The sequence below is a fragment of the Lepus europaeus genome, chromosome 2, assembly GCF_033115175.1.
Source record: "Lepus europaeus isolate LE1 chromosome 2, mLepTim1.pri, whole genome shotgun sequence".
NCBI lineage: Eukaryota > Metazoa > Chordata > Mammalia > Lagomorpha > Leporidae > Lepus > Lepus europaeus.
Window position 1 is genome coordinate 91,914,010 of NC_084828.1, and position 70,478 is coordinate 91,984,487.

At 48.6% G+C, this 70,478-nt stretch overlaps 1 protein-coding gene and 1 long non-coding RNA gene across 4 annotated transcripts; one reads left to right on the forward strand and one right to left on the reverse strand.

Annotated features, from left to right (window-relative positions):
• Positions 1 to 18,702: 18,702 nt before the first annotated feature.
• LOC133773148 (uncharacterized) lies at positions 18,703 to 26,069 on the reverse strand. Its single transcript, XR_009867910.1, has 3 exons — positions 25,825 to 26,069; positions 22,416 to 25,181; positions 18,703 to 21,520 (listed from the first exon to the last, which is right to left on the reverse strand). It is a non-coding gene; the product is annotated as an uncharacterized LOC133773148 (long non-coding RNA).
• A 378-nt stretch (positions 26,070 to 26,447) lies between these two features.
• On the forward strand, positions 26,448 to 50,189 carry BCL6 (BCL6 transcription repressor). Of its 3 annotated transcripts, none has more exons than XM_062210232.1 (10): positions 26,448 to 26,500; positions 37,078 to 37,116; positions 37,889 to 38,060; positions 39,943 to 40,164; positions 42,484 to 43,461; positions 44,021 to 44,205; positions 45,430 to 45,597; positions 46,544 to 46,674; positions 46,764 to 46,901; positions 48,991 to 50,189. In XM_062210232.1, the coding sequence occupies exons 3-10, from the start codon at positions 37,900 to 37,902 to the stop codon at positions 49,132 to 49,134; spliced, it is 2,127 nt and encodes a 708-aa protein (XP_062066216.1). In that variant the 5' UTR covers positions 26,448 to 26,500; positions 37,078 to 37,116; positions 37,889 to 37,899; the 3' UTR covers positions 49,135 to 50,189. The 3 variants fall into 3 exon arrangements, with proteins under 3 accessions (XP_062066216.1, XP_062066235.1, XP_062066226.1); XM_062210251.1 differs by lacking the exon at positions 26,448 to 26,500 and adding an exon at positions 27,697 to 28,643; XM_062210242.1 differs by lacking the exon at positions 26,448 to 26,500 and adding an exon at positions 35,804 to 35,890.
• Positions 50,190 to 70,478: the final 20,289 nt, after the last annotated feature.

Below are 70,478 nucleotides of genomic sequence, written 5' to 3' on the forward strand. Positions count from 1 at the left end.
GCCTCCTAAGTACACTGATGAGCTGACTAAGCTAATAGCATTTTAAAAAATTCCAAAAGCAGGCAAACAAAAATCCTACAACCCTTCAAGTTTATCCCGCACCTGGCTGGGGGTTGTTGGTGGGTTTGATACACCTAGAGAACATGGTGGCCATCATGAGAATAACACAGGCTTTGGAGCTGGGGCAACCTGTTTTAAATCTGAGCTTTGCTACATTGACATGAGTCTTTGGAGCCTCCGTTTCTCACTGGAAGACGATCATAATACTGTCAACCCTATGGAGTTATTAGGAAGAACAGATCTAATCATGTATAGGAAATGCCTGAAACGTAGTAAAAGTTTAATAATGAATGGTTCTTTTGATGGAGATACTTTTTGCATGCAGATGCAATTATATGATGTTTGCTGTGTATTTATTGCTCTGTATTTATTTTTTAAAAAGGTGTGTTAGCAATGTATTCTTCACAGGTTGCCACCTGGGGCCTTGGAGAGGCTGGCTTATTTCTCTATTCCAAAAGACTTTCTGAAGTTCCTGCTCCAAAGCACAATAGAGAGACTCTCACATCCTGTAGATCAACACATAATATTGTTGATAAGAAAGAGTAGAGAACTCCACTAGATGGGGAGACTGATTTCGGTTCTGGCTTCATCTCAGAAGGGCTCTGTGAGTTTGGGCCTCAATTTCCCAGTTTTAACGTGAAGAAATATTGAAAGATTTATTCTGGGAATCTTCAATTTATAAAACTGTGTTAGGAACCTAATGCTATGAATGTTTTTACTTAGTCATCGTTTTAAGACAAGAGAGATGAAGCAAACCTGTAAAGTGGCCAAGATGCTGGGAGATATTAACTGCCCATCTCATATCCCAAAAGGTGTGATATTGACCTGATTTTCACATGGTCCCTTAACAAGCTAAAATCAAAGTAGCTCTTTTCTGTATGACCAAGGAAGGCTTCCCACAGAAGCCTTCATCATCCATACTTAAACTGTCATTTGGAACTATTTCTCTACTGTTGGCAACAGCTGTACACTATGAAGGTACTTCAAAAGTTTCTTGGAAAAATAAAATTAAAAGGTAATGCACTTTTCCCCTGAACCTTTTGAAGTACCCTCATTTGTCTGATCATTATGCTTACAAAGCACTTATATACAGACTGTGATCATGGATCCTATTTGCATCTGTTGATGTTAACAACTGTACACAGCCCCACATACCATTAGTACGTGCTATCTTACTGTGATGGATTTCTTCCTATAATTAAGTCAATAAGGAATTCTGAATTTAGATTATAGAATGTCTCAATATGCCAATCATGAGATGGTTGAACATTCCCTATCCTGGAGATATGTAAGAAGCAGCTTGGTAGATTCTTTGAGGGGGTGTTATGTTGGAGATTGAGGGGTAGAAAATCTCTAAGGTTTTTCAGAACTCAACAATGATATGATTCTCTGGTTCCATGCACTCTTACCAGGAAAACTGAGAATGAGGACAGTGAGTTTTATCTTAAGTTGAAAAGACAAGAAGAGAGGAGAGAAGAGAGGAGAAGAGAGGAGAGGAGAAGAGAGAAGAGGAGAGGAGAGGAGAGGAGAGGAGAGGAGAGGAGAGAAGAGAAGAGAAGAGAAGAGAAGAGAAGAGAAGAGAAGAGAAGAGAAGAGAAGAGAAGAGAAGAGAAGAGAAGGAGTTGTCCAGATCCATTGGGGAAGGGAGAGAAGCCAATGTTACACAAGAGCTGAGACTTAAAACTAAAACCACAATACACCAATATTTTAGCATTCTATGACATGGAGTTCTGGATAATGCAATTCTATTCCATATAGATGGGAGTATTGTGAGAAAAAATTCAGTAGAAATAACCAGCATGCTCAAATCTGGACTTTGCACACTGGATGAGCAAAGATCACTTTACCAGCATTTGCTGTGGTATCTGACAATTACCTGCCTGGTCCTTCGTACTGGATCCTTGGAGAATCCTTGCATCCTGGTAGTTTTGTATCCAGTTCAGTGCCTGAAGCTCAACAAATCGCTCCCCAGCATACCCCAGTCCTCCTCTTGGCGTGCTCCCTGCTCCAACTCAGAAGTTAGAAGTTGCACTTCCTTAAAATGCAGACTTTCTCAACAGAACCTGCATCAATCAACCGGCTAGTAGAATTACGCATGCACTGGGAAGGCTCGACGCTGGCTAGCAATCTCTGGTTGTCTCTTGTGCAAGATTAGTCTTCACTTGATCCAGCTGAAAACCAACCACCTGAAAGGAGGTGCACAGGTGCATCTGAAATGCAGCAGAGAGGACATTGTGTCAAATGGCCATAGTCTCATGAAAGCAGCATTGGCAGCATCTCTACCTACCCGGTAAGGCAGCCGAGGCGCAGTTTGAACGGTGGGGTGTGGAGGGTGACTCAGGAGTTAAAGATTGGCATTAAGGGAACAAGTGAAGAGACTCCCAGCCCTAACTTTCATTTCTTCAGCTCTTTAGAAGTCCTTATGCCCGCCTCATTTTCTCTACTCCAGTGACTTACGTTCAGGTGTGTTCATTTGTTGCCTGGATTAAGAAGTAGTGCAGTTCAATGCTAGCAGGCATGGCAGCTGGGTCTGTGTGGATCCTGGAGTAGTCACAGTCTTTACAGGACTCACCTGGGTTTGGGTGGAGCCCAAGAGGAGGCAGAAAGTCTCATCCCTAGAAGGTTTTTACCTGCAAGGCCAGGTCCTTGCTTGTTAATACAGGGCATGGTGTTAAGGCCTGACTTGCTCTAGGGTTCTCTTTCAGGAGCCGCACATGAGTGGAAACACCACTGGTTAGAGAGCCAGATTCATGTTTCTGCTCCTGCCTGCTCCTGTCTGGAGTTGCTGTGATCTCTGTTTGAAGAAAACTACTTGGCTGTCTACTAAAGGAAGTCTGATTAACTGTCATCCTTCCAAAGAATACAACAGGGAGCCTCTCCTTCTGCCCTCTCTCGTCTTCCTTTGCTCCTATCTCTTCTTTGTTATTCAGGCTATGGCAGGTCCATGTTCAAGCAGGACAATGTTTGATGTGGTTACTGGAGAAGAGAAGCTCAATTTTTGAATTTTTGATTTGGTTAAAAAGAAAAAAGCTAGGGGAAGTGATACTGACCATTGGGTGAGTGGTGACAGCAAAGAGAAGCCTGTACTCTGTTCTCTACAGTGTGGCTGGATTTTTTTATTTATTTATTTATTTATTTATTTATTTTTTTACTGCAAGAAAGGGATTAAACAATAGAGCTTTCCAGGAAAAAAAAATTAACTTTTATTGTTTCGTTCCACCCACCTTCTTTTCCAATCCATTCAAAAATATAAGCATTGGATACTTGGCCATCAATTTCATTTGAGCAGGAAGCCTAATTCCATGGGAACTAATACTAGTACTCTAATTAAAACAATCAACTTCTGATGTTTTCATGCCCATTCTGTTGATCTCTGAACAGTGGGCTCTGAAAGAACCATTATGACTATTACCCCAGTTTCTCACAGAGAAAGCCAGAGCCAGAAAGTGAAATGTCTTGCTCAGGGTCATACCCCTGATAGATAAAAGCACTAAAATACAGTCTCTACTTTCCTCACTTTAGGCTCGGCTTGTTTTCACCCAGACTTTGCTCCCTCCCCCTACACAATAAAAGATTAAGTCTTCAGATTCTAGCATTGGGTCCATATTCTCATCCTTCTTTCTGTGCACTGCATCTGAGTACCAAGGGAAATTCATTCTTTGGGACTGCCTCAAAAATCCACTGGCCTGCAATGCTTGACTAATGCCACTAAAAAATCTTGGATAGCAAAACACTACTCTTTTTTTCTATTGTTTGGCTCATGACGTGTCTTAGCTGAGTGGCCAGCCGTGTGTACTTGACTGGTAGGAGGGTTTTCTGGGAGCAATGACTGGCTATGAGATTTCTGTTGAGATCCAGAGAGCAACTTTAGGCAAGTGCATCTCTGTTATCAATGAGGGGGACGTGAGATAGAACAAACATGAAGCCTACTGACACTGTCTAAAAGTTCAGCCTAGCCGATCACTTTTGTTCAAATCGCTTCTGAAACACTGGGAAGAGGAGAGATGGTTATTGATCGGAACACTGTTGAGGTACTCTAAGGTTTTGAAGAACACTAACCAAGTTAGAGTGCCTGGCTGTGGGAGAAATGTCCCAGTTCCTACCCAACAGGGCTAAGGAGAAGGGGCCATTTCTCCCCTCCCCTCCTCTCTCGATCATTATCAGCAGCATAGACTCAATCATGGGTGTCATATTAGAGAGATCAAGGGTGAGGGAGCATGCACTCAACTGGAAATGCCAAGTCACTGGCACTCTCCAGATTCCACGTGTTTCTAGACAGGGCTTTGACCTTGTGGACTTCAGTGTCCCCACTTATCAAATGGGGAGTTGAATTACATAGCCGTTGACACCTCCAGGCCTGATATTCTCTAACCCCATCTACCTTGGCTTTTCCCTATAATTAACTTCATGAGTGCAAGTGCCTCCAGACATTATCTTGTCTCTGTAGAGAAAAAAAAAAAACACTAAGTAAAAAAGAAGTAAATGAGCAATAAATATGACCAATTAAATAATTTCCGATTTGAATACCTGTTTAGTTACAAAATTAGAAAGCAAGTAAAGTAAAAATAAAACCTCTCATTACCCCATCATGTATAAATGTCCACCATGAATGTTTTGGTGAGTTTATTCCCAGTATTTTATACATATGTTTCCATATATGTATGTGTTTGTGCGTGTATCTTTATGTATGGATATGTATTTATGTATTTACATATATTTTTATTTTTACTACATTTTCATTGGTATTTTCAAGTACTTTTTAGGACTTGTCATGTCACTACATGAAGGTTATGCAAAAAAATTCATGCATGGAAAATAGAATTAAAGTATAAGTTTATTATGGTGCAAAAATTTTTGAAATCCATGCATAGTTTTTCCTTTTTTTAAAGATTTATCTATTTATTTGAAAGGCAGAGTTACAGAGAGGCAGAGGCAGAGAAAGAGAGAGAGAGGTGAGAGAGAGAGAGGTGAGAGAGAGAGAGAAATATCTTCCATCCACTGGGTCACTCCTCAGATGGTGCAACAGCAAGAGCTTGGCTGATCCAAAGCCAGGAGCCAGGAGCTTCTTCCAGGTCTCCCACATGGGTACAGGGGCCCAAGCACTTGGGCCACCTTCCACTGCTTCCCCAGGCCATTAGCCGGGGGCTGGGTTGGTAGTGGAGCAGCCAGTGCCTATATAGGATACTGGCAGTACAGGTGGCGGCTTTACCTGCTACACCACAGCGCCAGCCCCAGTACATAGTTTTTTCATAATGTACATTTTGCATGAATGTTTTGAATTCCTTCACATGCATGGAATTTTAAATTTTTTGCACCATAATAAGCTTATCTTTTAATTCCACTCCATTACTTGAACATTTTAAAGACCCTTTGTATACCTTTGACCTTATATAGGTTGTATAATACCTAATAATAATAAATCCCTTGTTCCATATCATTCGTGATGGTTCTAGATTTCTGAACTAGTACAGGAAGTTGCACGGACCAAAGTCACATAGCTAATGAATGGCAAAGTCTTGAGTTAAAGTGATTCAACCCCTTGGTGTGTTGTTATTCCCTAACATACCAAGCTGGTCGGGGGGTGGGAGGAGAGGGTCAGGATCCAAGGGGTAACAACGTGCAGCATGGGACTATATAAGCTTGGAAGGCAAGTTCTTCTGAGGAAGGCAACAGGTGTGCTGGAACGAGCCCTAGACTTGGCAGCAAGCAGGCATGGGCGTCCAACACTCTAGTCACGTGACCCTGGACACGTCACTTTCTCTGCTGAGCATCAGTGCTCTCATCTGTGAAAGAGAGATAATCCTACAGCCGTGCTGATTAGGAGTGTGCTGAGGATTGAGAAAGATAACATGTAGAAGCGCCTGGCCTGTTTCCAGGGATATAGTAAACGCTAATAGAGTTTAATTGACTGAATCTGAGTGGAGAGGTTTCCAGTTGAGACCTGGTCTTTAATCTTGGATGAAACATGCTTGGTATGTGATTTTGAACAAGATACTTGGGCCTTTCTAGGTCCAGTTTCCCCATCTTTCTAGGAGATGGTTGAACCAGATGATCTCTCGAGTTCTATGCAGGGTTCCAGGAACAAGAGCCAGTGTCTTCCTTTCTCATGGCAGCTGGAGGCAGGGCCGTTTCTCCCCGGCCCCTCTAGAACTCTAGAGGTTCTTGATGAGATCCAATCCCTTGAAACTTTCTGAAATGTTCAAGTTGAGATCTATTGAAAAAATTATCACGTCTCTTTTTAAAAAAAAAAAATTTATTTGAAAGGCAGAGTGACAGAGATTTTCTGTCTACTGGTTCACTCCCCAAAAGGTTGTAATGTCTGGGACTGGGCCAGGCTGAAGACTCCAAGCTTTCCCAAGCACATTAGCAGGGAGCTGAAGTAGAGCAGGCTGGACTTGAACCCGGGCTCTCATATGGGATGCTGGCGTTGCAAGCAGAGGCTTAACCCGTTATGCCACAACACTGACCACATCACTACTTCTTTACAAGGAAGGGATGAGGCCTGTTTCTGCCCGCCAGGATGCAGCTGCTTTTTCATACCTTCTACAAACGGAGGGGTCACAGCTGCACGAGTTTCCCGACGATGAAGGCAAAGAATTCCTTTGACTTGCTCCACAGAATGCAGTGGGGAAATCACAAAGCCAGGTGATTTCTTGAGTCCCCTACACTCTCTACTCAGCTGTCAGATGGCAGGGTAGTTAAGCTTAACTGAAGAGCTCCTAGAAGCTGAGCACTGTGGGAAGGAGAGAAGCTCCTGGTCTGTCTCCACCAAGGCAATACAAACCAATAATCAAGCAGGAGACATAAGTTTTGTGGGCTGTCCCAGAAAGGATAATTAAGGTTTTCTGCTATCTCCTCGGTCTCTCTCTCTTTCTCTCTCTCTCTCTTTCTCTCGGTTGGTGCCTCCCCCTTTCCCAGACAGGGAGGATCCAGAGCTCAGCCATTGGACCTTGTCTTGTTTTGAGCTCATTTGCTTGGGAATCTTAATTCAGCCTCACAATTTCAATGAGATCCTTCACCCTGACAACATCCCATTTCTATCCCTAGCTTTGACTTCTCTCTGGAGCTTGGGGCTCAGAAGCCCAGCTGCCTGCTCCACTGTCTCCCCTTGAGTGACCCCGAGGCTTCTCTAACTGAATAAAGACCCCTAAAGGGGAGCTCCTGAATGCCCTGACTTTTTCAGCTTTGCTCCACCTGTCTCCCCTGTCTTAGTAACTGACAATCCCCCCCCCCTTTTTTTTTTTAAGATTTATGTATTTATTTGAAAGGCAGAGTTACAGAGAGGCACAGGCAGAGAGGCCAAGAGAGAGAGAGCGAGAGCAAAAGTGAGCAAGTGAGCAAGCGAGAGATCTTCCATCCGCTGGTTCACTCTCCAGTTGGCTGCAACAGATGGAACTGTGCCCATCTGAAGCCAGGAGCCAGGAGCTTCTTCCAAGTCTCCCACGTGGGTGCAGGGGCCCAAGGACCTCAGCCATCTCCTACTGCTATCCCAGGCCATATCAGAGAGCTGAATGGGAAGTGGAGCAGCCGCGACTTGAACTGGCACCCATACGGGGTACTGGTACTGCAGGCGGCGGCTTTACCCGCTACGCCACAGCGCTGCCCTGACAATCCCGTTTATTACACTTGCTCAGGCCCAAGAACTGCTTCTCCACAGCCCACATCCAAGCTACCAGCAACATAATTAGTGCTACCTTGAACATATATACAGAATTCAAACATTCCTCACTCGTTTGCTAATCCAAGCCATGCTCAACTCTCTCCAGATTATTGGAATAGCTTCGAAATGACCTCTACACGTCTACCTTGCCCATCTCAATAAAGCAGCCAGAGAGAAGCTATAAAAATAAAATTTAGGTGCTGTCCAGTGTACAATGGATTTCCATCTCATGCAGAATAATAGAAAGCTTGTCCAGTGCCCCAAGGTGTAAACAGTATACCTCCCATGGCTCTCCACCCTCACCTTGCACTGCTCCAGCCCTCCAGCCTCCTGGCTCTTTCCTCCAGTACTGGGGGCAGGCTCAGGCTTTGGGGGTGGGCACTTCCAGTTCTCTCTCCCTGGCACTCACCACAGATACCAAATGGCTCCCTCCTCCACCTCTGCAGTTTCTCATCAAGGGTTGACTGCTGGGAGAGGCGCTTCCTAGTCATGCCGACTGAGACTGCTTCCTGCCCATCCCATATGCTCCATCGCTCTTCCAGGCTTGTATTTTTCAGCATTTTACTACCATGAAGACTATCATATAAATTTACTATTGAATTTATTGTCTATTTCTCCCCCCAAAGGGAAAGTCTACAAATACAGTGGAATATCAGAACTGGCAGTAAATATTAGTAGAGGAAGAGTGTGGAGGGGTTGGCCAAAGGCTGTGTGGAGAAGCCTGGTTGTTCTTTACTGTCAGCCACAGAGGGCTCTGAGGAGACAGGGCGAGATGGGGGTACTCAGGAAGGGGGACACAGGCCTGGCTAGGGTGCAGGGAGGATGCACTGACTGACTTACCCTGCATCCACCTGTACTTCCCCAGCTTTATTTCTTCGAGAACACTTGTTATCTGTCTTTTAGTCTGTGGCCAAAAATCCCGCGGAGGCTCGGTGTGATAGAAGGCTCCCGGGTGGAATTCAGAGTCACAGCCCTGGATCTGGAGCTGCGACCCTGGACAAGCCACTTAACCCTGCTAACCCCGAGCTTGCTCACCTGTCATGGAGGGATAACAGCTGCGGCTGGGGCTTCTCCTGGGGCTCTCGTGAGGATCAAAGGAGCCGGCAGAGGGGCAAGTGCTTCACACTCTGAGAGCCGGCCCGCTGTGCTGGGGGCTGAAATAACTACTCAGACTCCTGTGCAGACTCTCTGCCTCAGTGGTAAGGAAAGGAGCAAGGGGCCTGCAAGTCAGTGATGGATTCAGAAACCCTTCATCCGGCTTCGGAATGCGGGAGGATGTGGGGGAGTGATAAGACAACGGAGCTGCCCTGAATTTGGGCAAGTGAATAATACACAAGCCGAACATCAGGGACCCAGATGGATAGAAGGCTGAGCTATTATATGTAATCCTTTTTTAAAAAAGTTTATTTATTTATTTATTTGAGAGGTAGAGTTACAGACAGAGAGAGGGAGAGACAGAGAGAGATCTTCCATCCACTGGTTCACTCCCCAATTAGCCACAACTGCTGGAGTTGGCTGATCCGAAGCCAGGAGCCAGGAGCTTCTTCTGGGCCTCCCACCCGGGTGCAGGGGCCCAAGCACTTGGGTCATCTTATATGCTTTCCCAGGCAGTAGCAGATTGGAAGAGCAGCCGGGACTTGAACCAGCACCCATATAGGATGCCAGAGCCATAGGTGGCGGCTTTGCTGTTTATACCACAGCACTGGCCCCTATTAAATGTAATTCTAATAGTGAGAAGAAACTATCAGTGTGTCCTAGGCACTGCCTGTATTCTGAATGCTTTCTCTCAGCAGTATATCGTAACAAGGAAGAAGCCTGGACTTTAAGCTACAATTTTCAGTAACAGTGTAAGAATAATATACCAGGAGCAATGTTTACTGGTTTTTCTAACCACATGAATTTAAAATAAAAACAATGATATAAGAAATGACTTTTTTAAAAAGATAGATTTTATTTGAAAGAATGAGTTACAGAATGAGAGAAAGAGAGGGCCATCTGCCATCCGCTGGTTCACTCTGCAAATGCCCACAAGAAGCTGGGCCTGAGCCAGGCCAATGCAAGGATCGTGGATGTAGGTGGCAGGGGCCAAGTACTTGGGATATATTCAGCTGCTTTCCCAGGCACTTTAGCATGGAGCTGGTGGAGCAGCTGAGGCTCGAACTGTTGCTCATACAACATTGTAGGTCATAGCTTGACCCGCTATGCCACAATGCTGGTCCTGACATGATTTTTTTCATGATTGCAAACCCAGTAGAGATTTTAACTGGCAACAATTTTTTGGCAACTCACCTGCTACCTAATGGGGATTACTAAGTGTTTATTGGATACAAGTATGCATCTATCTGTGCATGCAGACATATGTGGTAGTGGGACGGTTTTGATAATGATGAATGTGAGATCACTTGGGTGGATGATATTTATAGAGAGGGACAGATCCTGGGCCCAATTTCCCTTTGGTTACACAGTCTTGAGGTGAAAGAGGCCTGAGTCATTGGGTGTATTTAGCCATTTTAGATCACAAACTTGAGCTGCATTAAGAAAAGTTACACAGTGGGCCAGCACCGTGGCTCACTAGGCTAATCCTTTGCCTGCAGCACTGGCACTCTGGGTTCTAGTCCCAGTTGGGGCGCTGGTTCTGTCCCGGTTGCTCCTCTTCCAGTCCAGCTCTCTGCTGTGGCCCAGGAAGGCAGTGGAGGATGGCCCAAGTGCTTGGGCCCTGCACCCACATGGGAGACCAGGAGGAAGCACCTGGCTCCTGGCTTCGGATCGGCATAGCGCACCGATCATAGCGGCCATTTGGGGAGTGAACAAATGGAAAGACCTTTCTCTCTGTCTCTCTCTCTCACTGTCTAACTCTGCCTGTCAATAAATAAATAAAATAAATTAAAAAAAAAAAGAAAAGTAACACAGTGGTCCATAAGTAGACTGGAAAAAAATTATAAAACAAAATGGCTCCCTCTGTAGCCACCACTGTTTTCAGAGATTCTGTGGAACCCTAAGAAATGGCTCTGTGCCATGAACCAGAAAGCCTGGTGGGATGGGATAGGGTCAGGAGCATGGGCTTTAGATCCGGTGCAGCCTGGATTTGAACCCCTTCATCTCTTTATTGACTCTTTGAGGTAGGGAAACCATTTGTACACAGACCCTCTGGCTCCTGACTTATGAAATGGGGCTACCTGCTTTGTAAGTGCACAGGCAGGACGGGACAGGGCTCAGTAGAGCGAGTGACAGGCTCACAGTTTCTGTGTTTCCAATCCTCCCAACACCCACAAAAGCTCCCGTGGCTTCTGACTTTCTGAGCACATTTGACCAAGACATACTGCGTCTCCCTTTTCCTCACCTGGCAGGTGTTGGACGAGAGGATCTGCACAGTTCCATCGTGGTAGTCTGTTTAGTCCTGCTTTCTAGCGGAAGGCTGGGATAGCTGGGCACTACCCAGTCTACTCTGTGCCTTGATGTTGCTAGCGCAACACTTGCCTCTTTACAGTGAGCAAAGCAAAGCCGGGGGCACACGGAGAAATAATGCCACTTGTCTGGTTTGATAATCGGCATGAAGGCAAGGCTCTTTAGAAAGCCTTCACAGCACCTTTGCAGACTGAGGCCCTTGGCTGTGCCCCTGCCCTTGAGATTCAAGTGTAAACTTCCCAATTTGTACTTCATCCATTGTCCCTCCTCCTGAACTAAAAGCTTTAGTTATCTTTCTCTTCTGTTCTCCCTTTCAAATGTTGCCATTCTGGGCTGAGGTCATGACTGTCCTAAGAGCCTAATCAAATCTGGAAGACAACAGGACTGAACAGAGTCTTCCGTACCTGGTTCCCAGACTGAACATGCACAAACAAAACTGGTGTTTGGGAATCCAGCCCTTGCTGCCTGAGGCTATGGGTCTGGTTGTGAATTTTTACCCTATTCTTACCTGATTGTCTTTCTTTAGCATTGACATACTTGCCACTAGACCCGTGATAGAGCTGGTCTCTTTCTCTAGATACTGAATTATGCTCTCCCTAGAGGGCCTAAACCCATGCCCCGCACAACGGGCCCTCTCTGAGTTGCATGTGGTATTGCCATCAGTGCAGTCCAGGATTGCATCAAAAATGTAAGCAATTTCATTGAACTGCTAGTCAGCATTGAGTATATGGCCAGCCTTATTCCCAGCCATTCCTATATAAATTCACAAAGCCCAGTTTCCCCTAATTCTTAATAACGCAATTAACTTTTTGGAAACTGAAGTTAGCTTTCTTATCTAAATGTTGACTTTCACTATACAGGTAAGTTTGGCTAAATTCAGAAGTGACTGGAAGACTTTGGCAAGATATTAGTTGGGATTTTTCATTCTCCAAGAAGCTACAACCACTAATACACAAGTAATAAGTCATCATTCTGGGTCCCGGGAACTAAAGAATGGGAAGGCATGAGACTAGAAAGCCATATGCCTCACAGGGATTCACTAATGTCCTCAAAAAATGGTCAAGAGGCAGAATTGCGCTCTTGCTGCTTAGGAAATAGAATGGTACTCTTTGGGCGATAGGGATGAAACTAGAGTATATATGAAAAGGTTGGGGCCAGCATTGTGGCACAACTTGTTAAACAGTTGCCTACAATGCCAGCATCTCATATGAACACTGGGCTGAGTCCCAGCTGTTCCTCTTCCAGTACAGCTGCCTGCTGATCTGCCCGGGAAAGCAGCAGTAGATGACCCAAATACCTGGGTGCCTGCCACCCAAGTGGGAGATCCAGATAGAGTTCCAGGCTCCTAGCTTCACCTGGCCCATCCCTGGCTGTTGTGGCCATTTGGGGAGTGAATCAGCAGATGGAAAATCTTTCTGTGTGTCCTTTCCTCTCTGTATAACTCTGCCTTTAAAAAAAATTATTTATTTATTTGAGAGGCAGGATTACAGAGAGAGGGAGAGAGAGAGGGAGAGAGAGAGAGAGAAAGAGAGAGAGAAATCTCTCATCTGCTGTTTCACTCCTCAAATGGCCATAATAGTTGGAGCTGGGCCGATCTGAAGCCAGGAGCCAGGAGCTTCTTCTGGATCTCCCACATGGGTATAGGGGCCCAAGGACTTGGGCCATCTTGTACTGCTTTCTCAGGCCATAGTGGAGAGCTGGATAGGAAGAGGAGCAGCTGGGATAGCCGGCACCACAGCTGGAGGTTTAGCTAACTATGTCACGGTGCCAGCCCGGCAATACCTTTAAGATATTGGTTTTTATGCCCTATATAGTAGTGTTCTCTGCTTCCCAACTCCAGAAATCCCCAAATAAATTAGACAATGATCATGGGTTTGGTGCTGGCAAAACTGCTAAATGTAGATAGGCAGCCTAGCAATTCTAGAAGTTCTCTTACACAACTACCACCTCCTGCACCTGTCCCTTTGAGACTGGCACCTGTTCCTGTTGAGTCCATTGGAATTTTTGGTTCATTTAGGTACCTATTGTTATAGACTTCAAGGAGTAGTATATGAATTTTTGAGTAGTTTTTTTTTTCTTTTCTTTATTTTTAACACTACAAAATGCTCATTGCTTCCTCTGCTTGATTGCTGCCCCGGTCAGTTACCAGACAGAAGCCCTTACTTCCTCTCTACAGCACCCTTGCCCATATCTTCTTTCCTCCCTATCAAGGCTAACTTGTTCCTAATCCCTTCTTATGTGTGTCTCGATATTCATGGGACCCACTTGGCATGTGGCAGAGATAGATTTAGGGCAGACTTGGCCTGGACCTCTTCCTATCCCCGGGGCCTTCGGTAGAAAGTTATCCTAACTCTGTTTTGATAACTCACCCAGAATTTCAGTTACCTCAAAAATTTACGAATAATGACCTTGTTGATCCTAGAAAACAACTTTGACAAATCTGAATTTTGCTTATACTTTTTTTCTAAAACTGAAGCTAGCTCAAGACAATTGATTTTGTTTCCCTGTTTGGGTGCAGGAGAGTGGGGTGGGGGTAGCTAAGGTGGACACAGAAGGAAGAAAGAGGAAGAATGTACCAGAAAGGAGGATCTAATACTGGATTTCAGTTCCCACTACTGGGAAATGGTTCATTTCCAATTCTGCATTTCAAGAACAAAAAGACTTTCTGATGAGCTCTTTTATTCTCTTTGGATGGGTATTAATCCTTCACAGAAATTTATGTCTTATATTTAAAAGTTTAAAATGTTTGGAAAAGTGATATAATCATATTTAAAGATACTTACAAAGTCAAGGCAGCGTAGTTCAAGCACATTACTTTCCAGATTTAATCTGAGTCTCAGAATCTGTTACCAAAAATCGTGTTGGCTTCACTTAACTGTGATAGTTCACCCATTAGTTGGTCCATTCATGCATTCAGCAGCCACTTTGAACTATACATTATACTTTTCAAAATACTTTTCCCTCCATTGCACTTGATTCTCATAGGAATCCTATGATGTCGTCCCTTAACAGAACATATCATTTTAGAGAACAAGAAACTGAGACCCGCAGAAATTAGTCAGTCTGGAGCTTTTAGTGGAACCTAGATCCTCAGATTTCACATCAAATTCCCTTTCAGTTCTACCTAGTTTGATTTAAACTCTCTTAGTGAGCACCCGGTCTTGGACACAATTCTAAGAAAACAAAAATGAAGTACTCCTGCCCTTGAGGAGCTTAGCAGCAACTCAGGGAAAGGTGTTGCTCAGGGCACAGGTGTGGGGTGAAGGAAAGCTTGTGATACTTGAAGAGTGCCGAGTCTGCTGTGAAAACCTGTAGGAGGAGATGACACTGGAAGGAGGGTGGAGGGCCTACATGCTTGATTTATTGACTCACCATCATGTTGTTAAGCCAATTTTTTGTCTCTCTCTCTCTCTCTTTTTTTTTTTTAAATAGAACACTGGCTATGACCTTCATATTATTCTTAAATGTATTTATGTTCACTTTATTTGAAAAGTAGAGAGACAGACAGACAAAGCATAAGACAGAGCAAGATGCTTTCATCTGCTGGTTCATTCCCTAAATGCCTACTGAATCCAGGAGCCAGGAATTCAGTCTGGGGATCTCACGTGGGTAGCAGGAACCCAAGAACATGTGTCATTGCTTGTTGCCTTCCAGAGTATGCGATAGCAAGAAGGTATAATTGGAAGTGCAGCCAGGCCTCAGGCCAAGGCACTCCAACATGGAATGCAGGTATCCTAAGCAGTGCTTTCCCTACTGTGCCTAATGCTCTCCCCCATCAAGTCTTCTTCCCCAAGTATAGCCTTTATTAACATCATTGTTAGTCTTTTTCTGTCCTCTTTTCTTTTGAGCATTTTGTGAACATTTTAGTGGTAATGCCTCCAAAGGGTAAGGTTCGTCTTCACAACTTGATCCTTAGCCATGCAAAGCTGTTGGACTTCCAACTAATTGCAAAATTGCTAAGATCTCTTCTGGTAGCATTATACATGTGTCATTATATTCAACTTATCCTTACCTGGCTGCAGAAAAGAAATGGTTACAACTGCTGACAAATAGGTCCAACCCTGAGGCAGACTAGGCCTTGTTGTCTAAGGTACTGTGGAAAAGGTCTAAAAGCAGGGTTGGCACTTGGGAATATCACCTACTATTAGCTAATTACCCAAAGGTCTGGGATGCCCAGAGGGTTGAAGTGAACTTGATCTTAGTAGAGTAGGCATTAGGATCTACAGGATCCACTTCCTGCTAGAATTGGTGTTGGGTCTTGGAGTTCAGGCTGTGTATATTACTTGAGGCTGTGTGCTTCAGATTACCATGATACTGGCTGGTCTGTGTGTGCACCAGGTTCTTGTGGGCCTTCTGGACTTGAGTATTGGGCAGTACCAGATGGTATATTGAGATGGCTGGGTTATAGTCTACTCTAATCAATACTAGATGAAATACTCACAAGAGGGGCAAACCCTCCCAGGGAGAGAGTCAATGTCTCACACTGAAGTTGGAGTGGGGTTGAAGGACAGTCTCTGAAAGGAAGCTGTAGAATTTTCCTGGGAGCAGAATCAGGACATGTGGGGGTGAATCCTGACTCCTATCCTTTGCATAACCTAAAGCAAGTTTCAAAAGCTGTCTGGGCCTTTGTTCCCTCAGTAGATGGTGTGCTTCCTGGAGTCGAGAGATCCGTTTTGTTCGCAGTTGTTCTCCCAGTGGCTAGCAGAATCTACTCCACAAAAGATAGCCACTAAAGGTGTACTTTTTGATTGAGTGAATGTATTAGCGGATAGAATGGGCAGAGTATGAGGAGTCACATCAGTGATTTAAGAGATGAGGGACTTATCAGAACATGTTCGTTCCATCACCCTCTAGGTTTTGATATCTACCCCTGTGCCGCTCTTGGAGAACCAGTGACCCAAATAATGGCATATTATCCAAAGTTCTTAACAGCTTTGTAATTCCCTGATGAGAAAATACTGAGATAGTTTATTTTTCGATTTTTTCTCCTCAACATTCAGTAGCCAGACATGTTAGAACAATAGAAAACAAATCCCCTGCAGCTCCAGGAAGATCCTGAAGACAGGCTGTGTGCTGGGAGAGCCCATGGGTGGCCTCATAGAGATAGCAGAGTAACCAGGAAACCTTCTGACATTTGTAAATGCTGTGAAACACCAGCAAACAAGATAATCACCCCACAGACCAGCGAGGATGGGAGACAGATCAAAGACCTACAGAATCTGCTTCATCTCCTTACGGTCAATGCTCTCACAAAGGGTGGTATTTTGTTGTCAAGGAGACAAATGTCTTCCCAGAGTGAAAGGTCTTTCCAACAGTGTGTGGGCAGTTCTTATTCTTGCTCTGTACCCTAAATATGTGGGTGGCTTCAACTTTAAATCAAATATTCAAAACTATGATTAGGGGACTAATTATTTGCATTTAAAAAATTTCATCTAGGGCTCTTCATATCTTGAGTGTTTGTGAGATAGCTAGCTAGATAATAAAGATTTTGGAAGATTAAGAAAAAATAAAAGATAAAAATCATCCATAATTACTATTCTAAGACACTGTAAATATTTTTGTTAATTATATACTTTTATTTACATATATTCTATTTTATACAAAGGATATTTTAAAGCATAGTTGTGAATATACTATATATATATAGTATATGCATGAAATATGCATATATGTGTACGTACATATCCTATCTTTTTTTAAAGATTTATTTATTTATTTGAAAGGCAGAGTCAGAGTTAGAGTCAGAGAGAGAGAGAGAGAGAGAAAGAGAAAGAGAAAGAGAAAGAGAAAGAGAAAGAGAAAGAGAAAGAGAAAGAGGAAGAGAAAATCTTCCATCTGCTGGTTTACTCCCCAGATGGCCGCAATGGCCAGAGCTATGCCAATCCGAAGCCAGGAGCCAGGAGCTTCTTCCAGGTCTCCCAAGCACTTGGGCCATCTTCTACTGCTTTCCCAGGCCATAGCAGAGAGCTGGATCAGAAGTGGAGCAGCCTGGACTTGAACCTGCACCCATATGGGATGCTGGCACTGCAGGCAGCAGCTTTACCCACTGTGCCACAACACTGGCACGCCTACTTCTTTTGACTTGATTTGTTACCACATGTATTTATCAATTCTAATTTTTTAGGATTATTTATATTATAATTAATGTAAATATTCTCCATGTAACACCCTTTTCTCCAATCATGATGGGACATCATTGGAGATATGTTAGATATGATGCTAGGATATATACATTCAATCAAAGATTTTTTTATCTATCTATTGAATTATGCCTTGAGGACAGATTCTTAGAAGTGGAATTGTCAGCTCAAAGGCCCAACTACATTGATGATTCTTGATACTGGTAATCAAATAGACACCTGAAAGAGTGTTGCTAATCTATACAGTAGGACTCATGCTTGCTGCATCTCATCAACAGTTGTTTAAATGTCACTGTCCATAATGAATATAGCCATTGGTTCAGAGAGTTTGCAACTTGGCAGAGAGGCTGATAGAGGTGGGAAAAGGTCAGAGGAAGAAGGAAAAAAACACTTAAACTCAAGTGTGGCATTACAACTAGAAACCACTGGTAACTGACAAATGGTTAGAAATTAATGAAGCAGTTTTGAAATCCTAAATCATATCACTGCAATTGCAGTCCTCAGTATAAAAGTGGATACTGCAGTAAAGTAAATGATTCTGGGTGGACTCACTGATGGAAATCCACCCTACCATTCGTATGCCTGGTAATCTTTGCAAATCATTTCCCTCTCTGGGCTTTTCTCAGCTGTAGGACTGGTAGATTGAAAGATGAGGATAGAGGCTTTCAGAATTTCGAGTCTGAGGTCATACACAGGTAATGAAGCCAAACTCAACAGTGTTATGGGTTCTAGTCCACGATTCTTCCCTGGACATGCAGATGACAACTCCGATCAGGGCCACAAGTTTCACTGGAATCATGCAACAAAACAGCAGATGCTCTAGGAAGCTCTTGGGGCTCCTCCAACCTGCATGTTCTATATGTCTCATATAGACTGCAAGTTCTATATGTCTTATATAGACTGATGGCAAGGTCTTGGAAGGCCTTGTTTCCATGCAGGGTTTCCACAGAGAAACGTTAAACATGTGGATAGAAGAGGTAGCCAAGTCATCTACCCCCATGTGGGCTTCTGGCCATTGGTGCCTCCCTAGTGTTCTTTATCTAGAAGGTGGAGTATAAAAATTCACTAAAATTGCTTTCAATTTAGTAAACCAGAAGGGTCAATGAGGTGCTGTCATTTCCTCGGGTCTATTCTAGGGAAATGACTGAAGGGAAGTAGGGCCTCTCAGATTTCCAGAGAGGCCTGGATCACCCTTTTGGAGGTTTCTCATACTGAAAAATATAAACATATCCCACCCCCTCCCTGTGCAATGTATGGTTTTCTAGGTAGTGGACTTTATTTTTAAGAACAACGTTAGATTGATACAAAAACAGAAGGTAGTACAGAGAATAACCCTGTGCCCAGTTCTCTTCTTATTAACATCTTAAGTTAGTACAGTATGTTTGTTAGCAATGCAATAATATCAATGCAGTATTATTAATTAAAGTCCATCACTGATTTAGGTTTGTTTAGGTTGATTGTATGTCTTTTTCTGTCCCATGATCCTACTACCCAGGATATCGCAGTATATTAAATTGTTAGTTTCTCAGATTTCCATTGTGTATGATGACCTTGATGGTTTTGAAGCATAGATGTCAAGTATTATGTGAGATGCCTCGCTACTAAAATTTTTCTGATGTATTCCTTGTGATTAGATAAAGAACCGTTTCCCTAACGTCACCACAAGGGAACACACTATCAGCCTGACTTATCAGTGTGGATGTGGACCTCGATCACTTGGCTGAGGCAGTGTCTACCAGGTTTCTCCACGGTCAGTTACTCTCTCCGCACCCCCTTTGCACATGTGCTCTTTGGAAGAGGTCATTACAGGCAGCTCACACCTAAGGAGTGGGGATTGTTGCCCGTGATCCTGGAAGGCAGTACATCTACATGATCTGCTTGGCATTCTTCTCCATGAGATACTGGCCTCTTCTCCCCATTTACTAATGTTTTCAACAACTTGTTCATATCAGTATAGACTCATGGATATTTGCTTTGTACTTCGGTCAATAATCGAAAATACTATTCTATTCTGTTCCTAAATTGTACCAGTGTTGCTCACTGGGAGCTCCTTAAGTGGTTCCTGTGTCTCTTTGATTGAAATGTCCCTTGTCCATACAGTTGTGCTTTAATTTCCAGCAATTTTGTACTTCACGGGCTAGAGGATATTCCCTTCTCATTTTGTGTGCTTCCTGCTCTGGTCTTAATCTCAATCATTTCTCCAAGAGGCCTTGGTTACTATTCCTGGGGAATGGTATTAGAAACCAAGATTTGGGCACTAGGCATGCTCACTGCTTGTTATTGCTTCTAGGCCAACTACATTCTATTTGATATAAAATACTTTTTATTTATTTGACACACAGAGAGACAGAAAGAGAAACAGACAGACAGACAGAAAGCTCCCGTCTGCTGATTCACTCTCCAGTTGTCTTCATTGGGCAAAGGGACTGAGACTGGGAACCAAAACTCAATCCAGGCCTCCCATGCAGGTGGCAGGACCCCAATTACTTGGGTCATTGCTGCTGCCTCTCGAGGTCTGCACCAGCAGACAGCAGGAATCAGGAGCCACAGCTGGTTACTGACCCCAGGCCCTCCAGTATGGGACACAGGCATCCCAACCAGCAGCTTAAGTGCCAAGCCATATGTCTGCCACCACGTACAGTTTAACTCTTACATATTTAACATCAATGCACACACATTACGTTATTCATAAGACAATGATAAATTAACAACATTAAATCCTAACACATGGACCCACATACAAAACTTGTGTATCAGGGTCTTTTTCTTCAATGCCACCACTGTACTACTGTGATTGATGGATAGCCTCAGTGAAGATCATGTCAATTCTGAATGTGAGGCTTTCTCTGACTGTGAGGCCATGGCAAATGGCTCTTTGGCAGGGCTGCCTACTCCAAGCCCCCTTTCCACAATAAACTGTGGGAAAAGTCCAGTGGATTTAGAAGTAAGGTGGCAAAGTCTTGGGTACAGCTCTGTCAATGATTCAATGTGGGTGGCAAATGCATTATCTGGGCCCCAATTTTTTTATGATATCAAGTCAGTGGCATTTGGTTGGATAATGGCTATCGAACCCCTCTGGTTCTCACGTGATTGTCAACGGTTTTACACTGAAGGGGTGTAATCGGCTGCATCTCCCCTTCTGCATGTGTCCTGTGTTCCAGAAACTCTAAGCAAGTGGAGGGAGGGGGAGTGGGGAGCTACTAAGAGCCATTTCATTATTTCCTGAGATGCTGAGGTCTGGTAAGGGCCTCACATTGTAGACAATCGGGCCTGACCGAACGTATAGGAAGTATTGTCACACAGCATCTCTTCCACTGTTGTCGTTTGTCCCCACTGATCAAGGTGGTGGCAGTGGGTGCTTCCCCTTCTTCAGTGAGAGCAAACTCCTCATGCTATTTCCTCTGACTTCAAATAATGACCTTTAGTGCAACGGTGGCTGAGAAGCTCGCTCTCTCTCTCTCTCTCCCTCTCCCTCTCTCCCCCCCTCTTCCTTCTCTGTGAAAGCTCTGACAGATGTGTTGATCCACGTGCAGTCCAGCGACTGAAGGGCTGCCCGGTTTACCAGTGTCATCTCCCATCTATCACTCACTGGGACAGTCTTGAAAAACAAACAGAAGGGAAAAAAAGAGGAAACGATCCAAAGGGCAAAAAAACACTTGGCCACTGTCAGGTCTGATTATGAATGCTGGCGATCAAAGGTACAAGGTCTTAGAAGCTGCCTCCTCCGACTCTTACCGTTTAAAATCTTCAACTGGCTTTTGGACCCACACAGCATAACCTCAGACTTTGGTCTACAATTGGTTAACAATTGATAGAGGTGAGGATTCTGGGACTGCCTTCTTTACTTAGAAGTTTATATTTTAACCCCTCACCACACCCCAGGTACACAGACACAGCTCCTTTCCACGGTCCCCAGCTCCACCCTAAAGTAACCTCCGCAGTGAGAATGCGCAGAATTCACGCGGGATCCGAGGCCTTTGGGCGCGAGGAAACGGAGTCCTCACAAATGGCCCGGCTCAGTGTCCCCGAGGGTGTTCCAGGCAGAGCTGTGATGAGAAATCAAGGTTTCTGGGCAACCAATCCAGATTCTTCCCTTCTCCTTCGCACCGTGCCCCATGGCGCGGTGTCTGTGTGCGGCTCTCTGGATGTACATAGGCTGCACAGACACGGACATGTAGGAAACACGCACCAAGCCTCTGTAGGCTGACCTCAGGGAACAGTTTAATGACTCGAATTTCAGGCAGCTGAAAGGTTTCTGCGGGTGGAGGTTGAAATAAACAAGAAAAGCCACTGTGGAGATGTGAATGGAAAAGTACCGGGCCCTCCCTCCTCCCTCCCTTCCTCCCTCCCTCGGACATTCTTGGCTTTCCAGCTCTCCGGGCCACCCCAGCCGGCTTCAGATAGGCTTCTACACGGTCAGGTGTGCAGAGGGCGGTGTGGGCAAGGAAGAAGAAAAAAAAAAAAGAAAACGAAAACGCAGGCACAACACGCAAATCAAGTTTTTCCACTTCTAGAGTAGGTAGCAGAGCCGACTCAGAGCGGCAGCCCGGCAGGCAGGCGGGTGGGCCTGCCACCCTGAGTTTACAAACACTCAAGTGCTTCCTCCTCACATCCCTCTCAGAGTCCAGCTGCTGCCTTCCCTCATGCTAAGGTTTCATAGGAAGTGAAAACCCAGCTATTCAAAACAGTGATCGGATGCAATAAACAAATGGTCCTGTGCCCTCACTACCCCATTTCTCTCGGTGAAGCGCCTTTCTTATATTAATTTCCATTCTAAATAAGTGAGAAAATTAGGAGAAATCGGTGTTTTGGGGGTAAACTCTAAGCCAGGCAGAAAATATTTCTAAAGGGGATAAAAACAACCCCAGAATAACAAAAGCCTCAAGCAGGCAGCGCAGGGTCAAAATTAAATGTTGACGCTTCCTTTTCAGAAGGCAGTGGCTGGACAGCATCAGTTTATTTATTTTTTAATGTCTCACAACTTTCTGCACAATTGCTTTAAAATGGACCAAGAGGCTCCCTCCTTTCTCCAAGGATAATATCGGGAGCTTGTTCACAATCATTTCTGAAAATGAAGGATTGGAAAGACACCCGAGGGAAACGTAACGGGTCACAGAGAAAAAGCAGTGGAGTGACAAGCGCGACCATACCTCACTGGCCATCAGAACTCCAACACTTCCCTGGACCTGGAGCTGGTTCCGAGAACCAGTTTAGAGTTCACACAGAGCCCAGTGCAGGCTGGCTCTCCTCGATTCTGCAAGAAAACAAGGTACCCACCTCCAAACCCGGGCTGTCGGGTCACCCCGATCTGGTCCCGAGACACAGGACCATGCAAGCAAGCACGCAGCCCCATTTTCAGCTACGTTCCTAGGGTCACCCATGCCTCTGTGAGAGGCCAGCCCGTCCTCTGCGAAGAAGGAAGCTCGGAAGAGTTGAGTGATCTGCAAAATTTCTTCCCGTCCTAAAATCTCGAATCCCCAAAGACCTATCAAGTGCCAGAGGTTCTTGACAGGTAAAACCAACTTCCCCTGCAAGCCCCTAGCGAGGGCAGGAAGGTGTTTTTTCCCAAGGATAGGTGCCTTTTCAGCTGTAACTGAATTGGGGAGGAGGTTTTGCGAGGGGAAGCTGTACGTGAACCTCGTTCCTTTCCTGAAATAGATGTAATGTTAGTACTAGCTATTTTATTTTGTAATAAAGCTTATATTTACCCGGCAGCTGTGATCAGGGATCTATTCCTATACCCAGTCCATGGAACAAAAGACTGACCTGGGTCTCTATTCTGAGACTACGGGCCAGTCACCGTTACATCACGGGACTCGTGGATTCTCAGCACCCCAAAGTCTGTAAGAGTCGCGCCTGCGACCCAGACATGGAATCAGGCTTCAGAGCTTCTTCAGGATGATTGAAAAGAATCTGAGCAGATTCTGCCTTTAATCCTATTACATAGCACTGCTGGAGAGAGGGAGGCCAACACAGTGATGCCAGCTGGCTCCTGACTGGGGAGAGGTCAAGAATGAGAGAAGGAAGGACATTCTGGAAGAAATTCAATTGGTATAAAAGGTGAAAAAGTTACTTTCCTAGGAACTGAAAAGAGAGAGAGGTGAGTGCCCAATTATCTCACCATTCACTCAGTTGAGAGAAAAGAGACTCACCTAAAAGTAAGTGTCTATCTTTAGAATATTTTCAACAATCTCTTCTCTCCCTCTCCTCTCTCTCTCTCTCTCTCTCTCTCTCTCCCTCTGCCTCCTGTTCTGGTCAATTTCTTTCAATGAAAACACATTGATTTGGCAAGAAAAGAAAAAAAAAAAAAAGACAGTCGTAGAAATGTGGGACTCTGGCACTTGGTCTCAGTACCAAGCCTGGTGATGAGGTTAATCATCTACAAACCATCCTGGTGGGTTCTCTGTCCAGAAGCTCCAGCAGAGCTTTGAAAGAAGGCTGAGACAGGGAAAGGGTGAAGTCCTTCCCAGCCCCCACTCTAGCTGGTTCTATGCCTCAGGGAGCAGATTTCCCTTTGCTCTGCAGCGCCCCCATGGGGCTAACCGTGGAGCGGCACAGGGAACAGGAGCCACAAGCTGTATGGACCTAAGGTTGGGGAAGGAGGGGTTAGGGGATGAGGCAGATGCCAGCTTTGACAAGAAAGGGACCAAAAATCATGAAAGTAATTCTATTATGGGATCAATAATAGGGCAGAGTCATACAATTCACACTCTGAACCATATAAATACATTTGCGAAATCCTAAAATACTTAACTGCTCATAAAAGATAGGGGGGAAAGTCACATGGATAAATACACAATGAGAACCATTCCCACAAAATCGAGGTGTTTATCCTGAATCCAATGGGATTCATTTAAAGCTCTTGAAAATGATGGGGAAGGAGACCCAAACCAAAATGCAGAATTCCGGCAGAATGAACCTGCACTTGACCGTATCTGGGGATAAAACGTTCATTTCAACAACAGTGCCAGGATTAGGCCTCGGTATCTTCGTCAAAAATCCTTTGTCCAAGAAGCTTTGGCTGCAGGGGCTGCAGAACTCCGGCTGTCAATAAAGTAAAATATCCCGATTTTACAGGCATATTGCCCGAGTACCAGCCCTCGTGCAAGCTAAGCAACTCCCTTGGACTTCTGGGGTTCCGAAACTTGCCACCCAGTCTCTGAGATGGGCTTGGTGCCCGGACAAGGGCGCTTTCTGCGACAGCTGAAACTTCGTAGGGGACCGTCAGTGAAGAGCTCCGGGACAATTTTCACAGAGCGCTGCTCATCTTTCCATCAGAAACCCCAATCTAGGGTGGGGAGAAGTAGATTATCTGGGGAGATATCTTTATTAGGAACTACCATGTGGAGAAATTTCGTGGTACCTTTAAGAACTCGTCTGTAATTTAATGAGTGGTTAGAAGCGCTGGCAGGGCCAAGGCTCAGAATGGCTTGACCTTTGGAAGCGGCTTCTGGTCCAAACATTTTGGGTTAATTCTTGAGGAATCTGAAATATTATTTTCCCCTCACACCCTTCTTTTAAGCGAGAGAGACATAAAAGCAACAAGAGTCTCCCTCATTCAGGGATGAGTAGGAGGGGAAAAAACCCCAACCAACATTTAAATAGGGAAACGGGCAGCTCTGAACAAACAAACCGAGGCCCACAGTGAAGTGATTCTGCATACTGCATTTGCCTTTAAAAAGAAAGGGAGAGAGAAAAGAGAAAGAGCGGTTCCCCCCTTCTCCTCTTCCCCTCCCGAGCTGGAGAGCTGAGGACCTGCCTGCACGCGGTGCCCTGGAGTTGCAGCACAGGCTGTTCTAAACGCACGCAGGCTCGCTGACACGGGCCCGGCCGGCCTTTGCAAGTCCCTCCGGCTGAGCTCTGAGACACAGACTCCAGAGATCCTTCTTCTTTTTTTTTTTTTTTCCCACTGCGACCTTGAAACAAGCCCGGAAAAGGAAAATGAAAACTTTGAGAAGCAGCAAAACACCAACATGTACTCGGCTCACAGCATTCCTGTAGAACACACGCGCACACATACCCATAGACACACGTTTCTTGCCACAAGACATTTCCCAAGAGTCGACAATAACAGAAAGAGCAAACCCACCACTTGCAGTCCTGGAAAGAAACGAACCAAAGCAAATGCTTTCAACATCTCAAGTGCAAAGGAGCCTTCCCCTTCAGAAAAAGTCCAAGGGGAAAAGAAAATTGCACCAAAGGGGAGGAAACAAGTGGGGGTTGGGATTGTCACAGATGAGCAAAAATGTAAGCTTCTTTCAACAGTCTGAGTACTGAAATAATGCATGTTCTCTAAACCGCTTCAGCGATCAGACAGGGAAAGACAAAACATACGAGACAAAATCCAACCGATGACGGATCCTAGGATTTACGTAACAGCACAAACTTGCAAAAAGGCAAAAATCAGAAGCAACATTCGAAAAGCATCAAAATACAACAACCAAAAATCCCAAGCCACCACACCAAAGAAGAAGGAGGAGGAGGAAAAAAAAAAAAAAACACAAGCAAACAAAACCAAAAAGACCCTGTCCCAAATAAAAACAAAGCAAAGGAACCCACCGAAAATCGCTTGGCAAATATTTTTCTCGTGGTGCCTAATATTCTAGCTGGAAAGATCTGTGGTGTTTATTGTTTGCTTTTTTTTCCCCTCTTACTCGCTCCTCTAACCCTACTATCTCTCTCTCTATTTTCCAGTGGTTCAAATCTCTCGCTCCCTTTTGGGTATTTAGCTCGAGGAGCTGAGTTTATGGGTAAGAGAGGAGGAAACAGCCCTAGACCCCGGGAAAGCAAAGCTCACTCCCCCTCTTATGTCACCGAATAGCAAATTAGTTCTCAGAATTCCAGAGGCCGAGCTTTGCTACAGCGAAGACGCCGACGTCACAGAGGAGGCGCCCACGTGATGGTGGCGGAGCAGGCCGTACCATCGTCGCCGGGCCGGGGAGGGAGGGCCGCCTTCTGGCCCCTCGAACCCCGAGCTGGAACCCCCAAATCCGAGTGGTCTGTCTTGCGAGGACTTTGAAATACGCCAGCTCGTGGAAAGAAAGTGCGGCTTTGGGGGCATTTCATGGGCCGGAGGAGGCAAAACTCCCGGCGAGCTGACACCGAGTCCTCCCCTGCCACGCGGCAATGGTAAAGTCCGCAGCTCAAATTCCGAGAATTGAGCTCTGTTGATTCTTAGAACTGGGGTTCTTAGAAGTGGTGATGCAAGAAGTTTCTAGGAAAGGCCGGACACCAGGTGATTATTGCTGTTGCTGCCGCCGCTGCTGCTGCTGCCGCCGCCGCCGCTGGTGCCGCTGGTGCCGCTGCCGCCGCCGCTGCTCATAATCATTATTTTACCTTTTAATTCTTTTTTTTCCGCTCTTGCCAAATGCTTTGGCTCCAAGTTTCCTATGTGTATCTATTGATATGAATGTATATATTTATTTATTCTAGCTGTCAGGTGTTAAAATAAATGCCGAAGATTAGTCCCACGTCTCTCCCACTCGAGGATCTAGATTTTTATGTATTTATTATTGTTGTTGTTGTTGTCTTTGAGGGAACCGGCCGGTTTCGGGAGGCTTTGGCCACCCTCCCTTGTGTTGTTTTGGTTTTTCGAAGAGGAGGTGGAGGAGAGGAAGGAGGGGAGCTAGGGGGCGGCCGGAGCGGAGAGGAGCAGACCGTGTTCGGGGGGTGGCTCGGGCCAGTCTGGGGCTGTGTGGCCGCAGACGGCGCAGAGGACGCGCGCTCGCGCCCTCGGCTTCTGCTGCTGCCGCTGCTGCTGCTGCTGCTGCTCCTTGCGTACGGCTTGTGATCGCGCTGGATTCGTGCGGCGGTGTCTGTCCGCGCCCTCTCGCTTGCAAACCGCCGGCCTCGCTGCTCGCTGCTCGCTCCTCGCTCCGGCCTCGCCTTCCCTCCCTCCCTGCGCCTCTCCCTCGCCTCCCCTGCCTTCCCCTCGGCCCGTGCTCCCGGGGAACTCCGGGAGGCGAGGAGGGAGGCTGCCCGCTCGCTCGCTCGCCCCGCTGGCTCCCTTCCACCGGCCTCGGTCCCTCAGATTCCCCGCCTCCGAGCCGAGCCGAGATTTGGGAGGAAAAAACGCGAGCGAACTCCGCGGGTGTTTGGTGTTGGCTGCTGCCGCCGCTGCCGCTGCTTTTTTTTTTTTTTTCTTTTGGTCATAAACCCAGATGAAGTATCTGTGCCTGCGATTTCCTTTTAGAGCCGTGGTCTTCCTAGCGAGGGACGAGTGCTTTGGTGGTCCCCGTCCTCTGGTGTTTTGGGGAGGTTTAGCTCGTAAGGGGGCGGGGGTGTTGAATACTTTTGGAAATTATTTTTTCTTGGTTGTAGTCGAGGGAGCCGGGCAGCCCCGCGCGCTCCCTTTGCTCATCCCGAGGAGACGGGCTGATGGTGGGACAGGGATTTGGGGGGGACCGGGGGTGGGAAAGGGGTGCGCGTTTGCACCTGCGGTGCCTCTCCGCATGCGGGGACTCGGGGCACCTTGACAGGACAGCCCAGGCGAGCGAGGAAGAGGTGGCGGGATTTCTGGTGGCCACGGTGTTTGTATTTTGGGCGCTGCGTGACTCTGTGTTGGCTCCCGATGGCTGTTCCCTCCTTTTCCTAAATTCTATTTTACTTTATTTTTCCCCCCCGTGGTGCAAGCTCTGTATTTAAAAAAAAGGCAACTACGGGCCTGAGCGTGGCGGACGCCAGCAGGCTTCGGAGTGCCGAGGTCCTCACTCCGGGCGAGTGGAAAGACCGAGCCCGAGCCCGCCCAGGTTCCTGACCGGCAGGAGCCCGGAGGGGGAGAAGGGCACTCTGTGGCTCTGCCTGGGGCACCGAGTGCGGGTGGAGCGGGCGCCAAAGGGAGAGCTTTGTGATTTTGAAAAAAAAAAAAAAAAAAATAGACTAAGAGGTTGGTTGGATTTGCAACCTGTGGCTCTCCTCGAGGGAGCAGGAGTAGGGGAAGGCAGCGTCGGCCCGGGGCGGGAGAGGGTAGGGAGCTGGAGCCTTGGAGATGGGCTGCGCTCGGGGGGCGACAGCAGCGAGGGGCCACCCCGCTGCCGGAGGTAGTGACCGTGCTAACTGTCTGAGAACTGCGGGTTGCGTTGCCTTTCTCATGCGGCGTTATTGGAACCCTGGCGAAAATTGGAGCTAATGTTGCAATGAGTTTTAAACCTCCCCCATAGGAAACGACACAAGCCACCGGATTTCTGTTCTTTTCTTCTTTTTTTGTAAGGATAAAAAGACCCCCCTGTGTTGTATTCCTTCCCTCGTGACGGTTCAGACTTGGCAGAGTGGCTGGCGGAGGTCCTGACAGCTGAGTAGGGACCATGACCCAAGACGGGCGCAGAAGCTGTTACAGGGTCCCTGGCTGCCTCCAAAGGCCAGTCATCGCCTCCAGAAAAGTAATGCCTTCTTTTGTGGGTCCCCCCACCCCAATCAGTTTGTAATTTCTGGGAGGAACATGTTGTAATGCTTTAAAAAAAAAAAGATAAAGTAAAGTGAGCGTCAGTAGATGCAATTTTTTACTGTCCAGAAAAAAGTGGGGCAGGAGAGAGGGAACCAGGGAGAGAGCTGTTTAGAAATACAGTTTGTGGCTCTGAGCGATGCCACCGGCTTCCTCTACAGAGACTGACAGTTTCCCTTTTTCTTTGCAAGGTGTGTGTGGTTTTGATAAATAAATTGAGAGAGAGAGAGAGAGAGAGAGAGAGAGAGAGAGAGAGAGAGAGACTGGCAATATCCATCAGGAGACAGGTATCTATTTTGCTCACTATTTACTACCGAGAGCCCTTGGCACTGGAACAGAACCTCGTAAATCTGCAGCCCAAGTTGAAGTTCATCTGGCCCTAGTCCACACACTATTCCTGGAGGTAACAAACATAAGCTCAAAGGAGCGAGGTGAAATCACATTCTCCCTTTAAAATATGTATTTCTGTTAAAAATTGATACTTGTCTCTGAGGGAGGGAACAAGTGGGGAAAAATTCAGGAGATGGGCATTCCCTCTTTAAAACATTGTAGTTGAGTCTCCAAGCCAAAATAGAAACCTGGAGATGGGAAAGAGTCCCTCTCCCTCGTTTATAAATAGAAGTTTCCAGTCTACTATTTGGAAGACTCTCCAATACTGCAGGCAGCCTTAGCCGATTTTAAGGGAGTGCAGATAGTAACAGCAAGGCTAGATGCTTTTCACACCAACTAGGCACCTCGGAGGAGGAGACAGCCAGGAAAAGCAGGGCTTCTCCGATTGTCCTTTTTCTCTACTGGTCACTTTAGAGAGGTTTTACCCGGGTGCTTTCTGGAAACTACTTGTCTGGTTTCTTCAGGGTTCGGTGGACAGAGCTGGGACTCTCAATTCTTAAGTTGTCTCTTGCTGAGTCCTTGCAGGGTTCCAGTTGCTGGTTGAGTAAATGGTAGCCATGACCAGATGTCAAAATCCTTCCTTCCCTCTCTGTCCCCTGTCGGTAGCCATGCTCAACAACCTACTTTGTTGTGAAAAACTTGAGAGCCCTAGGAGGTGGTGCAGCAGCGCCACCCCTCGGTGGGTGAAACTACTGGCCAAAGTAAAATAATCTGGAAAATACGGTGAAGGGACCTTATGAGGCACTTTGAAATTTTCGGGCAGATTTTTAAAGATTTAGGGAGAGCTACAGCATTTTTTGAGAGGTGTTTTGCAGTCCCCTCTCATTGCAGTCGAAAAACTTTGCTTTCCAGCTCTATTGGAATCCCAATAGCCTAGTTAATCATTGTGTGTGAGGGGGGGTGGGGGGGTTGCTGGTGGGCTTGATTTTGGCGAGTTCTCCGGGCGGGGAGGTGGGTCCCCGTCCCCCTCTGGACGTGACCTCGCAGACCACCTGAATTTCGCTGCCCGTCTAACGTTCAGATGAGGAGGATTTTTTTTTTTTAATAATAAAATAAAATCCCAAACCCCCACCCCTGGTGCTGGAAGCAACGTGATTGTGCTGGCGGCAGTGGCTGTGGGGGGCGTGGGGGCAGATCTGTCGCTGGCGTGGAGAAGGACAGGCCGCTCGGCAGCCCGCCGGGAGTCCGGGTAGCGTGGCGCGCGCGGGTTTCCAGCGCTGCGCAACAAGTGGGCAGCCGCCGCAGCCACCCAGCCGCGGTGCTGAGCTCCGGCTGAGCCGGCCTGTTTCTCAGCAGCTGGAGGGGAGCCAGGAACGACTCCTCCCAACGCTCCCCGCCCCCCACTCCCAGCCCAGGCCGAGAGCGGCGGCCCCACCGAAAGACCACCCTCGGTCCCCCGGCCTCCCTGCTCCGCCGGTCGGGCGGGGAAGCGCAGGTGCGGGGTCCCTTCCCGCGGCGGGGGTCTGGAGTTTATCCCCCGACGTTCTTTGCTGGGCAGACAGCGTTGTTTGCCAAGCACCTCCGCTCATGCCATTGAGTGGCTATTCAGTTTCATGAAGACGAGTTCATCCAGTACGTTCAGCTCTTCGGAAAACAAGTCAACCTACAGTTGCGCGAAGGCAGTGCCAGCTCCCGCCATGTGGTTGCTACAGGTGTTGCGCATCGCGAAGATCGGAATTACGCGCACTCCATGAAGTGTTTTCCAAGCCTGGGTTTTTGGAGGCAACCACACCCCCCCACTTCCAACAGAAAAAGTGTGCGTGGTGGCGGGGGACCGGGTGCGGATGGCTGGGGCCGCGGGCGACTTCTCCGGCGGACTGAGCCCGCCATCTAGTGGTGCGTCGGAAGGCCCTCGCCTAGGGCTGGGGACAGCGACCCTTTCACCTCTGGGTCCCCCAGGAGCCTGGCGAGGTGCTCGGTCTGACAGACGGAAGGCACCAGCCTCTCCCCCAGAGGAGATGGCACTCGACCTCCAAAAGTTTTGGCCAGCCGGATGGAAATGGCAAAGGCCCGGGTGCTTGGGTCCCGCCACGTTCGGTCCGCGGCGGACAGTGTGTCTCCACTGAAAACCCTTAAAATAACCCGCTTGGAGCGCACCAGCTATCTGTGGCTGCGGGGCAGCCGGGAGTGAAAGGAGGCCGTCCGTCCGGGAGCTCAGGGCTTTTAGGACGTAAGCCCTTGTTTTGTGATTTGGTTTTGTTTTGTTTTGTTTTCCACTGTTGAGCAAACAGGCCTGGCCAGGGGGCCAGTGAGTGGTGAATTCGTAACCGACCTGGGACCGATGTTTAACTTCTGAATTGCAGCTTTAGTGACTTCCAGCCAAGGGCGAGTTTCTCTCAGCTCCTTTGACGCGATCTAAAGGAAAGAGAGCAGCAGCCAGAGCTGTGATTTGAACCCCTTAGGCCGCCATGGTTGCCAGTGCACGTTGGAAGCGCTTGCCTAGCCGTCTCGGAGGAATTTGTGTAGGAAGCAAGGCCTAAGCTCTTCGGTAGCAGACCCGAGAAGCCGACTGTGGCGCCTAGGGCTGGGGCTCGGGTTGTGCCTGTGCCAGGCCTCAGTCCGCACACCTGCGGAGGTGCGCCTCGCTGCGCCCGAGCCCTTCCTTTCTTTGCTTAAGGGCCTGGAGAGAAAGCAGGTGTGCGCGTGTGGACGGGTGCTGTGTGTGTGTGTGTGTGGTGTGCGCGCGCGTCCAACGGACGGGCAGAGCGTAATCCTCGCAGAATTTGCGCCACGATACCTCCTGGGTCAGGTTTCCCTTTCCAGAGCCCTGCGACTTAAGATGGCAAACGCGCGTCCGTGTGTTGGCGGCCCCTAGCGGCGGCCTGCGCGCTCTGCCCGCCGGAGACGCCGCCGTCTCCGCTCTCCGCCCCGGCCCGCGGGGACCCAGTTCAGCCTCCCTCTCTCCCTCCCTCCCTCTCCCTCTCTCTCCCTCTCTCTCTCTCCGCGGGAGCTGTCTCGGGCAGCGTCGGAGAAACGCGCCTCTCTGTTCGGGTTGGAAACGAATCTGGGGACGTGTTGGAAGCGCGGTCAAGTTTGACTCATCGCTTTCCAAGGACAGTTAGTGCCTTCCATCTTCATTAACGTGAATAAAGACCTTGGCTGACTTCTGTGCAGATCGAATTTTTAAAGGCATTGTTTGCTTGGAGAGATCTTGCCTCTCCCTTCCCCCTGCAGGCTTTTTTTTTGGGGGGGGGGGGGCGGGGAAGGGGGGCGAGCGCGCAGGGCTCGCAGGCCGAGCCCGGTGCAGCCAGGCCAGGACTGCCGAGAGATCTGTGCCCAGGGACCTGGTTTGTTGGTCTTGTCTGCCGGCCTTGTGGGAGGCTGTCCGGAGCCGGGCGTGCGGGGAGCGTCCGTCCTGCGGCTCCTCTTCAGATCTTGGTGATAAAACACAGCCCTCTATTTTATTGCATTTCCTAGAAGCTTTGCAGGCTTGCAGGAGCTGTGCTGGCCGCAAACGTGACACAAGGGAAAGTCAGGACACAATGTCCCCGAACACCTCGGTTACCCAAAGTGGCTGCCGAGGCCGTGGCGTTATCAAATTCGCTTTGATCTGCTGTCTGTCCTTACCCGCTTTACCCCCTCGCCAAAGCTTGCTCTAACTAAGAGTGTCCTCCCCGCCGCCTCCCCCACCACCGCCGAGCGAAAACAACGTCGCGATTTGACCCCACGCCCTGCCGCCGGACCCCAGCGGCTAGACTTGAGCGGCTCCTTGGCCGAGACGCTGCTGGGCGAGGGAGCGCTCGGGCGGCAGCCAGGGTGCGAGTCCTAGGGCCGCAGCTCCAGCCTTGTTAAAATTCCTCGTTCCCGGCCCCGAACAGTGCTTTGCACTTTCAGATCCCCCCTTTGGATTTTTCAGCGAGTTATCGGAGTGATTAGATTACCAATAATCCAACGGCCAGCCAGGATGGGGGTGGGGTGGGGGTGGGGAGGGAGTGCCAGGCGTTCTCCAAATCGGGAGACTCTTGCCAAAGTAGGTCAATGGGCAGGAGGGGCGGGGCGGGCAGGGGCTCGTCGGGTTCAAGCCTGGTAGATGGGCTCCCTCTAGCGTTGGGCAATGGTAAAAACACCCCTAGCTGCGAGCTCCCGGAACCACCGGACTCCTCGTTTCCAATAAGGGCGCGGACTCGCTCCTAGCTCCCCGGATTCCCAGCCCCAGCCCGTATTAAATTCCACCTTCTCTTTCACCTTTTGGCTGCCGGAAGAAGGAAAGAAAAAGCCACAAAATGGGATTTTTGAGGCCCAGTGTTCTCGGACCGGCCCGGACCCCCGCCTCCGCCGTTCAGGAGGGAAGCGCAGCGCGGTGTGACGCCGGTCGCTGGATTTAAGAGGGGGCTGCGGCCTCGGAGGCTGTCTCTGGTGCTCCCAGCTCACCCCTGGGCCCCCGAAAGCGCCCCCCGCCCCCGAGACTGCTACCGAGACCACTGAGGAGATGGCGCCCAGGACGGGCACCCGAGGGCGAGGCAACTTTGGAGTGCGCCAGTGCGCACGCTGGGGTCGGCGCCCGGGCCTCGGCCGAGTCCTAACCGGGTCTCCACGGCTGGGGAGAAACCGGACCCAGAAATCTCGCAGTCTGGTTCGGTTCGGCCCGGCAACTCCCATTCTAAAGACTTTGGGCGGAGACCAAGCGGACTTGGAGTCCCCTGCTTGCCTACGTGGCGGGAGGGTCTTTCGGTTTAGCTGGCCTCCCACTTGGTCCGGGCGCGCAGGATAGAGACCCTTTACTCGAGGGAGTCTATTTCTTTGACCTTGACGTCTTACCTAACAGTTCCCTTACACGGGGTGCGTGGGGTAGGAAGGGAGGGGAGAGTGGTTGGGAGCAAGCAAAAGGAGGGGAAAAACCGGTGCGCGGCGGAATGGGGCAACCCGAGCCTCAGATCGGACCCGGACTGCTGGGTTCTAGACCCCGGCTCTGCTGCTAACTTGTCTGGATCTCCCCCATGTAGAGATGGGGCGGTGGGGTGGGGTGGGGACCGGGCTAAGCGAACTCCGAGAGCCCTGGAAGCGGCCCGGGCCGAAGGATTTAGGGGAAAGAGCGCCGCGTTCCCCGCGAGCCTCCCCCGGCGCCGCCCCCCTCGCCGGGTGAATCCCCAGCGGCCCGCGCCGCGCAGGCGGCGATCCTGGCGGCCGTCGGGGGCCGGCAGCTTCCTGGAAAGTTACTTCTCGCTGGAGCCGGCGATAGGCAGAGAGTGTTCTGTGAAATCCACAGAGCCGAGTTCGACTGCGTTCCGGGAATGAGAGGGCTGTGCCATTCCCCTCACTGCCCCCTGCCTTGACGGCGTAACAGGAAAAAAAAAAAAAAAAAAAAAAAAAGCAGGCATACACACAATGTTAGCTACCGACGTGCACCCAAAGTTTTATTTGAATGTAACTAAATTAAGGGCCGCCGCAGGGACAGCGCCGCGCCTTGCGGGCACCTCCGGGCGGCTGGGCAGCGGCGGCCGCCGGTCCCCCCGGGGGTGGGCGGTCTCTGGAGGACAGGTACGGTGCGGTGGGGTGGGCGAGCCTGCGCAGGCTAGCCCCGGCACGCCAAGCTCCGGGTGGCGCTCCGACGTGTGCGCTAGGGCAGGGGGCCGCCTGGTGCGAGCCCCGCCGTGCGCGGGGAGCAGACGACGGGGTCTTTCGCTCATCTCGCTCCCTCTCCTTCCTGCTGCGTCTCTCTCTCTCTCTTTTTTTTTCTGTTTCCCCCTCTTTCGTTCTGCTCCAATGGAAAAGCTCCCTTAGAGGTTCTGCTTTATCGAATAGACGGAAGGAGAGCGCCCAAGCAGGCAGCCCCGGGGGTGGGGTGGGGTGGACGCGACGAAGTTTAACTCCCTCTGGGACGCAGCTGCCTCGCGGGGCTTGGGGTTCGCGCCCGAGTCGTTGTCAGTTTCTTGCTGACAGCCTTGCCGTCGTGGCGATTTGTTTTTGTGGGGTGAGTTTTGTGTGTGGAATTGGTGGTAAGCAGAGTGAGTGGTCTAGGACTTGGCTGAAGAGTGGCTTTGAGATCTTGGCTAAGGCTGACCCCCTCCCTGGAGCCCTCCCCTCCCCCGTGGGAAGTCGCAGTTGTTATATAAGAGACCAGAAGGGGTGGGAGAGGACTAAAGCGTCTGAAAAAAAAAATTAAATAAAAAGTACAGATGGTGCTTGCACACCTACAGGGGGGAGGCGACGGTGCCGGCACACACCTTAACCCAGGCACTCCGTAACTGTGGGGACACACTTGGGACCTGGGTCCCATTGTATGCAGGTTTGGTTTTTGTCCAGCTCAGGGCAGAGGCTTCAGGTGAAAAGCCCCGGTCTTATCTGACACTGGGCACAGGGGAATTGTGCTGTTTGTTTCAGTTGGCAACTGGCATGAATCATTGCCACTTGTCATGGTGAAATGGCAAATCTGGGCTTCCTGTGCTTCCAGAAGTCTGGGACTGGAAATCCGCAAGTGAGCCGGTGGTTGGAGCTGGTCGAGGGGCAGGCGAGTGTTTGAGGAGCTCTTCCTGGGGGGAAGAGGAGGCTGTTCACAAATAAACCGCACATGGTCTTCAGCGTTCTTTGATCGCCAGGGATTTACCACCAAGTGGATGAGTCCCTCTGGCCATCTAGAGCTGGGATGGGGAGAGGAGGCGCTGGGTTCTTTTTGCCTTTTTCTGCCCTCTCCCTCCCCCACCCCACCCCGCCCTTCCTCCAGTCCCCCATCACTCACGTGCACACACTAACCTTGAAGCCAATGCCAATGAGTGACTGGCAGTTGGGAGCACAGAGAAATATCCGAGTGCTTGGTCACAGACTCAAGGAAAACTCTCGTTTTAGAGTGCTCATTGGGTAAGATTCAGCTGCCTGGAATGGGGCAAAGTGTTGGGGGGGGGCAGGGGGCGAATGAACTTAAACATGAGATTCCCCCACCCCCGGGGTGCTGCCTTGCATGTTCTACAGCACGTAGCTGGATTTGGAAAGGGGACAGGAATCTAAGCCAGAAGACCGAGGGCCAGGCCACCAACCATCTACGTGGCCCAACATGACCTCACTGGCCTCGGGTCCCTTTTTACCCAGAAAAGAGCTCTGAAGGGCTACACTTTTCAAAACAGGAGAAAGTGTTTCAGATCTTGCTGGGTTTTGCAGCCCACATTCCATCAAAAATGAGAGGCCTACACCTGTGCTTTTAATGACTTTGTTTTAAAGAAACCAATTTGGAGAGGGTATATAATTCATGAAATCTCTTTAAGGTTTAGTGCTCCCCAGATAGTTCTGCAGCTAAACCACACAGTTAATTCTTTCACCAGCAGGGAGAAGCGCAAGCCTGGAAGCCTTCGCACTCTGTCTGGTCTTGGGCCCAGGAGGGAGGGGAAGAGGAAACTTGGAAAAATCTAGCAGAGATTCCTAAGGAATGTGTAGACACGCCGTGTTAGGTTGTCCTCTGCAGATTCTGCGTTCAGTATGACGTGATTCAGACGGTCAGGAAATACCGCCCGTCTGCTTGTCCCGATCAAACCCCCGAACCCCCGAGTCTGCTTTCGTCCTCGGTGAAATAGGGATAAAGATCATGACCCTGTGACCTTGTGGGATCATTCCATGGTCGGGAAGATAATAGTTGCACAGGTTTTGAATAATATCCAGCACATTTTGGCCCCAAAGGATCATTATTAGTAGTATTAATGTTGAAATAACTACTTTTCCTATTTTTGTTTCTTTCCCATAAACTCCAGTGGCCTTTGGATGGTACACAGTTTTTACTTTGGAAGGAAAATGTGTGTGTGTGTGTGTGTGTAATTAATACAGGCCATCGTATTCGCAGTACCTAGGATAAAAGCGTTGTTATCACATAACGTTGGGTGCCTGTTGTTTCCGTAAGAGCAGAACTGGAAAATGTTTGCTAGCTTGTGGTAAAACCACACCAACTGGCAGGCTGCAACTATCAAAGCAAAACTAAATGCGTGTGTCCTAAAATAAGACCACAGTGGACAATCTCACACTCATTAAGTCCATTTCTGTTTGTTCTCTTCTCTTTGTAGGTTTTAAGCAAAATTTTGGACTGTGAAGCAAGGCATTGGGTGAGTCAATTAAATGATATGCTTTAAAATGTCGCGGACAAACTTTGTTTTGAATGTGCCAGTGCGTGTGTTTCTGTGACTTTGTCACCATTCATTAGATGGGACAAGTGATAACCGATTCCTTCTGTCCCACCCCTTGCTCTCACTCCTTTACCGCTGCTGTGACTGTCAGTCATTTCCTCACCCATTTCTTAGTTCAGACTAACTTAGATTCCCTCTGTTCACCGGCAGTGAGCTAGAGCTGAGTTCCTGAGGGTACCAAGTCTAACAACTCTTAAGCCTAATGCAGTGAGATACTGATGAAAGCAGCTGTGATTTGTGAGTGCTTGCTGTGGGCTAGGCACACATCTCTAATTGTTATGACCACCTAGGTATTTTTGAGAACCAAAGCATAGAAACAGTAAGCAACCTGCTCCAAATCACACAACTAGCAAAAGGGCCACACTAGGCGGGTAACAGCTAAAATGTGATTTCTCTCCATTGCAACTCTCTCACTGCTTCTCAGTGCCTAGCAGCGTATTAGGTGTGTTGCAAAAACACTCAACAAATACTCCTTCCCATCCGCTTTCCCCTAAAGAGCTTTCTAGCTCAACCATGTGGTGAAGAGTGTTCACGCAGTGACGAAGACTAATGACAGAGATGAGACCCGAATTGCATTCCATACCTTAGCGGGTAGAGCCACCTGCTCTGCTACTTCTGGTCAACAGCAAACAGCTTCTTGAGAACTAATAGGATTTTGATTCTTTTCTTTTTTTTTTTTTTTTTGTTTCAGGTGAAGACAAAATGGCCTCGCCGGCTGACAGCTGTATCCAGTTCACCCGCCATGCCAGTGACGTTCTTCTCAACCTTAATCGCCTCCGGAGCCGTGACATCTTGACCGATGTCGTCATTGTGGTGAGCCGGGAGCAGTTTAGAGCCCACAAGACAGTCCTCATGGCCTGCAGGTGAGGAGCTCTAGAAGGAGAGGACGAGTGAAGCCAAAGGCAAACTGTGGGGCTGGAAGCCAGGCAGGTGGAACACGGAGGCCTTTTGTCCTGTCTGGGCTGGTGTCTCCCTGGTTCCCAGATCTCTGCACATGGCCTGGCACAGTAGGCTCCCTTGCAAGTGAATGAATGAATGCCCTTTCAGGAAAGAAAGAGTTTCCATTCTGTGCACTTAGTAGGGGGAGACATCATACATAGCCACAAGAAAAAAATGAGTTTGGGGCAAACATGGAGACTAATTTCAGTTAAGCAGTGAAAAATGAAAAGTGAGACTCTCTAAGTAGTTTAAGCAAGTTAATTTGAGATCTTTTGCTCTGTTATGCTGTAACTATAGTTATTTTATGCTGTAATTGAACATCCATGGATGCTCAGAGTGTATTTAAGAGTTAAAGTAAGCCAGTGAATTCTTCCGATTTGTCAAGTATCTAAAACTCTTGGAACAATTTTATACCACATCTTCTCCCTGGATCTTCCTGATAGCCTTCTAAACTATGGCTAGCATGAGTGCCTCCATTTACAGATGATAAGAGAAAGGCACTGGTGGACAAAGTGACATACATTCAGCAATCTCTATAGAGAACTTATCCAACATTGACAAGCACCTGGTTTTCCAGGGTGGAGAGATCAGAGGTTTATAGAAATATAAAGATCGGCCGGCGCCGCGGCTCACTAGGCTAATCCTCTGCCTTGCGGCACCGGCACACTGGGTTCTAGTCCCGGTCGGGGCACCAATCCTGTCCTGGTTGCCCCTCTTCCAGGCCAGCTCTCTGCTGTGGCCAGGGAGTGCAGTGGAGGATGGCCCAAGTGCTTGGGCCCTGCACCCCATGGGAGACTAGGATAAGCACCTGGTTCCTGCCATCTGATCAGCGCGGTGCGCCGGCCGCAGTGCACTACTGCGATGGCCATTGGAGGGTGAACCAACGGCAAAAGGAAGACCTTTCTCTCTGTCTCTCTCTCACTGTCCACTCTGCCTGTCAAAAATTTAAAAAAAAAAGAAATATAAAGATCATAGATAGTGTGTGGTAAAGGCTTACACCGTGTGGGGTACCACTCTCTACCCTTTACATTGTCATTCTTGCACACCCTGTAAGGAAGACACTATTATTCACCTTACTTTGCAAATAAGGAAGCCAAGGTGCAGAGAAGTTTTGTATCTCAAAGTTGCCTGGCTGCTCGCTGGTAGAAGTCTGGCTTACTTATGCCAGCCAATCAGAAAGAATAGAATCAAGACGACAGCCCTGGATTCTGGGTTCTAGTTCAGTACTTGTTCTGCCACCAGACAACATGGCCCTTGAAGGCATAGCTTGAGATTTGACTCAGACCTTCTAGGAATAATTGACCTCCTGATAATCTATGGACTTTGAGAAAAGCAGTAGAGTTTAGATATAGGCATGTTTTAATTCATTTGTTATCTATTGGCACCTTCTCCTAAAAAATAAAGTAGACTCTTTAATGGTATTTCAGTGGAGCAAGAGGGGAAATGCTTATCCCAAAGATACAGACTAAGAATAGTCATTGCAAATGGGTGCTAAATTTAACTCTGATAATCCATGCAGTTAAGACTAAAAGAGAGACAGACTCTTTGACTTTGAGACTATCATTTAGTCTCTCCGATCTTAGTTTGCTCCTTTGTAAAGGTTCATGGTTGTGAGTGGCACAGGGTAATATACACAAAGTGTTTAATGATTCTAAGGCACGGTGAGCGCTCCATAATGTCAGCTATTAGTAACTGTCATAGAAATTCTGGAGCTACGTCTCTGAGAGGGGCTGAGCGTCAGTGCTGACTGCAATCCAGCACAGGTTCTCTGTGTCTGCTATAAGGGGACATCTGTTTCTTTCACAGTGGCCTGTTCTACAGCATCTTCACAGATCAGCTGAAATGCAACCTTAGTGTGATCAATCTGGATCCCGAGATCAACCCCGAGGGGTTCTGCATCCTTTTGGACTTTATGTACACATCTCGGCTCAACCTGCGGGAAGGCAACATCATGGCTGTCATGGCCACAGCTATGTACCTGCAGATGGAGCATGTTGTGGACACCTGCCGGAAATTTATCAAAGCCAGGTAAGCTGCCACTTAGGTGGGAGGCATGGAGAAAGAAGGCGGGATTCCTGATCAGCAGTGTTTAATAGGCATAGGTATTTGGTACTGTGGTTAAGATGCCACTTGGGATGCCTGCATCCTGTATCAGATTGCCCGAGTTCAGCCTCCCATACAGTTCCTTGCTAATGAACACCCTGGGAGGAAGTACTTGGGTCCCTGCCACCCATATGGGAGACCCAGATGGAGTTCCTGAATCCTAGATTCAGCCTGACCCAGCCCCAGCTATTTCAGGCATTTGGGGAATGAATCAGCTGATAGGAGATCTCTGTCCATCTTCTATCGCTGTCTCTCTGCCTTTCAAATAAAAATGAAAATTAATACTTTTTTTTAAAAAAAAGAAACCCTTAATAATTCGTACGTACAAAAAAAAAAAAAATAGTCCTCCAAGGTACGTTGCAACCTGCATTCCCAGTGTTACTATGTGCTTCTGCCCATCTTAACTCTGTGCTCCAAGCAGACTTGACTCCTTGTTGCTCTCCAGACATGTCCTGTGCATAGCTCTCTCCCAATCACTTCCCATGGCACCCATCCTGGGTGGTCACACTTGGATGCTGGCTAGCCCTCTCCCTTCCTCTTCTCTTCTGTGTCCTGTCCTGAGGGATTGCGTCTGTCCTTGAGACCTTCCTTCTATTTTAGTGTTTGCCTATATTTTTTAGTTCTTCTTTACGCTTCTCTTATGACTAATTACCTACGTGCCTTCATTGCCTGCCAGACGGTGGATGGTTCAGGGTTATAGGCTATTCTGTCCTACAAGGAGGACATTTGTTGAATAGAATGAGTTCACTGGTCTAATGCCCTACCTGAGGGCTGGCAAGGCATGACTATCATTTAAAGGTCCAAAGAATTAAAAGAACTTTGCTAAGTGGGACAGAGATTCAGGGCTTAATTTTTTGAAAACCCTTTGATCCAACTGTTGTAGGACAATTGCATCCTTTCAGATGGGTTTTGGCCTATGTTGGAACACCTTCTGGAGACAGAAACTCAGTGTTCCCAGAGCCCCATGGCCTCGCTTGGACCTTTAGAAAGCTCCTCTGTATGACGCATTGACTTCTGGTTCCTTTAGCCTTCGCTTATGGGTTCTAGCTCTGTTAACTGTGATCCTGATGAGCTGGCCTGCTCTTCACTCACACAATGTCCCTTCAAGTATGTGCAGCCAGTGCTCTTGTCTCCTGTGGGTGCTGATAGTCGTGAGAACATTACTGCTGTCATTTAGCAGGACTTTATATGGAGCAGTCTTTGAACTTGACTGGTTAAGTAACTTGCTCCAGGTCATAGAGCTACTAAGAGGCCATTGGGGAGTAAACCAGGCCTGGCTGTTCCAGGGTCAAGGCCTCCTCACTGGCGCTTGCTCTCTGTTCTCCGTCATACCCTTCTCCATGACTCCAGCCAGCCTATGGGCAAATCCTTTTTTTATAAGGTACTAGATGTCCAATGTTGTGGCCCCAGCACTGCATAAATTCTTCCCTCTCCGATTCCTGAGAAATGGAGACAATAGTACCTCCCTTTCGTTCCTTGCAGGATTTTGCATGGGTGAAATGAGATAAGGGCTTTAAAAGCATTAAGTAAGTGAGAAAATTCTATCACATTGGAGAAGTTATAGATTCATAGGTACGCGTACATATATGCCTTAAGCACATGAGATCATGTCCAATTAGGCACAAATTTTGTGAGTAGCTCACTTCCCTTCTCTGGGCTTAGTTTTCCCTACTGTAAAGTAGATTGCTAGACTTTTTTTTTTTTTAATGTTTTATTTATTTGAAAGGCAGAGCAACACAGAGATAGATGGGGTGGGAGGGTGGTGGAGGAGAGAAAGAGAGATCTTCCATCCACTGGTTCACACTCCAAATGGCCACAATGACCAGGGCTGGTCCAGGCAGAAGCCAGGAGCCTGAAACTCTATCCTAGTCCTCCATATAGGTGCAGGAGCCCAAGCACTTGGTCTATCTTGTACTGCTTTCCCGGGCATATTAGCAGGGAGTTGGCTCCGAAGTGGAGCAGCTGGGACTCAAAGCAGCACTCTGATAAGGGATGCCAGCATCACCCACAAGCTATGCCTGTTCCCACGAGCCTACATGGCCCACAAGCTAAGCCACTGTGCCACAGAGCCAGCCCCATAGATTGTGTGACGTCTAGCCTGAAGGCGTCATGCTGGTCCTTCTCATCTCCGGAGCCACATTCCCTGCGTCTCGCTGCCTCGGTTACCTGGCAGTGCTGCTGGGAGGGCGTCTCCTGAGCAGTGCTGACCGGGGGCCCCGGTCCCTTCTGTCTTTCCTGCCACAGTGAAGCGGAGATGGTGCCTGCCCTCAAGCCTCCTCGTGAAGAGTTCCTCAACAGCCGCATGCTGATGCCCCACGACCTCATGGCCTACCGTGGCCGGGAGGTGGTGGAGAACAACTTGCCGCTGAGGAACGCCCCTGGGTGTGAGAGCAGAGCCTTTGCCCCCAGCCTGTACGGTGGCCTGTCCACACCCCCCGCCTCCTACCCCATGTACAGCCACCTGCCGGTCAGCAGCTTCCTCTTCTCCGACGAGGAGCTGCGCGACGCCCGCCTGCCCATGGCCAACCCCTTCCCCAAGGAGCGGGCCCTCCCCTGCGACAGTGCCAGGCCCATGCCTGCTGAGTACAACCGGCCGGCCCTGGAGGTATCCCCTGGCGTGTGCCACAGCAGCATCTACTCACACTCACCCAAGGAGGCGGTCCCAGAGGAGGCTCGGAGTGACATGCACTACAGCGTGGCTGAGGGCCCCAAGCCGGCTGCCCCCTCGGCCCGGAATGTCCCCTACTTCCCCTGTGACAAGGCCGGCAAAGAAGAAGAGAGGCCCTCCTCAGAGGATGAGATTGCACTGCACTTCGAGCCCCCCAACGCGCCCTTGAACCGGAAGGGTCTGGTCAGTCCCCAGAGCCCCCAGAAATCCGACTGCCAGCCCAACTCGCCCACAGAGTCCTGCAGCAGCAAGAACGCCTGCATCCTCCAGGCCTCTGGCTCCCCGCCAGCCAAGAGCCCCACCGACCCCAAAGCCTGCAACTGGAAGAAATACAAGTTCATTGTGCTCAACAGCCTCAACCAGAATGCCAAGCCGGAGGGGCCCGAGCAGGCTGAGCTGGGCCGCCTGTCCCCGCGAGCCTACACGGCCCCAGCTGCCTGCCAGCCGCCCCTGGAACCCGAGAACATCGACCTCCAGTCCCCGGCCAAGCTCAGTGCCGCTGGGGAGGACTCCAGCATCCCGCAAGCCAGCCGGCTCAACACCATCGTCAACAGGTGATTTCCGGGGCGGCCTGCGTCTGAGGCCAGGCAGTACCTTGGCAGGTTTTTGGGCTCAATTTTCTTTGGCTGTACTCTTCTCTCACATGAAATGCTGAGACTTTTAGCAGTGTGGGATCGGTGCCTATGGATTAAATTAGCCAACGTAAGGAAGTGGGTTGTGCCTCAATATGTTTTTTCCTAATGGGGGTGGGGAGGAGTTCTCTTCCATGGCAGAATAATATTCCACAAATCCCAGTGGTCCTGATGTGGCAGCAGGGGACCCTCATACCTTCCTTGCACTGGGGGTGGCTGTGGGCTACAGTACCAAGGGGAGACACTGAGACTGGGGGTGGGGTTTGGGCTCGGTTTGACCCTGGTCAATGATCTCCCTGCAGGTGCCGATTGGAGGTAGCTTGAGTTGACCCTGGGGCCCCAGAGCCATAGTTGGAGAGCTCAGCTCTGACTTCTGGGCTTGCCTGGGCACAGCGGGGATAGGATGGCGTTGAGCTCAGGTGGAAAGCTCCGCCCTCTCCGCCCTACCCCGTGCTAAGCCTTTCCTTCCTCCTGCCCACAGGTCCCTGACGGGCTCGCCCCGCAGCAGCGGCGAGAGCCACTCGCCTCTCTACATGCACCCCCCCAAGTGCACCTCATGCGGAGCTCAGTCCCCACAGCATGCCGAGATGTGCCTGCACACCGCTGGCCCCACGTTCCCCGAGGAGATGGGCGAGACCCAGTCTGAGTACTCGGACTCCAGCTGCGGTGAGTCCCCTTGCCGGGGAGAAGGGGCGCCCCTGTAGGCCGGAGGTTCAGTGTTTCCATTGTATTGACACCACCGTCTAGGCTTGGGAGAAGTGGCATGTTTGGAAGTCGTCAACCCAACACCCTGCTCTTCACCTCTTAGGGAACTGGGATGACCTAAGCGAGGGATGGGCTCAGAGAGTTCATTCGGGGTAGTGGACACAGGCCAAGCAGACTTTGGCTCTTCCTTTCAGCAACGGTAGCTCGTGTGGCAGCCTCTGAGTACCTACACTGTAGCCACTGATTTGTATGTAGATTAGTTTTCCCTGCATCCGCTACCAGCCCTGGGAAGTCCCTAGCGTGGAGCAGGACTCGGGAAACGTTAGCTGAGTTAAGTGAGTTTAACTGCATTCATAAACTGACATCTCTAGATAGTCAGTGCCTGGCACCCCTGTTTTTTTTTTATTAACCAGATAAAGAAGTCTAACTGTTACCCCAGCATTGGCTGCAGTACCACTCAGCTAGCCCAGGAAGGCCTAATCAGAGCTAAATCACCAATCATTATAATGAAAGAAAAAAAAAATCCACTTGCCTATACCAAGAGGCTTGGCGTGGGGTCACCGGACGGCTCCCCCTACCCCCTGGTGGTTTGCCATGATCTGCCTGGCTTCCTGCGCTCTGGGCCTCTGCTTCCACGTCCACCATCAACTTTGGTCTTCCGGTCACACCAGAGTTTTCTAAGGGCAGGAAGTCCAGATGTGCAAGTGTGGACTTGCGTGTGTTTTGTTGTGTGTTGTGTAAGATGCCCTTGTAAGGTGGGCAGGGCTTTGGAGACAGAGGCATGGAACGTGCTCAGGGGCTTGCCCGGGGGCCTCCTGCGTCTGAACGTAAATAAAACTAGACCCCTGCCCCTATGAGGAGAGGCAGTTCCCCAAGCTCTCAGGTGAGGGCAGAGCTCTGCTGAGCCTTCCTGGGACAGTGCGGCGCCAGGAGGCCCTCTGGTTGAAGCTTCCCTTCTGTTCTGTGGTAGCCAGTCCGTCTGCTGTCTCCAGCCTCTGTGACCAATGCCCTGAATGATCAGAAAAATAACCTCCCCACAAGGCTTTGGCTTGGGGTTCACTCGAATGCTGGGTGGGAGGTGGTCTGGGGGCTCGGCTGTGCACGGAGGGGGGAGGTGGCTGCAGAGGACAGAGGCCTTCGAGCCCGCCCTGGCTTGCTCATGCTGACCTCCTGTCTGTCCCACAGAGAACGGGGCCTTCTTCTGCAATGAGTGTGACTGCCGCTTCTCCGAGGAGGCCTCACTCAAGAGGCACACGCTGCAGACCCACAGTGACAAACCCTATAAGTGTGACCGCTGCCAGGCCTCCTTCCGGTACAAGGGCAACCTCGCCAGCCACAAGACGGTCCACACGGGTACGGCGCCGCCCCGCCCACCTCAGCTCGCCTGCATTCTTGGGGGCAGGAGAGGGAGAGGGCTGTAGAGAAAGCCGGGGGTGGCCGTGGGACCCCGGAGTGAGGCAGGGAGCAGGAGGGCCTTCACCCTGTCTGGTGGTCACCTCGGGACGTGATCCCTGCCTGCGCTTCTTTCCTCTCGGGGGTCCTGCCCGTGCTGGGGTCCCACTGTATGGGGTAAGAGGTCAAGTAGGTTAGGTTTTGGCAAAGCTAGAGACACATTCAAGGTCTCTTGATTTCCTCCAAGCACTCGCTCCTTGTCACCACCCACTGCCTCACCACGTGTCCTTTAACCCGACTGCTGTCCTGGGTTTCCTCTCCCTGGACACTTTCGATGACTTCATTACCCCAGAAACTTTCCATGCAGGAAGGCTCAGCCCTTCGGTTGGCTTCCTCTGCTGTGGCCCGGGCCCCACCCCTCTTGCCAGTGGAATCCAGCTGGAGTTGCCACAAGCGGAAACGGGTGTTTGCTCTGAAAGGGAGACAGTGCAACAGCTGCTTGTGTCTCCCAGGCAGCAAGCTGTCGAATGAATCACACTTATGTCCCAAGACAGCTGCAAGAGCCTGCCCAGGTCACCGGCATCAGCCCCTCCGGGTCCAGAGAGGGAAACTGAGGCATAGGGACGCAGATGGACTTGTCCACGTCCCACAGGCAGAGGGGTCTAAAGGCCAAGCTGCCTCTAAGGGGACGACCCCCTCCGGTGCCCCACGTGGTGTCTCCACCTTGCCGCTGCTCGCGTCCCTGGTCTCATGCAAAGGGTGCTGGTGTGTGAGAGAGGAGGAGAAGGAAGGAGAAAGCCCAAGTGGCTTTAGTGAGGGACAGCTTGCTTTGAAATGCAGGGGCCTGGGATGGTGGCACTGTCCCCACTGAACATGGCTTTCCTTCTCCCCTTTCTCTTGGCAACAGGTGAGAAACCCTATCGTTGCAACATCTGTGGAGCTCAGTTCAACCGGCCAGCCAACCTGAAAACCCATACCCGAATTCACTCTGGAGAGAAGCCGTACAAATGCGAAACTTGCGGAGCCAGATTTGTGCAGGTGAGCAGGGCTCTGCAGCTCACGAGGGGGCTGCCGGGAGGTCTGCAGCCCACCCACCACAGGTGCTCACACCTTGCCCATCCATGCAGGTGGCTCACCTCCGTGCCCACGTGCTCATCCACACTGGCGAGAAGCCCTACCCCTGTGAAATCTGTGGCACCCGGTTCCGGCACCTTCAGACTCTGAAGAGCCACCTGCGAATCCACACGGGAGAGAAGCCGTACCATGTACGTAAACCTCTTATGGCACTGGCCAGCCTGGGAGAGCGGGGGATGGGAGGCGGAGGGTGGGGCCACACAAGTGGAGCTGGAGGGGCTCCAATCTCAAGCACACAGCGGAATGACTGCTGTACTAATGGTTGGAAGACCAGGATCCGAGCCTGATCGGCCCAGGTCTCCATGTGCTTCTCTTTACAATGGGGCTACAGGTCTTGGAAAGAAAGTCCAGACTAGGGATGCATAGATTTAGAGACCATTCATTTATTGCACAAATATTTACTGAGGGCCTACAGCTGTTGTGTGCTGGAGGTATATTTGAGAAGAGTTAAGGTGATTGAGAAAGAATTGTCTTAGGAGTAAAGGAATGTTGTAAGGAAAAGACAAACAGAAAAGGCCATCTTTAGGAAGCAGATGTGCCCAGCTGTGTAGCACAATGCCATGGATAGGCCACTGGGATTGTCATGTTCTAGAGCAAGGTCTTGGCAACTACAGCCTGTGAGCCAATTTATGACCATTCCATGGGCAAAAAATGGTTTCTATACTAAAAGAAAACAACCAAGAGCAATATTCTGTGACCTGTGCACACACTAGGGGACTTAGAGCCCAGTGTCTGTAAGTGGAGAGTTGTTAGAATTCAGTGCACATCCATGCTCATCGGCACCCACATTGCCAGGACTGCTTTGAGGAGTTTGTGGCATCACCCTAGGTGATGATGGGCACAGCAAGTGATCAGCAAGTGGCTAACTCACAGTGCAGGTGTTAGCCTGGAGAGCAGGGTTATTTTTACTCACTTGTTTATCCGGCTTTGAGTGATGCCGTCTTCCTTACTGCTGGTGCTTGGGAAAATTAGTTGTCCTCTTTGTCATTTCCTCATCTGTAAAACCAACCTCAGAATAGTGGCTGCCTGATGGAGGGATAGTATTAAGTTCACTAGTTCATTCAAGCCCTCTGTTAAGAATGCACTAAATCTCTATTCTAAGGGCTTGCTGGAATTTTGGCTGGGTATCAGAGCTGAGAATGATCTTCGGTGTCTACTGGCCCAGTCCCTTACAGAAGGAGAGTCCGGGCCCAAAGACAGAAGCAATGTGGGGGACACACAGCAGTGGGTGACATAGATACAAGAGCAGACCTCTCTACTCATGGTCATGCTCCATTTATTTGCTTTTCTAAATCTGTTTCCATTTTCACTTTAAATATATTCTCTATGTGAGCATGTTTTATAATAGTTTTAATTTTGGAATAGATTTGGATTTATAGAAAAGTTGAGATTGTACAGAAAGTTCTCAGATGCACCAGGCTCTCCTAGTGTTAGCATCTTACTTAGTGTCGTGTATTTGTCCCAAGTTGTGAACCAGTGCTGATACATGATTAGGAATTAAGTCCATACTTTGAATTGTCTGAATTTTTACCTACAATACCATTTTCTTGGGGTCCAGGATCTCATCTGGATGACTCCATTACATTTTCTCATCCATTTTACTTTTAAGTAACTTTTCCACTAACACTATTACTACCCATCCATCGAATCCAAGTGAGGATAGTAGAATTGCTAATGGTTCATTAACTTTTCTGGGAAGCCGACACTCTGCAAAGGACTCTAACTACATTTTAAAAGATATTCCCTAGAATTGAAATTTTTCATGACATCAGACTAATATAGTCCAGTTGCCCAAATGTGTTCAGATTTATTGCATAATTAGTATATGCTGCTAGACAGAGGGAAGATGGCAGAGAGTGCTCACTGACCTCCACGTGATGAGGGCATTAGTGCACCAGGGTGGCTGTGTGGCAAGCCTAGATCTCACAAAAGTTCAAAGGAAAGGGGTTATTTGCATGCTAGATTGACTCAGAAAAACCTGAGCAATTAGGGGAACTTGCATCTGATTGGCATTTGGGTGTTGAACTTGAGGAGCAAGGCAGGGAAGAGACGTGTTAGCATGATGCCTACTTTTCTGTAGTAGAGGCTGCACCCACACGGGTTCCTAAGCTGGCCTTTGGGAGGGGAGGGCTGGCCCAGTCTCCCACAGGAGCAACCTCTGAGCAGAGGCGTGTGTCTGGGTCGACGGCAGCTAACAGGTGGCCTCTTGTGTCCCTCCAGTGCGAGAAGTGTAACCTGCATTTCCGCCACAAAAGCCAGCTGCGACTTCACCTGCGCCAGAAGCATGGCGCCATCACCAACACCAAGGTACAATACCGCGTGTCGGCCACCGAGCTGCCTCCGGAGCTGCCCAAAGCCTGCTGAAGCATGGAGTGCCGCGCTTTCCTCTCCAGCCCCTTCGCAGAACCTACCCAAAGGATACTGTAACACTTTACACCGTCATCCCTTGATGCAGTGCCTCTTTCATCCACTAGTGCAAATCATAGCTGGGGGTGGGGGTGGGGGGCGGGGCCGGGGGCGGGGCGCCGTGGCGCTCCCCTGCCCCCACTGCCATAAAACATTAAGAAAATAATATTGCTTCTTCTCCTGTGTGTAAGGCGAGCCACGTCAGCACAAAGCAGAATCATTTTCTATATCAGAGCGGGGAGTACGCAGAGTCCTGACTTGACTTGGTCTACAAAATGGGGAATGTGTATGTTTTGTGGGAACAGATGTTTCTTTTGTATGTAAATGTGCATTCTTTTAAAAGACAAGACTTCAGTATGTTATCAAAGAGAGGGCTTTAATTTTTTTAACCAAAGGTGAAGGAATATATGGCAGAGTTGTAAATATATAAATATATATATAAAATAAATATATATAAACCTAAAAAAGATATATTAAAAATATAAAACTGCATTAAAGGCTCGATTTTGTATCTGCAGGCAGACACGGATCTGAGAATCTTTATTGAGAAAGAGCACTTAAGAGAATATTTTAAGTATTGCATCTGTATAAGTAAGAAAATATTTTGTCTAAGATGCCTCGGTGTATTTGTATTTTTTTGCAAGTGAAGGTTTACAATTTACAAAGTGTGTATTAAAAAAAACACAAAAAAAAAGCTGCAGAAGGAAAACTGTGTAATTTCGTTCTAGTTTTCAGTTTGTATATACCCGTACCACGTGTCCTCCCGGTGCCTTTTTTCACAGAAGTTTTCAATGATGGGCGAGTGCGCGCCGTCCCTTTTTGAAGTGTAGGCAGACACAGGGACTTGAAGTTGTCACTAACTAAACTCTCTTTGGGAATGTTTGTCTCATCCCATTCTGCGTCATGCTTGTGTTATAACTACTCCGGAGACAGGGTTTGGCTGTGTCTAAACTGCATTACCGCGTTGTAAAATATAGCTGTACAAATATAAGAATAAAATGTTGAAAAGTCAAGTTGCCTTGTTATGGAGGTTTTTCCTTGGGTTGGAATGGGACTTTTTTTTTTTTTTTTTAAAGATTTACTTATTTGGTTTGAAAAGCAGAGTTACAGACACAGAGGGAAGAGAAGAGATCTTCCATCTGCTGGTTCACTCCCCAAATGGCTGCAACAGCCAGAGCTGGGCCAGGCTGAAGCCAGGAGCCAGGAACTCCATCCAGGACTCCCACTTGGGTGGCAGGGACACAAGTACTTGGGCCATCTTCGGCTACTTTCCCAGGCACAGTAGCAGAGAGCTGGATTGGAAGCAGGGTAGCCGAGACTCAAACCAGTGCTCCATCTTGGGATTTGGCGTTGTGTAGACAGCGACCTAACCAGCTGGGCCCTGGGAGGGGCTCTTGAATGGAGCTGGTGTCCCCGCTTGACCATGGGACGTGCTCTGGCCCGAGAGGCCGCTGCTTCCTGTCAGCCTGTCAGACCTGCCTGGAGCTTGTCCCTGGTAGCTTGGCACAGAGCTGCACTGGGCTCCCGGCGCGACAGCGGAGAGCGGACTTCAGACCTTGGCCAGGAAGAAATCAGGTGGGGGGTTTGGGTGGACCACCCACTCAACTCAAGGCTGAGCTTTGGATGACTTCAGTCCTCACTCTCCTGACAAATTACGCTCGAGTTTGCTGCCTCTGGGCTCAGGCTGCCCACTCTGTGGAGTGAGAAGGCTCCCCCCACCCCTGGCTTCATAACTCATCTGTGTCTGGTCGGCTCCACGGAGCAGTGAGAAGGCATCTGGCCCCAGTCCTACATTCCCCGGTCTCGGTGCCTCTGGAGTCTTTCTGGGGTCTGCTGGGTGACTGACAGACGTCTGTGGGCTCAGAACAGCTGGGCGCCACCAAGCCAGCGTCCACCCCCTCCCAGGAACCCTGCTGAGGTAGCCTGCCATCGCCTGTGTGACCTGGGTCAGCTGTTTCCCTCCCAGGTCCCCTTCCCAACCTGTCCGGGGGCAACCTGGGCTAACCAGCACCCTGCTGATCCCATGATGGAGACACGTCCAGCCGGCTTGTTCTGGCAGCCAGTTCAACTTTTCCTCAGGAAACCCCAAGGATCAAATTTGATGGGCAGGACCTGAGCACTGTGGGACCACTGAGGTTCTGCCTCCAGCCGGAGGAGAAACTGCACTCTGCCTCCTGTTCCTCAGTAGCAGTGGGGAGGGTGTGGGAAGTGCAGCCTTCCCCCGGGGCCCCGGGAGGGGCACTGGGTGGACCCTGGTGCCCTTGGCAGTGCCCCTGCAGCAGGCTCCAAGCACGTGCCCGGAAGCCCAACGGGAACCCAGCACGCAAAGCCCCGAGAGAACCTCAGAGGATCTCACCACCGTCTGCCAGCTGCGCGGCCTTTCAGCTCAGGTTTCCTTTGAAAATGACTTTAAAGGACTTGCCAGCTCGAGGCCTCAACTCACCCTGCTCTTTGAAAAGGGAGAAAATGATCCCTTGACTCCCAAAGAAACTTGGCAAAAGAACATAGAAAACAGCCAGCTCCAGGAATGACAATTCACAGGCCCCGGGGAGGCTGGCCCCAGGATCCCTCTGCTCCCAGAGAGCCTCCGAGCGTGTTTCATGGAGAGGCTGGGGGGACCGGTTGGGGCAGACAGTGCAGGTGGCAAACAGACCAGAGGGCCAATCACAGAGTAGCTGCAGCCACTCGGCCGGTAATCGATAATAAGTAAAGAGAAAGTGTCTCTGAACAGAGGAGAAGCGTCAGCAAACGGAATATAGAATTTTGTGGCAGAAGCATGATGTGAATGCAACTTTTCAGCAACACAAGGGGTCTTCCACAAGTGCATGGTGAAAAGCAGATGACGAAGAAAGTGTGCAGGGTTTTCAAGCCTTTTGGGGACCCCGATAAGCTCCATGTTTAATTCCATTTTCCCGTGAACTTTCTGAAGTTTCTGAAAGAAGGTACATGTGACCTCCTCTGCATCGTGGGATTTTTGATAGGGACATTTCTGGGAACAGAATGTATACAGGGGGTTGGCTTGGAGAGGCGGGTGGTCAGCAGCAAGAAAGCGGTTTTGCAGCTGGAAGGAGGCATGACAGGGATCACCTGGTTCGAATGCTTCCTCTCCCCTTGAAGGGGCTGAGGCTCCACAGCTGGCTCTCTGGGGATACAGAGAGGGGGGCCAGAAAGGAGAGGTGGCACGCCTGATGCCACACCAAGAATTTTTGCGGCGAGATCACCTGCCTCCCCGTCAGGTTTGTAACATGGACCCAGCTCTCAAGAGTTTGTGGTCAAATTGGGAAAATAAAACATGGACACATAGCAAAGGAAAATCACAGAGAAACGCCCAAAGATGGCAAATTGTGTCTAACAGATGAAGTTCCCAAGATGCAGGGACCTTGGGCAGGGGTGTGCTCAGCATCACGAGTGGTTCTTGCGGGACAGTGGCTGGAGGGCAGCTGCCGAGCTGGTGGCCTGCAGAGGCTCGGCACCCCAGGGGCCTGAAGCACCGTGCACCTTGTCTGTGGGGCTGCAGCTCTCCTTCCAACTGGACAGAGCTGTCCTCCTGGGTGCCACCAACAGGGACCCTCCTCTGGAGGTGTGTGGGTTTGTGAGGGCTGCAGCGATCACCTGCTAAGGACACAGTGGCTCAAATGACAAAGTGTGCTGTCTCCCGGTTCTGAGATCCAGGTGTCAGTGGGGTTGGTTCCTTCTGAGGGCTGGGAGGAGAAATTCATCTTGAGCTTCTTGCCCTGGCTTTGGGTGGCTTCCTGGCAATCTGGCTTCCTCACTCCCTGTTCTTCTCCACACAACGTTCTCCCTGCATTGTGTCCCTGTCTCCAAATTCTCCCTTTTGCAGGAGGACACCAGTCACATTGAACCAAGGCACCCATACTATGACCTCGTCCTAACCAGGTATATCTGCCAAGGCCCTGTGTCCACACGATGACAGATCCTGAGGCCCCACGCAGTTAAGACTGAAACACATGAGTTGGGAAGGGGACATCACTCAGTTCATAGCAGAGGTTGGCTATGGCGGGAGGGGTGGAGAAATGCTATCAGAAGTGGTGCCACCACCACCCGTTCTCCACCTTTTCTCCGAATTGCTGACGGTCCAAGGAACTGGGTGGGGAGGGCTCTCATCACCAGCCAGGCAGCACCACACCCATGACCAAGAGGTCATCTTCCCAAGAATCCACAGGGCTGGGCTTGCTCTCTGTTTGCCAGATGAGAAGGAGGTGCAGAGAGGCAAGTGAGAGGCTTCTCTTCTTCCTCATCCAGCTAGTTTTGTCTTTTACGTCCCTGGTGGGTCTTGGCACAGTGGAGCACATAGAGGACAAAGTGACTGCCTAGCAAGTGACCACACTGTGGTTATGCAGATGGGAGGAAAATCCAGGCCCAGGTAGGGCTCTGTAGAATAGGAATTACGAAGGACTTGTTTACCCGGGCCACAAAAGGCGTCATAAAAATTCCCATCAAGACTGCAGACTAAGGTTTTATCATCTTTTGAAAAATCATGACGTGTTTGACTTTACCCCAGTGATACTTGAAGGTAGTAGTTCTCTATGGTAGGGAGATTTTCTTCTTTAATTTAAAGATTTATTTACTTTGAAAGAGTTACACAGAGAGAGGTAGAAACAGAAAGACAGAGAGACACAGAGACAGAGAGAGAGACAGACAGACTCATCTGTTGGTTCACTCCCCAAAGGGCCCCAAAGGCCAGAGCTGGGCCAAGCCGAAGCCAGGAGCCAGGAGCTTCATCTGGGTCTCCCACATGGGTGGCAGGGGCCCAAACACTTGAGTCATCTTCCATTTCTTTTCCTAGGTCATTAGTAGGGAGCTGGATCAGAAGTAGAGCAGCCAGGACAGGAACTGAAGCCTATATGGGATGCTGGCATCCCAGGTGGCAGCTTAATCCACTGTGTCACAATGTTGGCCCCCATAGGGAGCTTTTAAACATCTGAGTGCCTGCTGCCCAGGAGATGCTAACGTGCAGCCAGAGGTGAGGATCTAATCCACCTCATCCATCGCACAGAAGAGGAGGCCCAGTGACAGTAAACGAAGATGTCAAATAAAGACTAGGTCACAGCTCTGCAAACGCTTATGCCGGGGTATCTGCTCTAAAGTCTTCACCTTCCACCACCATGATTTCCTATTTCCAGAAATGAGAGCTTTCTTCATATGTCTTTACGCACCTGGTCAATTCTTTGGCCCTAGGGAAAAATTTCGGATGGTGAGGACTGAATGGGCAGGACTCAACTTGAAAGAGTAAAGGATTCCCAAGAAGATGTACAAATATGATGAGCCTCTGAGTTCATTCCTGTTGGTCTTTAAGCTCTAGAAACAGTGAGCTGGCAGTGACGTTGGGAGAGGGTTGGACACAAAGTTCCAAGGTCTCTGACGAGCTTGAGCTTCTCTAAGATCTTACATATTTGATCATGAGAAGACACGAGGAGGTGGATGAGTCCCCTGCTATGAGTCTTTTTTTAAACATCTTATTTATTTGAGAGGCAGAGTTACAGAGAGAGAGAAGGAGAGACAGAGAGAGGTCTTCTGTCTGCTGAAGGGCACAGTTATGGGGTTTTTGGGGTCAGGCAGTTGTTACCTGAACCGTGCTTCATGCCAGGGCCCAGATTCTGTTCATCTCTGTTTCTTTTTTTCGTCAGCATACCTTGGCGTAGGGTTTCCGGTATGTCCTTTTGTGATAGTGAGACAGTCCCTAGCGTCCATCATTTCTGCCTGGAGTACTTTACCCTCCGGTCACCACTTTCCAAACCTACCGGGCTGCAGTGTCTGTGCGCACCATGCCCTCTGCCTAGCACGTTCATGTCCTCATTTTGCCATCTTTCCGAGAAGACCATGCGTTTCCTCAGCCTGGACACTTGTGAGCACTGTACAGCCTTGTTGAATGATGACATGAGCCAGGGAGTGCGTGATTAAAAGTTCCAGTTCCTGTGTACAGGAGCCCTTTTGGCAGCTGGTTGGAGCTCATTCCGCTAGTGCAGTCTAGCAAACAGCCACAAGATGGCAGGGTTGACCAAGCAAAGGCTGCGGGCACCCTTTCCTGCTTCAGGGGAGGAGGAAGATGTAAATAGAGCCAGAGCTATTTCTTATTGATTGATTGATTGTCTTGCGTTTGTCTCCTGTGTGTGCCTGCTCCTTTCTCAAGGTCCCCTGCTCCACTTGGCAGAGCCATCCGATGGAATCGGCTGGGAGCCTGTGGGATGGGATTTGAGGTCCTCATCCTTTGGCTCCAAAACCTCTCTCCTGGAGAACGACTTGGGTGAGTAAATTTCCACTCTGAGTCATTTCTTTGTGTTTCAGGTTTCCAATTCTCCTAAGAAATGAGAAGGTCATATACCAATGCTCAGCAAAGATGCCGGTGCCAGTAGGCGCCCTTAAGGGGGCAGGAGCTCGTGAGATGACACTAATATTGGCAAAATTTACAGATCACAACAAGCTTTCTGGTCTAAGATCTCACTTAATTCTCACACAGTCCTACCCAGTAATGGAGGAACATACCCCATTTGGCAGAAAAATAAACTGAGCTTTAGAGAGGTTTTTTAAAAGATTTATTTTATTTATTTGAAAGTCAGAGCTACAGAGAGAAGGAGGTCTTCTATCTGCTGGTTTACTCCCCAAATGCCCGCAATGGCTCAGGCTGGGCCAGGCCAAAACCAGGAACCTCTTCTGAGTCTCTGACATGGGTGCAGGGGCCCAAGCACTCAGGCCAGCATCCCACATGAGAGCATCTGTTTGAGTCCCAGATGTTCCTCTTCTGATCCAGCTCCCTGCCAATGTGCCTGGGAAAGCAGCGGAAGATGGTTGAAGTGCTGGGGCCACTGCTATCAACGTGGAAGAACAGGATGGTGTTCCTGGCTCCTGGCTTCCTTCTGGCCCTTTGGGGAGTGAAAAAACAGATGTAAGATTTCTTTCTGTCACTGTCTCTGTCTCTCTCTGTCTCTGTGTTGCTCTACATTTCAAATAAATAAATAAATCTTTTAAAAATTTAAAAACAGGGGCCAGCATTGTGGCGCACTAGGTTAATCCTCTGCCTGTGGCTCCAGCATCCCATATGGGTGCCGGTTCTAGTCCCAGTTGCTCCTCTTCCAGTCCAGCTCTCTGCTGTGCCCGGGAGGGCAGTGGAGGATGGCCCAGGTGCTTGGTCCCCTGTACCCATGTGGGAGACCTGGAAGAAGCTCCTGGCTCCTGGCTTTGGATTGGCACAGCTCCAGTCGTTGCAGCCATTTGGGGAGTGAACCAGCGGATGGAATATCTCTCTCTCTGTCTCTCCCTCTCTCTGTCTATGACTCTACCTCTCAAATAAATAAATAAATAAATCTTTAAAAAAATTAAACATAGAACTGCATAATTTTTTTTTATTTGACAGATAGAGTTAGACAGTGAGAGAGAGAGACAGAGAGAAAGGTCTTCCTTCTGTTGGTTCACCCCCCATACAGCCATTACAGCTGGAACTACGCCAATCCGAAGCCAGGAGCCAGGTGCTTCCTCCTGGTCTCCCATGCGGGTGCAGGGGCCCAAGCACTTGGGCCATACTCCACTGCCTTCCCGGGCCACAGCAGAGAGCTGGACTGGAAGAGGAGCAACCGGGACAGAATCCGGCACCCAAACCGGGACTAGAACCTGAGATGCCGGTGCCGCAGGCGGAGGATTAGCCAAGTGAGTCATGGCGCTGGCCCAGAACTGCATAATTTAAAAAGATCTATAAAGTCTAAGAAATTTCAATGGATTGCTATCATGTAGACTATACTTTCTAAGAACAAAGCAGTTAGATAAAAACCAGCCCTAAAAAGAGTGACAAAAATTTCCATTTGTTTTTACATTTTTAAAAAAATGACTCTTGGGTCAGAGACAGAGGGCAGGAAGTGCACCTGTGCCAGGATAACCAAGGGTTCTTTGATGGCCTGTAGTCAGCTATCCACCAGGACAACCGAGGGTTCACTGGTGGCCTGTAGTCAGCTGTCCACCGTTCCAAGGCTGAACACAAGCACAACACCAACTCTGCCCCAGACTGAGCCCTCGAGGGATGGCGCTGTGTGCCAGTGATCTCTGTGGCCTCAGGGCTTCACCTGGTGCTCAACACTAAAAGTCAACAAGTGCTCAGCCAATGGATGGAAAAACAGGGCCTGGGGGCCCTGATGCTGCATTATGGACAAAGGGGGAGAGGCCGTGGGCCTCAAAGAGCCAAAACACACCAAAGCCAGGATGGATACCCTCAGACAGTGTGAGACAGGTGGTTGTACCAGGGTCCCTGGCAGCACTTGGCTTTCCAGCACCTTGGGTCTCAGCAGTTCACAGGGCTTTATCTTATCTTATCTCATCTTATCTTATCTCATCTTATCTTAGACAGATAGAGTTAGAAAGTGAGAGAGAGAGACAGAGAGAAAGGTCTTCCTTCCACTGGTTCACCCCCACATGGCCGCTATGACCAGAACTACGCTGAACCGAAGCCAGGAGCCAGGTGCTTCCTCCTGGTCTCCCATGTGGGTGCAGGGCCCAAGCACTTGGGCCATCCTCCACTGCACGCCCAGGCCAGGGCAGAGAGCTGGACTGGAAGAGGAGCAGCTGGGACTAGAACCCAGTGCCCATATGGGATGCCAGCGATGCAGGCAGAGGATTAACCAAGTGAGTCACGGCACCAGCCCTTGCACAGGGCTTTAGAGGGAGGTGCCTTGCACACTGGGAAGCAGAAGATGGGTGCTCAGGGAACTAAAGTGGTTATCCAGAGTTGTTATGAGTCTGACACAAGAACCCAGCTCTCATAGCCCCACATGGAGAGCTTTATGCCAGCAGAGTGGAGAATGGGCAGCGTGCTTTTGCCTGGATATCCGGGAGTCCCCCAGCACAAAAACAGACATGTTTGCAAGGCTTCCTGGCTGTCCCTGGAGTCACAGAATCACGCTGGCTGAATCAGAGTTCTCCAGGAAGAGGGAACCCACAGAATGTGTACATGTGTGCGTGTGTGTGTGTGTGTGCACGCGCGCGCGTGTGATATTGTTCTTATGTATCCTACGGTTCTATATGAAGAACCACATGTATCACATGGTTCCCAAGCTTCTCCCAAGCAACAACCACTAAGATTTTTGTGAGAACTTCAAAAAGCTTATGGACAATTTACATGGTTTAATTCCGTTTGTTCAGAACTTTTGAAGCCCCCTCATTTATGTATGTGTGTGTATGTATAGCATAGATATGTATGTGTATATGCATGGGTGTATACACACACCCACATATACAAAGATATACACACACACATAGAGTCTAGAGAGAGATTCATTGTGAGGAGTTGGCTCATGTAATTATAGAGAGTGAGAAGTCCACAATCAGTTGTCTGCAAGGCAGAAATCCAGGCCAGCCATGGTGTAGTTTGAAGGCCCAAGAGCCAGAGAGTTGAGCACAGGAAAGTCGAGCCGTGCGAGCAGGAGGTGAGTGGCCAGCTCAGCAGACACAGAGTGAACTCAAGCCTCCGCTGTTTTCTTCTCCAATCCACTTCCCCGACGGATTGGATTGTGCCAGCCTACCCTGGGGAGATCAAGTGCTTTACTCAGTGGACTAACTGAAACGTTACTCTTCACAGACACCCCAGGAAGAGCATTTAATCAGACATCCGGGCACCCGGTGGCCAAGTCAGGTTGACACACAAGTTTGATCATTGCACATGGGTCACCAAGGCATCTTCTCCCATCACAAGTTAATTGCTTTTTTTTCAATTTTAAATGATATTTTTCTTCCTGTTTTGATAATCATTTTGTTACATAGAGAGAGTATTTTAGTTTTTAAGATTATTATTTATTTTACTTGTGAGGCAAGAGGGACCTAGACTCCCCTGTTCCTTTCCCCAAGATCTCTCACCTGCTAATTCACTCCCCAAATGTCCAGGAGCTGGAAGGTCAATCCAGGTCTCACCTGCTGCCTCCCAGCCTGTGCAGTAGCAGGAAGCTGGGATTGGGAGCCGTGCTGGGCTGGGAATCCAGGCCTTCTGATAGGAGAGGATGGCGTCCCAAGTGGTGGCTTACCTGCTGTGCCCAGTGCCTGCCCACAGACAGGACTGCAGTAACTTCATCAGGCACTGCCTGCGAGGTTGAAGATGCAAGTTGCACTGAGCTTTTGAAGCCAAGGTGCTGACACACACCCAGCTTGTGAACACAAGCTCGTGAACGATGTTCAAATGTGCATCTCATAATCATTGTGTACTGAACTGCAAAGAGATCATTGCCACATTTTCTACATTATACATACTATTTTAAATATGATCTTGAAAAAAATCAAATTCATTCTGTAATCAAATGCAGTCCGAAATTTTAATAATCATGTGACAAATATAGGGTAAAGAGAGGTGGAGTAAAGAGAATGTGGGATGTTCACTTGGTAATTAATACGTTTTTGTACTGTTTGAAGTTCTGTGATGAGTTAATTGCTTTCAAACTGGGCCTGGGGAAGAGCTTAGTGGGTAGGTGTACCAGATTATATGGCCTCAACTCCTGAAACTCTAAGATGTTAGCTACATAACTTCCAGTAAAGTTATTAAGCATTGTGGGCTTCAGTTTTCTCCTAGGTAAAATGGGGACAGTAATAGTGTCGACTTCACAGGGTTCTTATGCGTTTAAACAAATGACCATACGCCAAGTATTTAGAAAAATCACAGTGTGGAGAAAGCACTCTATCAGTGTTAACTTCTACTATGATTGGAGCTATTCAAACCCCTACAGCTGGAACCTAAGGTGAGGGAGCCGTGAGACCACTGTTTCCCTCCCAGCTTGTGGTGCATCAGTCCCCGCTGGCAGCTTCTGCTGTCTCTTGCATCATGCAGCATCTCTTGGAAAGACGATCTGGACTCCCATGTGGGAACTGTAGCTACCCATGTGTTGGGTGCTGCACCCTGACCAGTTTCCATCAATAGGTCCCCTTGGGCATTGAAACCGTTCTGCACTGACTCTTAGTGTTTTCTTGGCCGTTGGACTTAATTGTCTTCAGCGCCCGGCAGATTAAGTAACTATTCTGGTTCTGCACGTACGCAGTTTCCACTTTGTCATTACAGACTTTACTCTCCACTGTGAATTATTTTCAAACTATGTCTTTCCTCTGCTTATCAGCAGAAATCTAAGATTAAGATTAAGAGACTGGAGACAAAGGAGATTTAAGGCAATTTGGTGGATAGAACCTGTCTGTGTTGGTCTGCTTAGTGCTGCTATCAGTCAGAGAATACTTGATAATTTATAAATAATAAAAGTTTATTTGGCTCACAGTTCTTTTCTTAAAAAATTGTGTTTATTTATTTATTTTACTTGAAAGGAAGAGAAAGAGAGAGAGAAAGACACACATAGAGCTCTTCCATACTCTGGTTCACTCCCCAAATGGCTGCAGCAGCCGGAGCTGGACCAGGCTGAAGGCAGGAGCCAGCAGCTTCATCCCAGTCTCCCATGTGGGTGCAGGGGCCCAAGCACTTGGGACATCATCCACTGTTTTCCCAGCAGGGAACTGGATTGGAAGTTGAACATCCAGGACTTAAGCCAGCATTTCAAGTGATGGCTTAACCCACTGTGCCATGATATTGGCTCCATGGCTGTCAGTTCTTGAGGCTGGAGGGTCCACAAGACCCCTAGTAGGGTCTCCAAGCTGCACCATCCTGTGGGTGAAGTGGAAGGGCAAAAGAGTACAGGAGCCAGAGAAAAAGCAGGGGCTGCACTTGCTTTTCAAACAAGCCTACCCTTGTGATAACCAACCAGCTCCCATGATGGTGATGTCAGTCCACTCTTGAAGGCAAGTTTCTCATGATCTAGTCGTGTCTTGGAAGTCCCACATCTCAACACTACTGTACTGGGGGTTGAGTTTGTCCCATAAACTGGGGTGGGCACATTTAAGCCATAGTACCTGCGTTTCTTGAAAAATGCTAACTTGACCTAAGTGAAGCTTCAGAAGAAAGAATTCTACAAGAAATTCCAGGCACAAGAATAAAAACAATTTTAAAAGAGCAAGAAGCATCCATTGCTAGTAGAACAAGGAATTGGCCACAGCTGACCATTATAGTTAAACTAGGATGTACAGTGGGAAGGCAGAGAACCAATGCATGTCTCACTTCACTTTAGACAGAGTATTTCTTTTTAAAAAAGATTTATTTATTCATTTGAAAGTCAAAGTTACACAGAGAGAGAAGGGGAGGCAGAGAGAGAGGGGGTGGGGGGTCTTCCATCCACTGGTTCACTCCCCCAGTTGGCCGCAATGGTCTGAGCTGCACTAATCTGAAGCTAGGAGCCAGGAGCTTCTTCCAGGTCTCCCACACAGATGCAGGGGCCCAAGGAGTTGGGCCATTTTCCACTGCTATCCCAGGCCATAACAGAGAGCTGGATCGGAAGTGGAGCAGCCGGGTCTTGAACTGGTGCCCATATGGGATGCCGGCACTGCGGGCGGCGGCTTTACCTGCTACACCACAGCGCCAGCCCCAATAACTATTTCTTTAAACATGGCATGCCCTAAAAGCAACGAGTATGCCTACCACAGCCATCTGAGTTCCTTCATTCTTCAGTAAATGAAACCAAGTCATCTTGGAAAACTCATCTGAAGGTGCCTTTGCCCACATGCCTGGTGGTTGGTGCTGCCTGCCAGCTGGATGGCAGCAAGGACGATGCCAAAACACCTACACGTGGCTCAGCCTGCGGCCTGGGCTCCCCACCACGGTGCTTGGTGCTTGTGTTCCCTTCTTCCCTCCCTCCCTCCCTCCCTCCCTCCCTCCCTTCCTCCCTCTTTCCTTTCCTTTCCTTTCCTTTCCTTTCCTTTCCTTTCCTTTCCTTTCCTTTCCTTTCCTTTCCTTTCCTTTCCTTTCCTTTCCTTTCCTTTCCTTTTTCTTTCTTTCTTTCTTTCTTTCTTTCTTTCTTTCTTTCTTTCTCTCTCTCTCTCTCTCTCTCTCTCTCTCTCTCTTTCTTTCTTTCTTTCTTTCTTTCTTTTACATTTATTTATTTGAAAGGTAGAGTGAGAGAGAGAGAGAGAGAAAGAGAGAAAGGGAGAGACAGGGGTCATCTATCTACTGATTCACTCCCCAAATGGCCTCGATAGCTGAGGCTGGGCCAGGCTGAAGTCAGGAACCTAGAACTCCATCTGGGTCTCCCATGTGGGTGCAGGGACCCAAGCACTTGAGCCATCTTCTGCAGCTTCCCGGGTGTATTAACAGGGAGCTGGATCAGAAATGGAGCAGCCAGGACTCGAATCTGCACTCTGAGATGGGATGCTGATGCCACAAGGGCCACTTTAACCCCATGTGCCACAGGGCTGGCCCCAGTAGTTGGATTCTAAGAGCTGGCATCCCAAGAGAATCTGGTAGAAGGTGTGTTTCCTTTTATGAGCTAGCCTCCAAAGTAACAAAGTGGCACATCTGATGTTGCCCAGATCAAGGTAAAGGAATATAGACTTCACATTTTGGTAAGAGGAAAGTCAAAGCCATGTTGATAGCAGGAAAGTATTGTGATCATTTTTTTAAAAAAAAAACATTGCCACAGCAGGTGGGGAAGGTAAAATGCCTTTCCAAGGGGTGATACACAAACAAATCCTTAAATGATGAACAACTGACAGCTAATTCAAGGGGAGTAAATGCATTCTAAGCAGGGGGGAACCATAAAGACTTGAAAAATGAAATAATCTAAAATCCTTCTTAAAACCCCATACTGTTTGATACATTTGCGTCACACAGAAAAGTGATGAAAATTGAGGCCTGAGAGATATATGAGATATGGATTATGAAGGATTTTTTTTAATGTCATGCAAAGCATTAAACATTAAGATTTTGTCTTAAAGGACGGTGGAACCACTGAATAGTTTTAAACATGAGCTACATAATCAGATTTGCATTAATAATATATCACTTAGGTACATAGTTCTCTCTCTCTCTCCTAACAATACTATTCCCGTGATACTCTAGCCCTGAGTTCTGATCTGTCTGGTTCCTTGAAAATCCAGACCGCTCTGTGGGAGATGTGGGAGGAGCATTATCCAAAACAACTTCCCAGGGTGTCCTGTTGTACACTCCCAATGGAGGCCCGTTGGATTAAGTGTCACCAGAAAGTAGAGCAGTCAATAGTTCACAATGTTTATATTGAAAAGGAATCAATACTCAAAGTTTCAGTGTTGAATTTTTAAATGAGTTTCTGCTCTCTGTAAGGTTTTCATGCCCGTTTTCCCCTGTGGGTGTTCTTGTGACTAAGAAATGGATACCTTGATGTTTATGAGTCTACCTGAATATATCCTGAGTATATTAGCGTTTGTCAGATGAACACAGACACTGCTGTGGCTTAAATATGTCCCCTACATCCATATGTTGGAAATTTGGTCCCTGATACAACAGTGTAGGGAGCTGGCCCTTTAAGAGGTGACTATGTATCCCAAGGGATGTCATCTGTTACTCCAAATGCCTGCCCCAGAAGTGGGATTGCTACTGTGTGAATAGGTTTGTATAAAAGTGAATGTAGCCTGGCCAGTGCCATGGCTCACTTGGTTAATCCTTCGCCTGCGGTGCCGGCATCCCACATGAGCTCCGGCTTCTAGTCCTGGTTGCTCCTCTTCCAGTCCAGCTCTCTGCCATGGCCGGGAGGGCAGTGGAGGACGGCCCAAGTGCTTGGGCCCTGCACCCGCATGGGAGACCAGGAGGAAACACCTGGCTCCTGGCTTCGGATCGGCGCAACGCCGGCCGTAGCGGCCATTTAGGGAGTGAACCAGCGGAAGGAAGACCTTTTTCTCTGTCTCTCTCTCTCACTGTCTAAGTCTACCTGTCAAAAAAAAAAATTTGCAGCCCCCTCTGGCTGTGTTGTGTGTGGTCCTTTGCCTTTTTTTTTTTTAATAGAGATTTATTTATTTATTTGAAAGAGTTACACAGCGAGAGGAGAGGCAGAGAGAGGTCTTCCATTCGATGGTTCACTCCCCAGTTGGCCGCAATGGCCGGAGCTACGGCAATCCGAAGCCAGGAACCAGGAGCTTCTTCCAGGTCTCCCACACAGGTGCAGGAGCCCAAGGACTTGGGCCATTTTCCACTGCTTTCCCAGACCATAGCAGAGAGCTGGATTGGAAGAGGAGCAGCCAGGACTAGAACCGGCGCCCATATGGGATGCCGGCACTTCAGGCCAGGGCGTTAACCCGCTGCACTACAGCACCGGCCCCCTGTCCTTTGCCTTTTCACCCATCCACCATGGGACAAAGCAGCAAGAAGGCCCCCTCCTTGATCCCAGGCTCTCCAGCTCCCGGAACTGTGAGAGAAGTACATTTCTTTCCTTTATAAACTACCCACCTGCAGTATTTTGCTACAGCACCACAAAACATACCAAGACAAGAGCTTTTCAACTAGAATTGAATATGATACGTTACCTGCATCAGGAAACTTCAAAATCACTGGGAATTAAAAGGGAGAAGTTGTTCAGTCTGTATCTCATATGCTTTACTATAAAATCCACCTGCTTTACCTTTGGAGTGAGAAGGCATTGTTATAGCACATAGGTCCACTCCCTACAATTGTTTGACAGCTGGTGAAACAAGAGGAAGGGTTCTAACACATCTGACTTAACCCTCGCAGTGCTTGGTCACTTTGGGGGCCCTCACTCCTAGTGACTGTGTATCTCCTGGTTCCAAACTCAGACCTCAATGGTCTATTTCCATCTATCTGGGCCTTTCCAAGAGGAGCTGCCTAACTATGGAATGCTTGTCCCATAAGTGTTATCACACAAGAATATGTTCTTATCAACTTTTGGCTAAGAAAAAAATTAATATTGTACCCAGATTTAAGCTTAAATGCAATGTCATGAAAAGTGTTCTTTCTTTACTTCTCCACGTCCCATAGAACTTGAGACCTTGAGTCAAATCTGGCGATGTGAAGTCTCCAAGGCAGCCAATTGAGCTATGTGTTCCTACTGAGGAACATTCTGACTCCTCATCAAAGGATGCCCATATCCTTGGAAGAGACTCAAGGTAAGGGCTGTTGGACTCATAGTGAATAGCTTGTCTCAGGGATGGACCCAGCATGAAGGAATCCTTCTGCGTGTGAGTTGGGGTCCCTAGACAGACCCTCAAGCTAGAAGAGCATCACTGGGTAAGTGAGGGTTACACGCACCGAAAACAATGTCTGCCCGGAGCAGCGACCCTAGCTAGGCATTGCATGCTGACTACCATTCTACATTAGAATCATCTCTTCAAGAATTGAATGGAGCTGCAATAATCATATATAGCACACTCTTTTACCTCTGACTTCTTGCACTCAGTGTGTTTTTGACATTCACCCACGTTGTGTGTTTCAGTAGGCTCTCCTTTTTGTTTGTAAGTAATACAACATTGAATGAATTTGACACAGTTTATTTATCTGCATTTGGTTTGTGTCCAGTTTGAGGCTATTATGAGCAAAGGTGCTACAGAAATTTGTATGAGTGTGTGAACATATATTCTTACTTCTCTTGTGTAAATATCCAGAGGGTAGAATTGTTAGGTCATGTGCTAAGTGTATATTTATAAGAAATTATGGCTGGCGCTGTGGCTCACTAGGCTATTTCTCCACCTGCAGCGCGGCACCCCGGGTTCTAGTCCCGGTTGGGGCACCGGTTCTGTCCCTGTTGCTCCTCTTCCAGTCCAGTTCTCTGCTGTGGCGTGGGAAGGCAGTGGAGGATGGTCCAAGTTCTTGGGCCCTGCACCCACATGGGAGATCAGGAGGAAGCACCTGGCTCCTGGTTTCGGATCGGTGCAGCGTGCTGGCTGTAGTGGCCATTTGGGGGGTGAACCAATGGACCAATGGAAAGAAGACCTTTCTCTCTGTCTCTCCCTCTCACTGTCTAATTCTGCCTGTCAAAAATAAATAAATGAATAAGAAGAAATTGTTGGGGCTGTTGCTGTGGTGTAGTGGGTAAAGCCACCGTCTGCAGTGCCGGCATCCCATATGGGCGTCGCTTCAAGTCCTGGCTGCTCCACTTCCTATCCAGCTCTCTGCTATGGCCTGGGAAAGCAGTAGAAGATGGCCCAAGTCCTTGGGCCCCTGCACTCACATGGGAGACCTGGAGGAATCTCCTGGCTCCTGGCTTTGGATCAGTACAGCTCCAGCCATTTTGTGGCCATTTAGGGAGTAAACCAGTGGATGGAAGACCTCTTTCTCTCTCTCTCTCTCTCTTTCTCTAACTCTGTCTTCCAAATAAATAGATACATAATTTTTTTTTTTTAAAAAGAAACTGTCAAACTGCTCTTCAAAGCAGATGTACCTTTGGGAACTCCCCACAGTAATGTACGAGGATTCCAGTTGCTCTGATGTATCTTTGTCAACAGTTGGTATTGCCAGGCCTTAGATGTAGTCATTCTATTGTGTGTGTACTGATACATCATTGTGGTTTCAATTTTAGTTCTTCTGATGACTAATCGTGTAGGACTTTTTTGTGTCTATATTCTTTTTGTATATTTAATTTTATTACTTTATTTTTTTTTAATGTATCACTTTATTTGAAAGTCAGAGTCACAGAGAGAGAGTGGGAGAGACAGAAATAGAGATATCCACCCACTGGTTCACTCCCCAGATGGCCACAATGGCTGGGGCTGTGCCAGGCTGAAGCCAGGAGTCAAGAGCTTCTTCAGGTCTCCCTGTGAGGAAGCAGGGATCCAAGCACTTGGGCCATCTTCTGCTGCTTTTCACCAGCTAGTGGCAGGGAGCTGGATAGGAAGTGAAGTAGCTGGGACATGAGCCCATGCCCATAGGGATGCCGGCATCGCGGGTAGCAGCTTTATCTGCCATGCCACAACTCTGGCCCTTGTGCATGTAATTTTTAAATATTAATTAACTAATCAATTAACTTTTTAAAGATTTATTTATTTGGAAGTCAGAGTTACACAGAGAAAGGAGAGGCAGAGAGAGAGAGAGAGAGAGAGAGAGAGAGAGAGGTCTTCCATCTGCTGGTTTACTCCCCAATTGGCTGCAATGGCAGGAGTTATGCTGATCCGAATCCAGGAGCCAGGATTCTTCCAGGTCTTCCACACAAGTGCAGGGGCCCCAGCACTTGGGCCATCTTCTACTGCTTTCCCAGGCCATAGCAGAGAGCTGGATCAGAAGTGGAGCAGCCAGGTCTTGACCCGGCACCCATATTTGCTGGTGCTTCAGGCCAGGGCGTTAACCCACATCACCACAGTGTCGGCCTTGTGGATGTAATTTTAAAAGTGTAATAACCCTCAAGTAATTCTTTTTTTTTTTTTATTTGACAGATAGAGTTAGACAGTGAGAGAGAGAGAGACAGAGAGAAAGGTCTTCCTTCCATTGGTTCACCCCCCAAATGGCCGCTACAGCTGGAACTACACAGATCCGAAGCCAGGAGCCAGGTGCTTCCTCCTGGTCTCCCATGTGGCTGCAGGGACCAAGCACTTGAGCCATCATCCACTGCCCTACTGGGCCACAGCAGAGAGCTGGACTGGAAGAGGAGCAACCGGGACAGAATCCGGCACCCCAACCAGGACTAGAAGCTCTCCCATCCTCCACAGAACCACCTCTTGCTCCCTGCAGAGTACTGCTATTGCCACACTTGTGATCATCCTTTCCTTGCCTTTTTTAAACAAACAAACAAACAAACAAACAAACAAAACCTCTGTATACTACATAAGTTTCTCTCTCTTTCTCTCTCTCTTTTTTTAAATAAGGATATTATTTACTTACTTGACAGAGTTACACACAGAGAGGGAAAGACAAAGAGAGAAACAGATCTTCCATCCACTGGTTCACTCCCCAGATGGCCTCAATGGCCTGCACTGGACCAAGCCAAAGCCAGGAGCCAGCAGCTTCATCTGGGTCTACTACGTGGGTGGCAGGAGCCCAAATAAATAGCCAACTTTCACTGTTTTTCCCAGGCCGTTAGCAGGGAGCTGGATGAGAAGTGGAGCAGTCGTGACGTGAAAGGGTGCATGTACTGGATGGCATTGTGGTCGACGGCTTTACCTGCTATCCCACGACACCGGACCCTGTACATGACACAGTTTAAATCTGGGTTTTTTACTTAATTGATATGAATTAACATGGATTTCTTTTGCTCAATATTGTGAGATTCTGTCATGTTGATGTGGGTAAAACTAATTAATTTTTATTGCTCTGTAGTATTGAAGTATGTGTGTGTGTACATTTTTATGTTGATCGTCATTTGTGGAAAGGAATAGTAACTAATGGAACAGAATAGAAAGGAAAATAATTGAATGCAGAGGAATAAAGTTGAACAGAGAAAAATGAGATGAAATACCTGAGACTGTAATTCAGGTCGTTGTAAGCAATGTATGACATGAATGTTGTCATACATGTAATCTGGTGCATATGAGAGCACTCTTGTAGGAGAATTAGAGTCAGATCACAGAGTTCTCAAATGTTAGCCTTGCAAGACAGTGACAAATGGCTCTCCAGAGAGTTACACAAATCTCTGCCACCTGTGTGGGACAGGCCATGTTTTCCCTCAACTTTGTCAGCCTCGGCATACCACACATTTTCATTTCTTCTACTCAGGTGTCTAACAGCATCTTACTAAGGGAAAGTGGTAATTTTAGTCTTTAAAACTCAGCAAGAGTTGGCCGGCGCTGCCGCCTGAGGCCCCGGCACACCGGGTTCTAGTCCCGGTCGGGGCGCCAGATTCTGTTCCGGTTGCCCCTCTTCCAGGCCAGCTCTCTGCTCTGGCCCGGGAAGGCAGTGGTGGATGGCCCAAGTCCTTGGGCCCTGCACCCACATGGGAGACCAGGAGAAGCACCCGGCTCCTGACTTCGGATCAGCATGATGCGTTGGCCGCAGTGCGCTGGCCGCGGCGGCCACTGGAGGGTGAACCAATGCCAAAGGAAGACCTTTCTCTCTGTCTCTCTCACTGTCCACTCTGCCTGTCAAAAAACAAAACAAAACAAAACAAAAAAAACTCAGCAAGAGGACTGTGCTCTTGGACATAAAGTTTATTTCTACCTAACATGTTTGTTTGAATTTGTAGCCAATACTCTTTGTTTTTTTTTTTCTACTTGTATCAGTGTATTTTCATTATATTTCTTCTTAATTTTTTGTACTATGTTTTCTAATTATTATGTCATTTTCTTCCTCCTAGTATGAAAGTTATATGTAGTCTGTATCTATTCATGTTGTAGTTATCCCTGTATTGATACAAGGTAAGTATTCAATTTTTTTGTCAAAAAATTTATTTGTTTATTGAGAGAGAGAAAGAGAGACGGGGAGACAGATGGAGAGACAGACAGAGCGAGCTGCCATTTCTGGTTCACTCCCCAAGTGCCAGGCTGGGCCGGTGAATGAAGCTGGGAGCCTGGAGATCATTCCAGGTCTTCTGTGTGGGTGACAAGAACTCAATTACTTGAGCCATCGCTGCTACTTCATGGGTCTGTATGAGCAAGAAGCTGGAGAGAGGAGATAGAACTGAGAACTGAGCCTGGGCACCCTTAGCCAGCATCTAAACACTAGGCCAAACACCTGCCCCAGGACCCAGTCCCTGCTGTGGACCCTGGGCCTTGCTGGACTTTCAAGCACAAGCAACTTTAACTCTCGGCTCAGGGCTCGGAATTCCTGCTTGAAAATAGATTTCGGACTACAGGTGCTTTATCGTCTTGTCACATCAGTGATGCTTTTACAAACAGTGTTTTAAGCAGCACTTTACCAGTTGTGCTTAGCAACTTGTAATCAAGTGCTCTAATAAAGAGACCAAGTAGCACCTTTCACTGCCAACCCCAAGGGTGACATTGTCTGGGACCATTCAGTGGTGGTTGGAAGCTGTGGTGTTTAAGTGCACACTTCTTGTTTTGGTAATTACCATCCCTCCTAAGTAGATCTTCCTGCTTAACTGCGTATGGGAATTTTGCCAGGGCTGCAGGGCTGGATCCCCAAGGGTGCAGATTAAGGGTCAGCAGCATCTAGTTACTGACTACATTTTCCCCTAGGCTGCTAAGCACCTGCACTCCCAGGGAGACAGGGCAGTAACCTTGGCAGGCAGATCTTCCCTGGAATGTGGCACATGTGATCTCCATCCTCTGTGGTCTTTCTTTCATGAGGGTCACAGAGCAGCTGGTCAAAGCGTTGCCATTAGAAAGAGGATTTCTGGCCACGGTCCACCATACAACCTGTTTAGCTCTATTGTTCCAGGAGGGCACCTGCTGGTCATGTGGATGCAAAAGTGGGTTGGTTTTCTTGTTCAAAACATTTGGAACCATTTCCAAAGGTTCCACTTCCTTGTCAAGATTGTACCTCGCAGTTCCATTGACGGAAGGCTTGGTTGTGTGGCTTGCTTTGGCTGAACTGTGAGGGGAAGTGACACGTGGTTTCAGGACAGAAGCTCTAAAGCCAC

Bases quoted from the DNA above. Each gene is read 5' to 3' on its own strand.
- BCL6 (XM_062210232.1), top strand. From the start codon at position 37,900: ATGGCCTCGCCGGCTGACAGCTGTATCCAGTTCACCCGCCATGCCAGT. The intron at 38,061-39,942 runs GTGAGGAGCTCT...TTTCTTTCACAG, and splicing joins ACAGTCCTCATGGCCTGCAG to TGGCCTGTTCTACAGCATCT. The intron at 46,902-48,990 runs GTACGTAAACCT...GTGTCCCTCCAG, and splicing joins CGGGAGAGAAGCCGTACCAT to TGCGAGAAGTGTAACCTGCA.